Source organism: Drosophila persimilis, unplaced genomic scaffold (genome assembly GCF_003286085.1).
Source record: "Drosophila persimilis strain 14011-0111.01,24,50 unplaced genomic scaffold, DperRS2 tig00000572-arrow-pilon, whole genome shotgun sequence".
Lineage (NCBI taxonomy): Eukaryota > Metazoa > Arthropoda > Insecta > Diptera > Drosophilidae > Drosophila > Drosophila persimilis.
The window spans coordinates 794,272-866,360 of record NW_020825321.1 but is presented as its reverse complement, the minus strand read 5'-3'; the positions used below and the strand labels follow the sequence as shown (position 1 = coordinate 866,360).

At 45.2% G+C, this 72,089-nt stretch overlaps 1 protein-coding gene across 2 annotated transcripts; it reads right to left on the bottom strand.

Moving 5' to 3' along the window:
- Positions 1-25,086: 25,086 nt before the first annotated feature.
- Positions 25,087-71,075, bottom strand: LOC6603542 (membrane-associated progesterone receptor component 1). 2 transcript variants are annotated; one of them, XM_026990245.1, is made up of 4 exons: positions 71,015-71,075; positions 62,693-63,070; positions 25,535-25,687; positions 25,087-25,479 (listed from the first exon to the last, which is right to left on the bottom strand). In XM_026990245.1, exons 2-4 carry the CDS (start codon positions 63,039-63,041, stop codon positions 25,157-25,159), a joined length of 825 nt encoding a protein of 274 aa, XP_026846046.1. In that variant the 5' UTR covers positions 63,042-63,070; positions 71,015-71,075; the 3' UTR covers positions 25,087-25,156. The 2 variants fall into 2 exon arrangements, with proteins under 2 accessions (XP_026846046.1, XP_026846044.1); XM_026990243.1 differs by lacking the exon at positions 71,015-71,075 and adding an exon at positions 70,351-70,396.
- Between the last annotated feature and the right edge of the window lie 1,014 nt (positions 71,076-72,089).

The window sequence follows — 72,089 nt, the reverse complement described above, 5'->3', positions numbered from 1 at the left end:
TCAGATGATAGTCTGGAAAAACAATCCATCCGAAGAGATCAGGTACTATCGCCTGAAAACAGTAACATATGGGACAACAGCTGCTCCGTTCCTAGCAACGAAATGTCTGGATCATTTGGCAACACAATACAAAGACAGACTACCAGTCGGATCAACAACATTAAAAGCCGATTTCTATGTTGACGACTGTCTAACTGGAGCAAACACGATTCCAGAGGCAATTCATGTTCGACAAGAACTAAATAAGATATTGCTACCGTCCGGATTCAAATTGCGCAAGTGGTGCTCCAACAATGAGCAACTTCTCCAAGGAATCCCCAAAGAGGATATTGTAACCGATGTAAAACTAGGAGAGACACTAGAGCACTACAGCGTGAAAACTCTGGGTCTCATCTGGATGCCGAAGAAGGATACATTGTGTGGACGAACACAGAAAAGCCAGGCTACACGCATCACCAAACGGGTGGTATGTTCCGAACTGGCCCAAATCTTTGACCCACTAGGACTCTTTGCACCGGTGGTAGTAAAGGCAAAAATCTTCATGCAACAACTTTGGGAGCTCAAACTGGATTGGGATGACGAATTACCATTACAACACCAAACCGAATGGAAAGAATACCGGGAAGACTTACAAACATTAAACAAAATGCAAATTCTCCGGCATATCTACGATGGAAAAATTCCAGTTACACAAGAACTCCATACGTTTGTAGATGCATCAGAACGAGCATATGGCGCAGCAGTATATGCACCCGCTACATACAAAAACAACCAAGTGTCAGTAAGACTGCTCGGTTCGAAATCACCTGTGGCGCCGACAGCCAAACAATCGCTACCACAGTTAGAACTTTGTGCTGCAGTCCTCGGTACCGAGCTCACAAACCGAGTCCGACAGGATCTGCATATGGACATTAACACGGTGTCAGGATGGTTTTGGAGTGATTCCACCGTTGTGTTGTCCTGGATAAACGCATCGTCATCAACATACCATACCTTTGTGGCAAATCGAATAGCTAAAATCCAGACATTAACAAACCAGTCACAATGGCGTCACGTGTCATCGGCCAACAACGCAGCCGATGTCCTGTCGAGAGGAATTGCAGCAAGCAGACTGGCAGATCACAATCTGTGGTTATATGGACCATTATTCCTGCACGGATCTCGAGACAAATGGACGAAGGCAATCTTGAGAAAAAAGCTAAACATGTAAGCTTGCCAATCACACCTAGCGCACTTGGGGATGAATTATATACTTGCAAACATAGCAACTCGTTTCACAAGCTGCAACGCATTGTGGCATATATGTTACGCTTCTACTACAAAACCAACAGAGCGAACACCACGACGCTCTGCGCAGAAGAACTGACTCACGCCCGCACTATAATCCTGCGAACCATACAACAAGTCGAGTTTACAGCAGAGTTAAAACAGTTTCAACGCTATAAGACTGTGGATAGAAAGAGCTCGATCATATCTTTATCTCCCTTCCTAGGAGACGATAAGCTCATCCGAGTTGGTGGTAGACTTGAAAAGGCTCTACTGCCATACAACGCAAAACACCCAGTTTTGCTGCCATACAATGACCCAATCGTCAAAATGATCTTACGGGAACTACATGAGGAGAACAAGCATTGTGGTGCTCAAGCATTAAGGGCAATTGCAAGACAACAATTTTGGATCATCAATGACAAGACAATGGCTAGAAGCATCATTCACAACTGTGTTAGGTCATGGGCAATCTTCCCGCACAAAGAGTCACACAAGCACGCTCATTTTTTAATGCAGGCGTTGACAACTGTGGACCACAAAGGCAGTGCACTTGGAGCTGGTAAGCGACCTGACTACAAATGCATTGTTGGCAGCCCTGCGCTGATTCTTAAGTAGACGTGGGAAGTGTCAAACTATTCATTGCGACAATGCAACGAACTTTGTGGGTGCAAACAATCAGCTTAAAGAATTAGAAGACTCTATATTCAGCTCAAAGGCAAGTGCTCTGATCACGAATCATTGCAACAAAAAACAAGTGGATTTTAAATTCATTCCTCCCAGGGCTCCATCGTTTGGCGGCCTCTGGGAAGCAGCGGTAAAATCAGCAAAAAGGCTGTTGATAACAACCACCAACACAGCCTCATTGACATTTGAAGAACTAAACACAGTGGTAATCGAAATTGAAGCAATTCTCAACTCTCGACCCATCACTCCAATGGCAAATGATCCCACTGATACAACAGCGCTCACCCCAGGACACTTCTTGATTGGTGAACCATTGACAACGCCTTCTGACGTCAATGCTGATCATCAAGGAAGAACATTGGTCTTGCGCTGGGAATTGGTATCGTGCCTAAAGCATTCATTCTGGAAACAATGGTCTACAGAATACCTCCAAGAATTGAAAGCTCGGCATAAGTGGAAGACCGCTTCACCAAACGTACCTGAAGGATTATTAGTTTTGGTGAAGGAAGACAACCTTCTAGTAATGAAGTGGCCAAAGGGTCGCATCATTAAGACATATCCTGGACGGTTGACGTTAAGACAGCATCTGGCGTATACAAGAGCCCGATCACTCGTCTAGCGCCGCTCTTTCCAGAAGATGTGGCAATCAAACGTTCCCACAACGTGATCAGTGACACCACGGAGATTGATGAGCCACCCACACAGCGAACAACAAAATTGTCACCTACATTAACGTCAACATTAGTGGTGCTGTTGCTCATGCTTCTGTTAGCATTGTCACAGTCAATAAATGTGACACAATTCGCAAACAAGCCTGGAATATTCTATGAGAAACTTGGAACATCAAGAATAGCAACGTCTGAGTGGACCATGATCGTATACTATGACTTGGACCCATATTGGAAGGATATGCAACTAATGTCTGCTGGAATTTCAGAGTTACGATACATGTGCCCTGAACTAAAAAATGTTCCGGCATGTAACTCCATAGTTCAACACTTTCAACATGTGCATAACGAGCTACAAGCAGGAAGCGTTTTAATGAAAACCTCTCGAAAACGCAGATCGCCGCTGGACATCATAGGAAACGTAGCAAGCAGTCTTTTTGGTGTTCTCGACGCAAAATACGCAGAAGAGATGACTCAAGTAATTGAGAAAGTGAAAACAAATGAAGACTTTCTACTACATCTGCTCCAAAACCAAACATCAATTGTCGACGCGACAAAAAACGTAGTCAGAAAACGAGGGGGAACGTTGTGAGTTGCTGCGGACACCGCAACTCTACAGTTATACCCGATACTAAGTCAGTATGGCTCTCCTCCGGCAGACGCCGCTAATATTAAACGACACGACAAAGAGTGCGTGCGAGAGAGACAGAAAATCAGTCTGAGCGTGACGTCGGGCGTTGCGTAGCCAGTGCAAATTGATTTTTTCCTTTTGGCTATAAAAATGATCTGATCTCATTCAGATTCAGCAATCTCATAGATATGATCATTTTCTATGATTCTGCGTTTTTAGTTTTCTTGTATCCTCAATATTATGGATTCTCGTCCTTTGTGGGGGCGGAAGGGGGTGGGGCGAAATTCTGAGATATACGTTTTATAGTGAGATCTAACAGAAGTGCGTATACCAAATTTGGTTACTCTAGCCTGAATAGTCTCTGAGATTTGTGGTTGCCCCAGATTTTCGTCCTTTGCGGGGGCGGAAGGGGGTGCGGCGAAATTTTGACACAAAACGGTCAAGGTCCGATATCACAGGAGTGTGCATGCAACCAGGAGTGGTTGCTCTAGCTCTTATGGGTTCTGAGATCCTTGAACTCATATTTTGCAATTGGCAAAACCGACCATGAAACCTGTGTGTTAGAGTGAGACAGAGAGAGAAAGAGTGAAATTGTTTTCGTGATTCTGGCTATAATAATTATACGATCTGGTTCAGATTTTGCACTCTGTAAGATACAGTCATCTTCTACGGTTCTGCGTTTTTAGTTTTCTCGTATCGTCGAAATTGTGGATGCCACAGATTTTCGCCCTTTGTGGGGGCGGAAGTGGGCGGGGCAAAGTTTTGAAATATTTTTGTAGCAGTGACATATCACAGAAGTCTGGATCCAAAACATCGTTGCTCTAGCTCTTATAGTCTTTGAGCACTAGGCGCTGAAGGGGACGGACAGACGGACAGACGGACAGACGGACGGACGGACAGACGGACAGACAGACATGGCTCAATCGACTCGGCTATTGATGCTGATCAAGAATATATATACTTTATGGGGTCGGAAACGATTCCTTCTGGACGTTACACACATCCACTTTTACCACAAATCTAATATACCCCAATACTCATTTTGAGTATCGGGTATAAAAAAGACAAAGTAACAACTGATAATCGCCTAAAAATTTTGGAACAGCATATGGCATAACGCTGGTGTCTCCCGAGCAACTAATAGACCAACTAGACCAGATACGGGATCATTTGCCACAAGATCAAATGCTGCCGGTCACAACGAAGGAGGTGATTCAACTATACAGAATCATGCGAGCCGAAGGAACCCCGACTGCAAAACACGTCATCTTCAAGCTGGTCTCAACAGCTCAGCTCGAAGTCTTCAGCATCATCCCAATTCCGTTTTGGGATTCAACAAGCTGGAGTCTATTTGACCTCAGAACCACCATAGTAACGGTTAACATCCACCGAGACCAGTTCATGAGACCAGTTCAGGAGTTCATCTGCTATGACCATCAGACGATCTTCAATGTGGACAATCGCTGTGAGTTTCAACTGTTTAACAATAAAACAGAAACACTGTGTCAGGTATCACACACAAAGGCTGCCATGGTGTGGCTAAAAACTCAGCATCCAAATAAATGGATCTTCGCAACGCATTCCACAACTAAACTTCAAGCAGTATGCAACGGAGTTCCGTCAACCAGAACACTAGAAGGTCTACTCTCCATGTCCCCTGGATGCACTGCTCGCAATACTGAAGTAAGCATCAGCACCTTTAGCAACTCAATCAGCGAAGTAAAATCGACCTACACTCGGTTTGGTGACGTGAGCCCACCGGAGACATCACCCTCGCCACCAATATGGCAACTGAAGAATCAGACATCAGACTATATACAAGAACTTGATGATCTTCCAGCAACTATCAGCCATCAATCGTCATGAGCAACTATGGAAACCAAGGCCATCAAATCCCGATCCAGCCGTGTCATCACCCCCTGTACCCCTTGCACACCGATTTGCCGTCGACTTGAGCGATGGTTGAACACGGTTCCAACGGCCTGGAGAATGTTCCGTTGCAGAAATATGCCTAATTAATAGTTATTAATACCCGTCGGCATAACACAGTGACACCGTCACACAGTGCTCTATTTAACATGTAATTTAATACCTCATGACAACACACTAACCAACGCAGTGAGTTCTGCTGACAATGCACTCTCTGCGCAGAGTGCGAAGACAGCGGGGCAGTTGCTGACCATCAAAATGTCGCAATTGCCCACCAGACACTAAAATTATCCATAATACACAAAACATATATTTTACAGACTCAGCACTTTTGTACCTTTTGATTACCTATAAATAAGAATCATTTTTATTAATAAGGTCAGTATCAGAAACAGTACCATAATTGCCTCTCACTCATCTTCCATCGCAATCATCAGAGGCTGTCGCCGTGTCTTCAGACCCTTCTTTGCGCACCGTAGGATACCCACTCCGCAGTCCAACTGGTTCAAGTTCTAGTTGCGACGACCAAACTGCAGACGGTTTATGTACCGTATGCAACCCAGCTTCCTACACACACACACATTAACAATATCGAAGTGGTATCCTTCCAGGAAGCATCGGAGCTTCCGGATTGCCCAGACTATGGCAAGGCACTCTTTCTCGGTGGCCGAGTAGTTTTCCTCTGCCTTGAGTAGTCGACGGCTTGCGTACGCGATGACTCTTTTTGCTTCGTCGAAATGTTGTGTCAACACTGCTCCGAGGCCATACGAACTGGCGTCCGTTTGGAGTACGAATCGCTCGGCGAAGTCGGGGCATTCCAGGACTGGTGATTGCGTGAGTCTTTCCTTGAGAGTCTCGAGTGCCTGATGTTGTTCGTCTGTCCACTCCCACTTTTGATCCTTTTTGAGCAGGTTGGTCATGGGCTGGACCACCGTGGCGATGTTGGGGACGAAACGTCGGTACCAGAATGCCATCCCGATGCAGCGTCGCAGTTCTTTCAGTGTGGTGGGCGGTGCTAGTTTCTGGACTGCGCTGACCTTGTCTGGGTCCGTGTGGATGCCTTGTTCGCTGATGACATGGCCGAGGTAGACTAAACTATTCCTGAAGAAACTACACTGGTTTCGGTTTAGTCGGAGGTTCGCCTCTCGCAGCCTCCTGAAAACCTCGGCAAGGTGGTCGATGTGTTCTTCTAATGTGGCTCCGATGATGATGATGTCGTCGAGATACGCGAACGCATACGGCTCCATGGTGGGTCCGAGGCTGTCCAAGGTTCGCTGGAACGTCGCTGGCCGAAGGGCATGACCTTCCACTGGAAGAGTCCTCTGCCGGGGACGGTAAATGCTGTTGCCTCTCTGCTGCTCTTGGCCACCGGGATCTGCCAGTATCCGTTTTTGAGGTCCAGCGTGGAGATGTAGCGAGCGTGGCATAGTCTCTCGAGAATGTGGTTAATCCGTGGCAGCGGATACGCCTCAGGCACGGAGCGGGCAGTTAGCTGGCGATAATTCCCGCACATTCGCATTTCTCCGGACTTCTTTCCTACCAAAACGATTGGGGCGCTGTGGGGACTTCAGGATGGTTCGATCCTTCCGTCCCGGAGCAGCTCGTTCACCTGTGCGTTGATGATCTTCTGCATGGCCGGGTTCTTCGGGAAATAGCGCTGCTTCACGGGCCTGTTGTCTCGCATTGTTATCGTGTGTTCGGCGATGGGGGACACTCCAGTTAGTCCGTCGAATTTCGCCAGTTCTTCTTCCAGAAACTTGCCTGCCCACGGCGTGGGGGGTGGTTCGGGGTCTGGGTCTTGCTGCCACGGCGATAGGTCCTCCAGTTCCAGGGCGTTCCAGTAATGGCGGCCAAGATCGCGTTATCGTAGTCATCCGAGTCGGCTGAGCGAAACGTTTTGCGTTCCCGAGCTATCTCGGCGTCGGCTAATGGCTCCAGTTGGTAGTCCGTCGTCGGGGTTTCTGTGATCTCGTCCTGTGGTATCGGGGTTCGTGGCTTGCGTGATGTCTGTCGTTTTGGGTTACTACGTGGTGACTCCCGGTTCGATGAGCTGGCCCTGGATCCGCAGCTATCTCTGCCGAAGTCTTCTGCTTTCTGCGGTATCCTGTTGGTGTCTCCTGGTTCGACGAGCTGGCCCTGGATTGATCCAGTGGAGCCGTAGCTGTCTCTGCCAAAGTCCCTTGCTTCCTGCTGTGTCCTGTTGGTGACTCCTGGTTCGACGAGCTGGCTCTGGATAGATCCAGTGGAGCCGTAGTTGTCTCTGCCAAAGTCCTTTGCTTTCTGCTGTGTCCTGTTGTTGACTCCTGTTTCGACGAGCTGGCCCTGAATTGATCCAGTGGAGCCGTAACTGTCTCTGCCAAAGTCCTTGTTGTGTTGCGTTGTCCTGTTGGTGTCGGGATTCGTGCCAGGGAACTGGCCATGGTTGGATCCATCGGTGTCGCAGTTCTTTCCGTCGTAGCTTCCTTCGTGTCCTGTTGTGGTGGCGTAGTCCTGGTAAGGCCTTGTTGTCGCGGCGGTTGGATGGTTCGTGGTTGGCTGTGGGGTGTTGGTCTGGGGCTGGTCTCGGATGACAGTGGAGTCCGCAAACGTGACGGCCCGTGGGCGTGGCTGGGCGGTGCATAATGGTATCGTCCCGGCGGGTTTCTGCTGCAACTTCAGCTGTAGATATGCCCGTCCACAGTGGATTCTTGCGCGGATGCCACAAGGGAAGTCGAGTCCCAAGATGAAGTCGTCTAATACCGTGGGGAGTATAAGAAGAGATACCTGTGTTTCTTGTTGATCCAGGCGCACGGTGACTGCTATCGCTTGGTTGATCTCCTTCCTGGTTCCATCTGCCAGGCGGATCCTGGTCCTCACCTCTCGCCTGTTCTTGGTTGTCCCTATCTCCTTCGCCAGCCGCTCACTGATGGAGGATCGTGCGGCTCCAGTGTCGAGGGTGGCAGCAAATGCTCTCCCATTGATGTCCACCAGGGCAGCGATCCTTCCTCCGGTCATGCTTAATAGGTGGGTTTCTCCTGTTCCTGTCCATGTCCCAGTTGGGCGGAGACCCGATTCGTTTCCCGACGCGGGTTTCCGGCAGCAGTTGATGGTCCGGACGCTTCGGTGGCCACATTCCCAACAGAACAGCTTCTGTCGGATTGTGCAAGCACCACTACAATGGCCGTTTTCCCCGCAGTTCCGGCAGGCTCGTTGTACATCGATCGCTTGCTCTTCCTCCTGGCCGATTCCTCGGTTGGCGATCTCGGTTTTCCAGGGTGTCTTGTGTGTGTTGCCTCGTTGGGGGTTGGTACCATTGCCGGAATAGGCGGCACGTGGTTGATGGTTTTGCGCAGTCCCGATGCTGCGGAGTGCTTCTCGGTCCCGCGCGGTTTCGTAGGCAGAGACGAGCTGGATCAATTCTGTGAGAGATCGGAAATCCTGTCTGCGCGTGTACATTTGATACTCCGGGCGAAGATTTTCGTAGATCCGCTCGAGTTCCTGTTCCCGAGTATACTGGGCTCGCTGCATCATCAGACGTAACTCGATAAGGTAATCCCGGAAGGATTCCTTGGGCTTCTGTTCTCGACTTCGTATGGTGTCTTCTAGTCGCTGGAAGTATCTGGGGGCAGGAAGAATTCTAGGAATTCTTTCCGAAAGTCTGTCCAATTCTGTCCCTGCATCTGAAAAGTTCGGAACCATCCTTCGGCCTTACCTGTAAGGAGACCGGAGATGGCTCGCGGCAACTGCTCTGGGTTCCCGCCGTATGATTCCACTCGCTCCTCGAGCCTTTCGATGAACGCTAGTGGGACCACGTTGCCGTCGAAAGTAAATCCCCATTTTCGGAGTTTGTCCACCAGTAACGAGTACGAGATCTCTTCCCCTCCGGGGCGTGAGACCCGATGCCCCTGAGGAAAACGTGGCTGTTCTCCTTCCGTGGTTGTCTGGTGGCTAGGCGTCGCCAGGGGTCCAGTGGTAGTGGGTCCTGGCTCGTGGTTCTTGCTAGACGCCTCTGGTCTGGTTCCTTGGAGTGGTCCTTGGTCAGCTCGTTGTGGTTGCTCGTCCTGGGCGGCCGGTGTCTCGGTTGCTGACTCGCGGTATCCGTGGGTGGATCCTTGGCTCGTGCTGGGCAGCTCCGGTATAATTAATCGCAGTTTTGGTCCCTCCTTGCTGTCTTCCATCTTCGTCCGGCTCTCTGGTCCGGGTGACGTGGCTGGGCTCCGGTGGTCCCTGGGGCTCGGTATGTTCCCAAAGTGCCAATTCGTCCAGCCTGCATGGCTTCGGGGTGCCCAGGGCGTGCGATGAATGCGGTGATCCGGCTCCGTAGATCCTCTACAGTCCCAGTTTCTCCTAGTCCAAACTCCTTAGCCAGGCTCTGCAGCTCGTCCTTCCTGCGGGACGTTATCCAGCGGATGTTCATCCTGATCCTGGTCCAGTAATCGGGGCACCGGTGCGAGTCGTTATCAGCACGGTCCTAGGTCGGGTGCTCCTGTACTAGGATACACGGCACTGGGTAGGGAGTCCTATCGAAGGATACGTGGCAAGGTACTGGATCGGTGATCCTATACTAGGATACACGGCACTGAAGTGGGGGGTCCTGTTCGAAGGACACGCGGCACGGTACTAGATCGATGATCCTGTACTAGGATACACAGCACTGGGTTGGATGATCCTGTCGAAGGATATGTGGCACGGTACAGGGAACGGTTCCCTGTGGAAGCTCGGTAATAACTCTCTCTGACTGCTCGGTATTAACTGTCTGACTGTCCGGTGGTAACTCCTTCACTGCTCGGTAGTGACTGTCTGACTGCCCGGTGGTAACTCCTTCACTGCTCGGTAGTGACTGTCTGACTGCCCGGTGGTAACTCCTTCACTGCTCGGTAGTGACTGTCTGACTGTTCGGTGGTAGCTCTCTGACTGCTCGGTAGTGACCCCCTGACTGCTCGGTAGTGACTCCCTGACTCGTGTTCCTACTCCGCCTTATATTGGCCGTGGCCATCCCTTTGTGACCGAGAGCTCCTCTGCCATGTAGCTGCTCCTCTAACTTCGCCCTCTGTCCCTCGCTGCCCCGTTGTTCTAACGCTGCTTCGCTGCTTGTCTTCTCTGTCACTGTCCCGCTGCTCTGTCGCTGCCGCTTCGCTGCTCTTCTCCGCTGCCTCGCTGCTCCGTCGCTGCTGCTTTGCTGCTCTTCTCCGCTCTGCCGCAGTCTCGCTGTTCCGTCGCTGCTGCTTTGCTGCTCTGTCGATGGCGCCGCTTTCTCGCCGTTGCGTGCCAAAGTTTTAGGCGCCGTCCGCGGCCATTTTCTCCCGGCACGCGGTGTCTTCGGCGTCGCTCCCCGTCTCTTTCTTCCGCGTAGGTGGCTGGCCGCGTGGTTTCCCGCGTCTCTCCCCGTCTCTTTCTGCCGCGTAGGTGGCTGGCTGCGTAGTTTCCGCGTGGTTTTCGCCGGCGCGTCTGGGACACGTGCCGGTGGCTGTTGCTTGGGGGGTATTAGGTAAGCCAGCCTCAGCTGTACACAAGTTGAGGGATCAAAGATTGGTTCACTTTCACTGCTTTTCACTTATTCCCTAGCTCACCGACTCCCCCCTCGTAGGTCCCTGCTCGGGCGCCATCTGTAAGGAAGTTCTCAGGCCGAGGTACAGCTTCTAAGTCTGTCCAGGGCCCGGTCCTTCCCCACAGCAAAATTTGTTGTGTGAGGACCTAAGGGGAGAGCCGTTCGTGGCGAAAGCGCGCCCGTGGGGTGGATCGTGGAACGGTCGGGCCTAGCCCGGCCACGAGGCGTGGGTGAACCCATGCTTGGGGAGCTGCAGAGACGTGCGTTGGAGGTCATGCGTGGCGGGAGAAGGGGGTTTGGGTCAGAGATTGGAAGGGTATGAGAGAGGGGATCCCAGCTTAGCAGATGCCGCATGATCCACGACTCACATCTGCGTCGCCGGGTCCCCAGGGCGAGGGTGTAGGAGAGGGAACCCAGCTTTGCGAATGCCGCGTGAATCCACGACTCACATCCAGCATCGCCGGGTCCCCAGGGGAGAAAGGTATAGGAAAGGGAAGCCCAGCTTGGTGGATGCCGCATGATCCACGACTCACATCCACTTCGCCGGGCCCCCAGGGAATAGTTAAGAGAGGGGGAAGGGGTGAGGGACTCCTACGTGCGAAAGTTCGGAAACCGGTGGGTTGAGGTGGGTGTCTTTATTGTTTTCGGATCGCCTACTTAAAACCTCGCGCCGGCAGCGGGGTAATACGACAAAAATATCATAGACACCATGTGGATATCGATATGCATTTAACACTGTGGGAAACTTCTGCTCCTGAGCTTATACCCTGCCTACGGCACCGATCTATCCCCCCCAGAACTCACATACGTGAAGTGGCTCACCCTTGTTTCCCTCCTTTGGGTCCTGCGGCGGGTCCTCGTCACTGCGGTCACGGCTTACTTTTCACTTCGCGCGGGGTCGGGGCACTGCCTGGTACAACCGTTCTGGCTCAGTCCTCGGAGATCACTCCCGAGCCTGGCCCGCGCTGGACCGTGCCAGGCCCCTGCTTTTCTTTTTCGCAGCTTCTCTGCCGCTTCGATGCTGCGCAGCTTTCGGCTGCCGGCCTCGGCTCGGGGGTGTCTGCATGGTTCGCCGTCGGCTCTCTCCCTCGGCTGCGTGGGCGTACGACCGATCGACGGCTTCTCTGCCGCTTCGCTCTCTTCCATTCTGGCTCTCTTTGCTGCGTAGTATGCGTCTCTTTCGTGTTGGTTCTCTTAATTCTACTACTAAGTAAAAAGGCCTCACTATTAGGGTTTCTCTTAGCCTATTTTTTACTTCAATTTGGGAAAAATAAAGATTCAGCGGTTTCTTTGTCATAATGATAATCCTAGTAGTACTAAAAAATGAAGTAATAATCTAAAAAATGAAGTAATAATGAGATAATAAGCCCCCCCGGGGCTGTCCCTTCAGGGGATGGTGTTGTGGTCAGGTTTTTTTTTGTGGAGGCTTATGCCTTCAGATAGAGATCATATGATAGTTCTTAGTGACTTCAACTTGCCAGGCACTGTTTGGTCTTCGGTAAACGAGTCTAGTAATCTAGTGCCCATGCTTGACCTGTCCCTGTCTCAAGTCAACCATGTGAAAAATTCCTTAGGTCGATTGCTTGATATGTGCTTTGTATCTGATCTGACCTTAGTGTTGTTAGCCCGAGCCCTTCCGCTCACTATACCTGAAGATTCCTACCATCCTACTTTCGAAGTGTCTCTAGATATATTACTAACTGTATTGGATCGGTCGAGTAGGCTACCTGAACGTGTCCGCTGCTTTCGTAAAGCCGAGTTTGCGAAGCTTAATGACATCATTAGGGATTTTGATTGGTCCGCTTTGTACTTGTGCACTGATTTCACAAAAGGCACACACATTTTTTACAATGCTGTCGGCACATTTTTTGATTCTTGTGCCCCGCTATCTTGTCCGATTAGATCTGCAAAGCCCCCTTGGCTTACCAAAGAATTATCCAGTCTAAAAAACTTAAAATCAAGACTTTATAAAAAATTTCAAGAAGTCGCTTCTCACTCTCGCTATGTAACTGGTCGGTCAAACTTTTCAATTCTTAATGCTCAATGCTATAAGAACTACCTATCTCGATGCAGGATACGTTTTTCTCAGGACCCTAAACACTACCCTACTGCTTCGTAAACAGTAAGCGTCCGCACACCCATCCTCGCTATCATTTCGTAATACGTCGGCAAATAATGATCAGGCAATTGCCGATCTTTTTGCCCAATTTTTCCAAATGACCTATTCTGAGGGCCGGCAAAACCCCTCTTGCTGAACCCTCCACGAGGGTGCCGGCTGGGCAATAGACTGTAACGAACCTGCTTTTTGGGCTCGCTTGAGTTTGCTGGGCTTGCTCAGCGGTCGGCAGATTCGCAGCAACGTATTTTTATTGTTGCCCCCAACGACAAATGATAAGACTTTCCTTTTCTTTACTTGAATTTCGCTTTATTCGCAATTCTATTAGGACTTAGGGCTAGGTGTTACAGTTTCTCTTAACTACCGATCTCCACCACGCGGGGGCTCTCGTCGGGTGTGGCAGCGTCGAGGCTATTGATTGGGGCAAGTTGACCTCCGCTATTGCTTTGGTCCGCCACTCGAATCCGCACTCCACGTCTCGCACTCCCCTCCTAGCTTCCGCCGGCGTACGGGGATCTTCACTTAATTTAGACTTACTCTGGGGGGGGCAGGCGGGGCCTGTCTGCCTGCTGCTACACTTCACTACACTTCTTTGTTTCGTACCGAGTATCACTCTTGCGTTTCGACCGGGTCTCAACGTGCGCGCGCGCTTACTTATCCGCGGGAAAAGAGACCCGCTTCGACGCCGCTGCCTCCTTTTATAGCCCCTTGCCAGGCCCCGGCTCGGCGTCGGTAGTTTTCCATCGCCGTCTCCTGGTTTCCACGGCCTTCGTAACGGGGCCTGGCCGGTGGCGTGATCCCATGCCCTTATTTGGTCATGCGCCAGATTATTGCCGGCCCGATCCCGCCGTTTCCTTTGCCTCTCGTGTGTCTCTCTCTCCGAGAGCAGGGCACTTCCCCTCTCGAGGCCCTTGGCCTCTTCGCCGCATCCGGATAACCGTGGGCGTCTGGCTTGACCTTCGCCTTATCCGGCCAGCCGTCAGCTTTTATCCGACTGTGCTCTTGGTCGCACTCGGCCTGTGGGAACCGTGGTTCCTCACACCCCCCTCTTTCTTCCCGCAGCGGAATACTTCCGTTTTCCGCGATCTCGCTACGGGGTGGGCTTTCCTCATTCAAACGGCCCGAAGTTGCGCGCGCCCTTTGTTGTACCTGGGATCACAGGCGTTCTGGCGCCCTCTGGCGCCTTTGCTCGGGCGGCGCTGCCAGCCCTTGAACTTTTCTGGCTGGCGCCGAATTCCGCCTATCGATAAGGTGTAGGGGCGCTTCTGCGATCCACTCGATGTTTCCCCCCAGTCAGTATTCTGTTTTCCTTTTTTTTTTCTCTGTTTTCTCTTTATTCATGTTCTCCCGCGTGCTTTGCCCTTTTTTTCCTTTTTTTTTTGTGTTTCTTCTGTCCCTCCCCTTTTCTTCTCCTCTTCTCCGTTTTCCTTCATTTCTGTTCCCTGAACACCTCCGTGCGCGAGGCCGACATGGCGATGCTCACCAATTTTTTTACTCGCCTACCCACGAGGCGTATCTGGGCCTGTGCGCGGCTCACTGCCGCTGGCCACTCCTCCCGCGGGATCGCCTTCCAGTGGCCCGTGGCTGCTGGTGCTGAGCTCTGCCGTTGCAGGGCCGGCCGCTTGGGTCTTGCATGGGGCTCCGGGCAGGAGGCCTGCCTCTTCAGGGCTGGGCGCTCGACCGCCCTCTCCGGCGCGGGCCACACCCACGGCCCGCGTTCCCACGCCTCGACCTCCGCGTGTTCCGTCGCCGCCTCGTCTGCCTCCGCCGTCGCCGCTGTGGTCGCCGTTGCCGGGCCATCCGCTGCGTCGTCCGTCGCCGCCTCCGCTGCCTCCGCCGTCGCCATTCCTGCCGCTGTGGTCGCCGTTGCCGGGCCAGCCGTTGCTTCGTCCGTCGCCGCCTTCGCTGCCTCCGCCGGCGCCATTCCTGCCGCTGCGGTCGCCGTCGCCGGGCCAGCCGCTGGTCCGTCCGTCGCCGCCTTCGCTGCCTCCGCCGGCGCCACTCCTGCCGCTGTGGTCGCCGTCGCCGGGCCAGCCGCTGCCTCGTCCGTCGCCGCCTCCTCTGCCTCCGTCGTCGCGGGATCAGGTTTGGGGTTTCTCCTCCGCGGGTCCCTGTCGTTGCTACCGAGGGGGCTCTCTTCCCATACCCGGGCGCCGGTCTCTGGCTGGGTCTCGCACGGGGCGGGCCCCGAGGCCCACATGATGTGCAGGGTCTGATGGTGCCAAACCATCCCCTGGCGCACGGCGGTCCGCACCTCCTGCGACACGTATGGCCCTATTACGGCCGCCTCCGGTCCCCTCCATTGTGGCTGCTGCTGCCACTGCCCCTTCTCCTGCTGCTGCTGCTGCTGCTGCTGGCGCTGCTGATGCTGGTGCTGCTGCTGCTGCTGCTGCTGCTGCGGCTGCTGCTGCTGATGCTGGTGCTGCTGCTGCTGCTGCTGCTCCTCCTCGGTTTGCGGTGGCCGCCTCTCGGAGCCCTCGTCGTCCTCGGCTGGTGGCGTAGGCTGCCACAATTCGCCTTCCTCCTCCTCGGCCTGCTGCAGTCGCCGCTGCCATTCGGCCTCGGGATTCGTGCCCGCTCGCCCCTGGCCTGGGGCTGCGCCCCCTCGGTCCCCGCCCCGTCGGCCCGGGCCTGCATCGGCGGCAGCACCACTCGGAATGGCGGGGGTGGCGGCGCCTCGTCGCTCTCGTGGCCGGGCTCCTCCTCACTGGTGGCCCTTCCCTCCTGTCGCCGCCGCGCCTCCAGCCGCTCGTCCCTCCGCCGTCGGATCATTCGTGCCGCCTCCAGCACCCGGTGGATCCGGCGCTTCTCCTCCGACGTCGCCTCCTGGAATTTTCGTTTCAAGGCCTCGACCCGGTCGCGCAGGGTCAGCGGCCTTCTCACTCTGGCCTTCTCTTGGGCGGTCGGGGCGCGTGGACCGTCGATGCAAATAACATCGTCTTCGCTCTCCCCGGCCCCCTCGTCCGAGGATACCGTCGGTGACACGGAGTCGTGGCCCGACGGCGCCGGCGATACCAACGGCGAAGCCAACAGCTGGAGGAACTGGGAGCCATCGCACCAATCCTCCTCGTCTCCACGCGAGAGCACGGACGCCCGTCGCTGACGAGAAGCATCGGCGCGATAGCCCCCCTCTCCTACTATCGCCTGCTGCTCCTCCAAGAAAGCCCTCAAGTCCTCCATCTTCTTCTTCCCGTCCTCGTGGGTGAACCGTTTTGTCTCCATATTTTTTCTTTTTTTTTTTTTTGCTGCGATTTCTCCTTGGTGATAATTACCTTCAAGTGCCCGCTGTTCCGTCTTCCACCCGCCTATATACCCGCGTTGCATTACCAGTCGTTCCCTCTAACGGTGCCGGTGCGTCGGGTTTCGGTCTCTCTTGCCTGGTTCTAACGGTTGTTACGTGTGTGCTCATGGCCTCTCTCTACAGGCCGCGCTCTCTAACGGCATCTTTCCCCTGGTTGGGTGAGTACCGACGCGCTCTCCGCTCTCTATCCGACTTCGCCTTGTCTTTCTTTTTTTTTTTTGGATACTGTTGTGTTCTCGCCGCGTTTCTTTGTTGGCTGATGGATAATATTTTTCCATCTTTGATGGACCCACCCCCTTCCCGTTTGTGCTTACGTATATTTCTCCTTTTATTTTAATTGTTATTTAATTCCCTGCTACCGTCGACCGGTCTTCTTCACCCCGTGCTGATTGGACCCTCCTGGGCCTGGGTGAGTTCTCCCGACCCGGATGACTTTTACTTAACCCTTTCTCCCTTTCCAGCTCGCCCTCTGCCCTCACCGCGGGTCGCTTGCCGCGATTCCGCTCGTGACCAACGGGTCCTCCGACCCTCCGCCCGGGCTGGAATCTTTGGCTCACATCCCAGGGCAACTCCTGCGCGCCCCCAGCCGGACTCTTTTGACCGGCGTCTCCCTCACACAGTGGCTCGGACCCGAAGGTCATCCGACTCCTCGCCCGGTAGACCACGCATGAGCGGCACCCGTCGTTCCGACCCGACGCTCGTAGTTGCCCTGTGAGGCCGCGTTGAGGCGTGAGCCTGGCCCCTGGGTTTTCTTTGGTCATCCGCTGCCTGAGATTACCCTCCCCGACCCCGGATTCGCCACCCAGCTTTGGGGACGCGTTTCCTGTTCAGGTTTGCTGAGCTTTTCCTCTTCTCGCTTTATTTTTCTTTATTCCTACTAACTCTCACCCTTTTTTTTCCAGATCTTTCCAACCACGGCTTTCCTGCTCTTCTTTTTTTTTTATTTAGATCTAAGTGCACCAGTCCGTCACCCTGCGTGCTGACGAGTCTCGTGCGTGTCCTGCGCGGCACCCTTCCCCGTGTCCTGCGTGGCACCCTACCGTTCCTGGTCCTGCGTGACCCTTTTAGGGTGACCCATTCTATCCATTCCCCCTCACCCCTGCGTCTCTCGCTCCTCGGGCTGGGGTTTCAGGTCCCGTATGTGGGCCGTTCTCTTCTTCCTGTCGCCCTCCTTTCTTAGGTGGCAGATAACGGGGGATATAAAGTCCTCTATCTGGTATGGCCCATCGTACCTTGGTGCCAGCTTCGCGGCGAATCCCTCCGCCGCATTGGACAGGTGGTGCTGTTTGGCCCATACGATTTCTCCCACTTTGGGTTTCCACGGTCTTCTTCTCAGGTTGTAGTGCCTGGCCTGATCCTGGGCTGCCCTTTCCAAGTTTCGTCGTACCAACTGAAACAGCTCTTTTAACTTCTTCGCATTTTCATCCGGCGTCTCTGTGCCCTGCCCCGTGCCTACCGTCTCCTCGTCATATAGGGCCTTTGGCAGCCGGGGTTCCCTTCCTTGCACCACGAACGCCGGTGAATATCCAGTTGCATCCGACACTCCCGAATTCATGGCCAGCATTAGCTCCGGCCACTTTTCGTCCCAACACCTTTGATCGCCCTCGGTGAACTGAGCGATCATGGTCTTTATTGTTCTGTTTGTTCGCTCTGTCGGATTTTCTTGCGGCGTGTATGGTGCCGTAAACTGGTGGCGGACTCCTAGCTGCTCCAGAAATCTTTTAAATGCCCTGCCTGCAAACTGCACCCCATTGTCCGTAATGAAGACTTTGGGCGCCCCAAACCGGGCTATTATGCGCTCTCAACAGGCCTTTATTAGTGCCTCGGCTGTGGCCTTCCTCAGCGGCACCAACTCTGTCCATTTTGAGAATCGATCCACTAGCACCAGCAGCATCGAGTTCCCATGCTTCGATCTCGGCAGAGGACCCACAAAGTCCGCGCATACCGTTGCCCATGGCTCTTCCGGTACCTGTGTCAACATCTCCCCTGCCGCTTGTAGCTGACTTGGCTTAAAACGCAGACATAGTTCGCACTTCCGCACGTAGGCCCTCACGTCTCTGTACATCCCCGGCCAGTAATACCTTGCCGCCACCCGTGCCGCGGTTCTCCTTCCGCCGGCGTGGCCTGCTTCCGGGCTATCGTGGCTCTCCTTTAAAACCCTTTCTCGGGCATATTTCGGCACACATAACTTCCACGAGGCGACTTCTTCGCTCCCGGCCCGGTGCGGAATGTGCCGGTACAAGTTCCCCCCCTTCTCCACATAGTCTCGGCCATGCCTTCTAACCACTTGCAGGGCGGCTCGCCTACTGGCGGTGTTCCCTCCACATTTCTTATTCGACGGCCTCGCTCCTCCACCGGCTGTCGGGAGAGTGCGTCGGCTACCACGTTGAGCTGTCCTTTCCTGTATGCGATTTCAAAGTCGTACTGCTGCAACTCTAATGCCCATCTCGCCACTCTTCCCGACGGACTCTCTATGCTATTTAACCATTTCAGAGCCATGTGGTCCGTGACCACCTTGAAGCGATACCCTTCCAAGTATGGCCTCAACCGGCGTATGGCCCACACAATGGCCAGACATTCTTTCTCCGTCGCCGAATAGTTCCTTTCGGGTCCGTTTAGCGTCCTGCTAGCATATGATATTACCCGCTCTCCCCTTTCCGTCTCCTGCGTGAGAATCGCGCCCAGCCCATAATCACTGGCGTCTGTCTGCAGGATGAATTTCTTCGAGAAGTCAGGGCACGCCAGCACGGGGTCCGCCACTAGTCTTCTCTTCACCTCCTCGAACGCTTCCTGCCGTTCCCGGGTCCAGACCCATTCCGTCTTCTTCTTGAGGAGCCCGGTGAGAGGCTGCACTAGGGTGGCGAAGTCGGGCACGAACCTCCGGTACCATGAGGCCACTCCCAAGTACTGTCTTAGCTCCTTGACATTTGTCGGCGGTTTCAGTTCGGCGATGGCTGCGACTTTCTCGGGGTCCGTACATATCCCCTCGCCGGTTACCTTGTGGCCCAGGTACCGCAGCTCTTTCCTGAAGAATTCGCACTTGTCCGCATTCAGCCGCAAGTTGGCCAAGCGGAGCCGTCGAAACACCTCTTTCAGGTTTCTTCGGTGTTCTTTTTCTGTTCGCCCGATGACCACTATGTCATCCTGGTACGCGAATGCGTGCGGCATCATCTCGGGCCCTATCACTTGGTCTAATGCCCGTTGAAAGGTGGCCGACGCGGAGTGTAACCAAAACGGCATCACCTTCCATTGGTATAGCCCCTTGCCGGGCACCGTGAACGCCGTGATCGGCCGGCTGCTCTCGGCCAGGGGGATCTGCCCATATCCATCCTTCAGATCCAGGCTACTTATGAACTTTGCTTCCCGCAGCTGATCGAGTATGTAATCGATCCTGGGCATTGGGTATGCGTCCTTTACTGATCTCGCGTTCACTTGACGAAAGTCCACGCACAATCTCCACTTGCCATTTTTCTTCTTCACCATCACTGTAGGGGCTCTTTGACGGCTCTATGCATCCCTTTTCTAACAGTTCGTCCACTTTCTGGTTAATCTCGGCCTGCATTTTGGGGTTCTTTGGGTAATATCTTTGCTTAATCGGTTGCGGGTCACTCATGGTGATTGTGTGCACCGCCACATTAGACACCCCCTCGATCTTGGCAAACGCCTCCAACTCTCGGGCCAAGAAGTCCTCCACTGGCTCTTCCCTCGCCCCCTCATTTCCGTTTGTGCTTTCCGCCACCTCTCGGGCGGCCGTTCTTAGGGGCGTGTCCGTTTTGTTGTCGTACTCCGGTCCTGTCTCTCTAGCTTCGGCCTTCGCCACGGACAGTCTTTCCTCCTGGCCTCCTCGTTCCCGATCTTGGGCAGGGATCACCACCCTGTTTCCTGCACAGGTCACCGCTGCCCCGACCGCGCGGAGGAAATCCCATCCCAACACTAACTCATCGATCACACCCGGCAATACGAGTAGCACCATTGGGATCTCCTTGTTCCCAAAGCCTACCTTCGTTTCGATCTGGTGTGTGATCTCCTGGCTATGGCCATCTGCCAACCTCACCCTTTTCCTTGCCGCCACCTCCCGGCCTTCACCCTTCAGTCGGTCCGCCAGCTCGCGGCTCACGAAACTGCTGGTGGCTCCTGTATCCACCGTGGCTTGCAGCTCCATGCCCGCGACCTCCACTACTGCGGATAACTGCTCCTCCTCGCTGATCAGCCTGCCGACTAGGCTTGAGGGACCGTTTCTTGCGACCCTGGCACGGCCCTCCGCGGCGTGGGTCGCGGGGCGTTTCCCGTCTTCCTGCAGCACTGCCATGCCGAGATGCCCACTTTTCCGCATCTCCAGCAGTAGGTGAGCGGTCGGCCGTTGCACTCCCGGCTCCAATGATCCGCGCTCCCACACCTTCGGCACGCCTGGGCCGGATTCTTGACATATCCATCCTCGATATTGCCGTTGGTCGGTGTCGGCAAGCGGCCATGCGCTCCCCTTTCCTCCCGTGCTGCCTCCTCCAGCGGGCCGTCTTTGCATCGCCGACATGCCGTCGTATCGGCCGGCTTGTGGAAGGGATTCGCTGCCCGGGCTTTCAAGGTTGGATTCTCCCGTTGGAACTCTAGGCGGTCCCTTTCCAGCGCCTCGAACTCGTCTGCCAGTTCCATCATGGTGTCGAGATCCTTGCACCGGTGTGGTCTCATATACGCTCTCAAGTCGGGCATGCTATTCTCCCGAATCAACTCCGTTTGCTCCTCTTGGGGACATTTCAGGGGTCGCATAAGTGTCTGCATCTCTACCATGTATTCTTTGAACGGCTCGCCCCACTTCTGTTTCCGCATCCTCACTTCCTGCAGCAACTTCTCAAAATATCCCCGAGGCAGAAAGTAAGCCTGGAAGCTGGAAGAGAACTCTTTCCACGTTCTCCACTGCCGATTGTTCGCCACGAACCACATCAGCGCCCGTCCTTTTAGCAGCTCCGGCATCGCCCTAGGGATCAGATCCGGATCCAGACCGTACGTCTCGGCGGACCACTCGACCTGCTCCAAGAACTCGAGAGGCTTCGTCGTACCGTCGAACCGGAACGACCACTCTCTCACCTGTTTCGCCACTCTAGCGTAGTCCAGGTGTGCTGGCCGTGTGGTGGCTGGTTCGACTTTCTCCCTTTCGGTTTCTCGGCTTCGATCCCTTCCTGGGTGACGGGGCCTGCTAGGCGTTTCTGTGTGTGAGCGTTCCGGTATTGGCACTGAGAGACTCGCTATCAACTCTCTTTGTATATCGACTAGGGACCTCCACAGCGCAGCCGCGGCTGCGCCGGGTGGGGGCGCCAGGTGCTCGTACGCGGCTTGTTTGTCGTCCGCCCGGGGTGTCGGCGAGGACCTGTCCGCCCGACACTCCCATACCTCTATCAGATCGGCCCACTCTGCCTCATCCTCGTGTTCCCTCATCCATTCCTTAAATGTTCTTCTCATTTCGTCCACGGTGCCCTCCAGCCGCACGCCGAAGGCGTGGCCGCATTGGACAAGCTCCTCCTTTCTCAACCGATGGATCCATTGTCCCTTCCCCATTCTCATGTCTATACTCTCCCTCCCTTTGTCCTATTATTTGTCGTTGTAGGCCCCACGTTGGGCGCCAGTTGTAACGAACCTGCTTTTTGGGCTCGCTTGAGTTTGCTGGGCTTGCTCAGCGGTCGGCAGATTCGCAGCAACGTATTTTTATTGTTGCCCCCAACGACAAATGATAAGACTTTCCTTTTCTTTACTTGAATTTCGCTTTATTCGCAATTCTATTAGGACTTAGGGCTAGGTGTTACAGTTTCTCTTAACTACCGATCTCCACCACGCGGGGGCTCTCGTCGGGTGTGGCAGCGTCGAGGCTATTGATTGGGGCAAGTTGACCTCCGCTATTGCTTTGGTCCGCCACTCGAATCCGCACTCCACGTCTCGCACTCCCCTCCTAGCTTCCGCCGGCGTACGGGGATCTTCACTTAATTTAGACTTACTCTGGGGGGGGCAGGCGGGGCCTGTCTGCCTGCTGCTACACTTCACTACACTTCTTTGTTTCGTACCGAGTATCACTCTTGCGTTTCGACCGGGTCTCAACGTGCGCGCGCGCTTACTTATCCGCGGGAAAAGAGACCCGCTTCGACGCCGCTGCCTCCTTTTATAGCCCCTTGCCAGGCCCCGGCTCGGCGTCGGTAGTTTTCCATCGCCGTCTCCTGGTTTCCACGGCCTTCGTAACGGGGCCTGGCCGGTGGCGTGATCCCATGCCCTTATTTGGTCATGCGCCAGATTATTGCCGGCCCGATCCCGCCGTTTCCTTTGCCTCTCGTGTGTCTCTCTCTCCGAGAGCAGGGCACTTCCCCTCTCGAGGCCCTTGGCCTCTTCGCCGCATCCGGATAACCGTGGGCGTCTGGCTTGACCTTCGCCTTATCCGGCCAGCCGTCAGCTTTTATCCGACTGTGCTCTTGGTCGCACTCGGCCTGTGGGAACCGTGGTTCCTCACAGGACACTGCATTATCCCGGGCGAGGGTAATGCACTGTCGCTTGCCCTGTCCGGGGTAATGCAGTCTCTAGCTAAGGCAATGTTCCATCGTCTTCCCGATCTAAAGTCGGGGGAACTGAAACAAGGCCATGGCTAGGGGTGCCTGGCGGACCTTCGGGCCAAAGATGGAAGTTGAAAAGGAGCAAACACAGGTTGGGATGTCAACCCAAACGTCGCACAGTGGCGAATTCCGCCGTTTCAGCTTGGTAAATTAGAACAAATAAAGATATCTTCATGAAACAGACTGCATTTGAAAGAAAAATCTTTGAAAATTTAATCTGCTTAAGTAAATTATGCTACAGTGTCTAAAAGCTTCACAATAATGGGTTAAAGTTGAACTTTGTTGCCGGTGCATATTTTCCTATGTAAAATGCTCTATTTTATTTATTTTCAACTTAACCCAATTTAAAACAAGAAAACTATTTTTTTACTTTGAAAATGGTTGGTTTTTTTATTACTGTAAAATAATACTCTACTTCCTGTTTAGTGGGAGGAATATCTAATAAACTTATAGTTTCTAAAGCATAACTGCTTGCCAATTTAATTTGTGATCTCACATATCTAATGGATGAAATATATGGATCTGAAAAGGCTGCCAACATGTTGTTTTGCTTAATTCGTGGTGTCTTGCACGTATTCATATTACTGTATTTTTTGTAAACTTTGTTTCTCGGGCTTGTTCAGACATCTCTCCAAATGGTAGGCTCTGCTGTTCAATTTAAATTTGATAATGTGTAAGAATTTTATGAAGCGTGGGAGTTAGCTTCTTTTCAGGATATTTTTCCAGTAACAGCTCTGCAGTCTTCGAGGCATATTCACCAAGCTTGCGGGTATTTATTTTTTCTTTGCTGCGTAAAATATTCAAAATGACACCCAATCTTTTGATAATATCAATATCCACCCCAGTTATTTCTGCAGTAATTTCGTTTTTCTCTAAGAATATCCGAGATGAGTTGCCATCGTTTGTGTTTCCAAATCCGTGTTTAGGGCAGTCCACCCTTAGTAATAGTTTGTCTACAAATTTTTCTTGAATAATTTAGTTCCTAGTCTTTTGTCTTTCCTTGGCTGGCGTGCTGTTGTCAAAAGATTCTCCCCCTCGCGGAATGGTATATGAAAGTTTTAAGATGAACTAAATCCATCCAGGTAAAGGTAGAAATACTTGCCTGCCTATTCATTCATAACCAACAACATAATAAAGGTAGCGCGAAATGGAAAGTTATTCTAATATTGCAAATTATTCTAATCCGAGATTTTTTTATACATGTTTTTTGAACTATTTATTACCTAAGTCTAAAAGCTCTTTCTGCGCTTTGGAGCCGTTTGTCTTCTATACCGATTTACCTGGTACAGCCTCGCACGAAAAATGGTCAAAATAAGATTTTGTATGGGATTTAAGAGCTGTGATAGCCGTTTTTACGAATTTTTTGAAAGTTTGATTTTTAAAAGCTCTGCGTGTATTTATTGTATCGAAAGCGCTAAAAAAAATCTGCGACTTTTGCCACCTCTTTTCGTCAAAACCTCAAAGTAGCTGCCCAACATAATGTGATCTAATTTGAACGGCAGTCTTACTTCAAACCAAAAAGTTCAACGCTGACTCAGCAGTAGACGGACTACAGTTTCATTTGCTCCTACTGACTCAAATAATAATCCGATCTGATCCATTTTCAGCAATCTGCTAAACATTGTCATTCCCTATGATGCTGAGTAGTTTTCTTGTATCTTTAAAATTTTGGATGTCAAAGGTTTTTGTCCTTTTTGGGGGCGGAAATGGGCGTGAAGCAAACTTGATGCAGTGTGATATCACAGGAGCGTACACACAAAATTGGGTCTCTATGTCTCTGAGAACTAGGTGTGAAACAAGACGAACGGCCAGAGATTTATTGGTTATTGCAGTATCTGTCTATCTGTGTTACCCGACGATTCTCTTCGCACATGGGCAGAAGCCAATCAAGATTTAATGCCATAGAAAATTTTATATTTTAAAGCAAACTGTTCACAAATTCCTCTGTTGACATAACTATATTTTTGATACATTAAACATATTAAGTGTGTTATTAAATTTTACTTTTATTGCAGATAATGTTAAACTTGTATACATAGATTCCCACCAAAAATGTTTATATCTTTTATATAAATACATACATATGCAATATTTATATACAATTTTTCATTTGTATGATATTAAATGATTTCTCCCATGACCATTTATTCAATATTTTTTAATCTTTATGTTAGTCATGATCAATTTTTGTTGTTATTTTCCCATTGAACAAAATCATATAACGTAAGTAAATTTTTAACAAAAATATGAGTGTGTCTACCTTCATAGTTCACACCGCTCCGTTTTAGTGATCTCATTCAGTTTTTTCATAATGCAAAATATAATTGTTTTAAACTTAAAAAAAAAATAATAATAATTTTAAAGACAAAATTGCTGAATGATTCTCAGGTTCCGATTGTGTATTGAAGCTACAAACAGTTCTTGAATTTTGAGCCTTTCCCTTGCTAAAAATCGGTTATGGGTAATTCACCTAATGAACTGTTTTCGGTGGAAGGTGTGGAAAGTGAAATGTTACTTCCAGCAATTTGATCTTCTTTGAAGTTGTGATCATCTACCGCACTGATCTTTTTAGCATATATCTCCGTTTCCGATGTAACATTTTTAGACTGGCGATCCCGCAAGACATCTTTTTGTTCGCTTAATACATTAACTGATTGAGCAACAACAGTTCCATCATTGTTAATAATATTTTCATCGTCCTCGTCATCTTCATAGTTAGTAGGCTCCTCTCCCGTACGTAACAGCTTGCCAACAAGCTCATATTTCTCTAAAAATAAAAAGATAATCTTAAAAGTTGACAATCGAATTTGTTCCGTGATTACCTTTAAACTGCATTTCCCATTCTCGCACTGAGTCCATTTCTACTGCACTCAGGTCGCTTAAGTCATCAAAGTCATCTTTATCATTCGAAACCACGCTAAATGTTGCCAAATTTCGTGAAGCGTCTCTTCCAGCGAACGTAGCATAGGGTCCTCCTGAAATTAGAAACCCCCAACTTTTCGTTAACAGAAATTTTGAAAAACCTTCTTTAATTAAGAGAGAAAAACTTGACTGACTTGTTTACGTTATAAATTACAGAAGACCAAGGCGCAACAGTTCCCAAACACACAAAAATTAAAACCACATTATGTTAGGTTTGTAGGGCTTCTCGACCGATGCCGAGGTCACTAGGGGGCAGAGCTGCCCATTGCCCAAGGTGTCCCCAGACTAAGCAGGGTACATGAGTAGTATGACCCCAAATCTGTCCAGGTTCCGGTAGAATATATATAAAAATATATATAAAAATATCCCTCAGAGTATCTAACTGGTTGAAAAAAATGTTGGTACTTCCAGATTTTTTTCAAATGATTGGATTTACATAACCTTTTTATACCCGATACTCAAAATGAGTATTGGGGTATATTAGATTTGTGGTAAAAGTGTATGTGTGTAACGTCCAGAAGGAATCGTTTCCGACCCCATAAAGTATATATATTCTTGATCAGCATCAATAGCCGAGTCGATTGAGCCCTGTCTGTCTGTCCGTCTGTCCGTCCGTCCGTCTGTCCGTCTGTCCGTCCCCTTCAGCGCCTAATGCTCAAAGACTATAAGAGCTAGAGCAACGATGTTTTGGATCCAGACTTCTGTGATATGTCACTGCTCCAAAAATATTTCAAAACTTTGCCCCGCCCACTTCCGCCCCCACAAAGGGCGAAAATCTGTGGCATCCACAATTTCGACGATACGAGAAAACTAAAAACGCAGAATCGTAGAAGATGACTTTATCTTCTAGAGTGCAACATCTGAACCAGATCGTATAATTATTACAGCCAGAATCACGAAAACAATTTCACTCTTTCTCGCTCTGTCTCACTCTAACACACAGGTTTCATGGTCGGTTTTGCCACTTGCAAAATATGAGTTCAAGGATCTCAGAACCTATAAAAGCCAGAGCAACCAAATTTGGTATCCACACTCCTGTGATATCGGACCTTGACCGTTTCCTGTCCAAATTTCGCCACACCCCCTTCCGCCCCCGCAAAGGACGAAAATCTGAGGCAACCACAAATCTCAGAGACTATTAAGGCTAGAGTAACCAAATTTGGTGCACACACTCCTTTAAGATGTCACTATAAAACGTATATCTCAGAATTTCGCCATTTAAGTCTGGATTTAAGTCTGGACTCATTGAAGCCCACTTAATCAACGGTTTATTATGGGTCTCAAATTGAGGCCCGGGAAGCATGAATTAGCGCATTATCCTGCTGATCCATTGATCACCATAGAAATGCTAAGCAAATGAAAAAGGTTCACTATCTACCAATTCTTGTTATGCTTTAGCATTCATCCGGCTGGATATAAAACACATTGGAGACTTTCCTTTAGCACTAAAGGCAGCCCATATCATAAGCGATTTATCACCATGGTTTGGCTTGTAGCAAGTTGCCCGTGTATGACGCGGGTCTCACCAATATTTATGATGGACATCTGAGCCGTCTAAATTACATTTTTTTTCATCACTTAAAATTCAATTTTCTAATTCGTGGTGCCAGAACTCATGTTTTCAAAAAGGACATGCGCGCATCATTATAACATTTAGTTAAGCGGACTTTGCCAACTTTCTTTTGATATGTGAGGTTAAAATTTTCTTTCAAAATTTGGCTCACACGTTGCCTGGGGATTGTTAACCCGAGTTCTGCCTTGATTTTGTTTAGCTCATTAAATATTCAGTAGCAAACTGCCGCAAGTGCGGTTGTGTCAATTTTATTATGGTTGACACTGGGCCAAGTCGACGATTTACGCGGTAACCGTCCGGATCTATAAAAAGTTTTAAAATAGTATTTCGATGTCAATTCATTAGCGAAGCTATTCGACCAGTTTTTATGCCAGCTAATTTCATTCTCTTGAGCCTTCCCTGTTCTTCCTCAGAAAATTCTTTACCATGTGGCATTTTTAACTAAAAAGCAATTATTTTTTTTAATTTGTATTGGTTTGAAACATTAATGAGTGCTTACGTACTAAATCAGTCCGCTTGTCAGTTTTACTGATTTTACTGCACATATACATATGTATCTGTTTTCTACGTAGAGCGTGACTTTGATCTCTTATCTAAGCTAATGGTACCACAAATGTGGTTTAAAGAACACGATTTTTAGTAACTGAGCACTGAGATAATGAGAGATAATGAGAAAATAACTATTAGTAAACTAAAATGAAAATTTTCTTTTTAATTGCATAATTTGGAAAAAATATTGTTTTCTTACTACATAACCTCCTACAAGCAGATCACAATTAAATATCAATTTTTCGGCCCTCAAAGAACTGCTTTGTCCCTTTGGATACGTGGATACGTATTCAGTCGTCCTTCAAGTATGCTTTGCTATGTGTATTAATACATCATCCATAAGACTTATGTACATCTGAGAAGTCATTCGAAATGATACAAGCCATCCAGGCGATCTTCCGCGGTGCCCAAATGCAGTCTATACTATATACTATAAGCAGGCCGCCTCCGAAATTGAGCGTATACCAAGACTTTCGTTCACGGCGTAAATCTAGCCAGTAAATAAGTTTTCCGTCAAGACCCACCAAGCTGATTATTTTGTCGCTGAAAGTTACGTTTTTTCAATCAATTGTACGAATATCACATTCTGCAAATTACATACGAGCCGTTTTATGCCTTGGCAGAAACATAGGTTACCATGCTTAATATTAATATTAATTAATAATAATAATTATTAATGAGCTCAAAATAAATATAAACATATTTGCTGATGTTTTCATTATATATTTATAAAATAAAAAATGTATTTTCATATTTTTTGTTTTCAATTTTCGTATGTCGTTGGCTTGCAAAAACCTTCTAGCTGAACCCTCCACGAGGGTGTCGGCTGGGCAATGGACACTGCATTATCCCGGGCGAGGATAATGCACTGTCGCTTGCCGTGCCCGAGGTAATACAGTGTCTAGCTAGGGCTATGTTCCATCGTCTTCCCGATCTAAAGTCGGGGGAACTGAACCAAGGCCATGGCTAGAGGTGCCTGGCGGCCAGGCATAAAACGCTAGGGGGTGGTCCCCCCGAAAAACATTAATGGACCTTCGGGCCAAATATGGAGGCTGATAAGGAGCAAGCACGGGTTGGGATGTCAACCCAACAATGACTGCTACCACCGGCGGGAACGGGGAGGAGCAATCCTCTCTACGTGTCGCCAGCGTGTGTTGGCCACCAATAGGCAACGCTCGATCGAGAGTGCTGCCAAAGACACTCCGGCGAGCAAGCGGCAACGCAGGCGCAAGGTCGCCACCCCCCAGCCGAAGACGAGGAAGCCGAGACAGAAGGCCATGAGCGAGGTGTCCAAGAGACATTTCATTGTGGTCCTGATCGACCGCAGCGACGAGAACGGGAAGATGACGGCGGCGCAGTGGAAGTTAGTCCAAGCGCAGCTCGTCGAGACACTATTCTCGCGAATGGAGGAGGACCCCAGCGCTCCCATGCCCACGTTCGATGGAGCGGGATGGCTGAACGGGGTCAAAATCCTCAAATGTAATGACGACCCAACGCGGCAGTGGCTGGTGCAGAAGGTGCCCCTACTGGAAGCTCTGTGGGAGGGGGCCAAGCTGGAGGTGGTAGACAGGGAGCTGATCCCGTCCATACCAAAGGCGAAGGTACTCTTCCCTATTGATGTCCAGGGGTAGCGAGCACTGAAGCTGCTGCAGAGGCAAAATCCGGACGTGCCAACGGCTGACTGGAAGGTTCTGCACGCCGGTAGCCCACTACCCAACGAGGGGGCCAGCACGTGATCCTCCAGATCAGCAAGGAGGTGGAGGACATCTTGTATCCCAAGTTCGGGAAGATGGCGTGGGGCGTAGGTAGCGTATACCTACGGCTGAAAAAGCGCCACCCCGAGGACAAAGATGCGCACACCCTCCAGGCAGGCGAGGCCGAGAAGGACCTTGGTCTGTAGACCATAGTGGAGGCCGCCCAGGGTCTTGCGCTGGACGACTCGGAGGAGGAGGAGGACGGTGACCTGACAATCATAGTCAACCCGTCGTGCGAGGTTGAGTTAGCCACCCATGACACTAAGGGTGCTGCAACTCAATCTTCATAAAAGCAAGGTAGCGTCGGCAGAGCTCCTCATTGCCATGGAGCAAGGGCCCGCCGACATAGCTTTAGTCCAGGAGCCGTGGATTGCGTCAGGTAACTCTGTGGCCGGACTAAAGTCCTCAAATTACAACTTTCTCTACGCAACATCGGTAAGCAGGAACAGAACCGCCGTACTCGTACGGAAGGGAATCCATGCTCATCTTATGTCTCATTACAGCACGGATGACCTGACAGTGGTGATGCTGGAGAGCGAGGAAAAGCGCCTAATGCCAGGTTCCTGCTACATGGCACACGACAGGCCCGCCCCCCCGGAAGAACTTAGGAGTCTGGTAACAGAAGCCGGCTCCAAAAATCTCCAACTCCTCATCGGAGCAGACGCCAACGCCCATCACAATGTGTGGGGAAGCCCCGACATAAACTATAGAGGTGAGTCCCTCCTAGACTTTATCTTATCCACTAACTTAGACGTAGCAAACGTGGGGGAGGAACACACCTTCGTGGGTCCCACCTCGTCAAACGTGCTAGACCTAACTCTTGTCACGGGAAAGAGTACTTTGGTATCTGACTGGAGAGTCCTCGAAAGACCATCCTTCTCAGACCATAAGTACATTCAGTTCAAGTGCGAATTCAAACACTCTTCGAAGATAACAGTCTATAGAAACCCCCGGAACACAAACTGGGCAAAGTTTAAAAAGACAGTTACTTCGAAGCTCGCGAATCCGGGCTCAATGAAATCCGCGGAGGATATAGAGAAGTCCCTAAAGACCCTATCCAACGAGTTACTGAACGCCTACCATGCATCGTGCAAACCCTCGAGAACGAAGAGGAGATCCAAGCCACTCTGGTGGAACCGAGATCTCTCTCTCCAAAGGAACAACCTCAAGGAATTCTTCAAGATCACCAAACAAGCGAACGAATTGATTGTCAATGAGGAATATAAAATCCTACTTAGGAGCTACAAGAAGGAAATACGTAAGGCACAAAGGAACTCGTGGAGAAACTTCTGCTCCGACATCGAGAAGGTGCCCGAAGCCGCTAGGCTCCGGAAGCTGCTTTCAAAGCAGCCCACAGTACGGAGCCAACTAAAACTAGACAACGGACAGTGGACAGAGGGCAGTAATGAAGCCCTAACAGCACTAATGGAGGCGCACTTCCCTGGATGTACCGAGGTCACTGACGCCAAGGAGCATCAGGACCTAGCAACCGAGGAACAGCACCCCGCAATAGGTCTGTTAACCACTAAGAGAATCCACTGGGCCATAGACTCCTTTGCGGGTATAAACACACCAGGACTGGACGGGATATTCCCACCCATGATTCAATTGAACAAAGAGGTTATTACCCCATGGCTCTTCGCAATATACTCAGCATGCCTAAGTACGAGCTATATCCCCATCCAATGGAGAACCTCGAGAGTTGTCTTCCTCCCTAAGGCAGGAAAGTGCAGCCACGTGAGTCCCAAGGATTACAGACCGATAAGCCTTACCTCCTTTATACTAAAAACACTAGAAAAGCTGTTCGATTTGCACATCAGGAATGAGGTAGGCGGACTGATGTCAACAAACCAACACGCCTACACTAAAGGGAAATCAGTGGAGACGGCACTACACTCGCTAGTAGCCACCATCGAGAGCGCCCTTCACAACAAAAAGTATGCTTTGGGAGCATTTGTGGACATCTCAGGAGCATTCAACAACGTGGCCACAACCGCAATAACAAGTCGCCTAGAAGCGAATAACATACACCCTGCAATCAACGTCTGGATCAAAAACCTCCTAAGTTGCAGACGGGTGCAATCGGAGTGGGGCACTGCTTCCATGGTAAAGGGGGCACACAGAGGCACACCTCAGGGTGGAGTCCTGTCGCCACTACTGTGGAATCTGGTGGTCGACGACCTCATCAAGAGATTTGAAAGGAAGGCCCCAAAGATAACAGCTTATGCAGATGACATAAGCATACTTATTACGGGTGTATGTCCATCGACCCTCAGCTCCTTAATGGAACGTACACTCAGGGAGATACGTGAGTGGGCGGAAGAGGTAGGACTCAGTATCAACGCGGACAAGACGGACCTCATCCTCTTTACCAAGAGGTACAAGGTACCGATATGGACCCCCCCGAAAATTGACCAAACTAGGCTGACCCCAAAATCACAGGTGAAATACCTAGGCACAGTACTGGACAGCAAGCTGGCATGGAGGCCCAATGTAGTGGAAAGGGTGAAGAAGGCTACCATTGCGCTTTATGCATCCAAGAAGATGCTCAGCAGCACATGGGGCCTGTCACCTGCTCTAATTCACTGGATCTACATCTCGGTGGTGCGACTAACTCTGCTGTATGGAGCCTTAGTGTGGTGGCAGGCTACTGAAAAGAAGACATACCATAAGCTTATGGAGAAGACTCAGCGACAGGCTCTGCTCTGTATTACAGGGGCGTTGAGGTCAACCCCAACAAAAGCACTCGAAACCATACTCGGAATCGACCCCCTGGACATTCACGCTCGCCTGATTGCGGGAAAGGCAGCACAACGCCTCATAGCATCAGGAAATCTATCGCCACAAGGATACGGGCATTGTTCAATCGGCAGGAAAATGACCAGATCAACTGATTACATGACCCCCCAAACTTGCCTTGACGTCAAAACAACCACATCTTTGGGACCTGACCTAACCTAACCTAACCTCCTCTGTCTTTTTTGTGTATGTGCGTGGACGTTTGCATACGGATATTCATCAGTAAGAATAGCAATTTGTTAAATTTATGTGTTATAGAGTAGAGATCAGCGCGCCGATACGTAATTGACTCTTATAGAGAAAATAGCAGACAAAGCCAATTTCATTTATTTGCCTCGCATTCGAGTACGAGCCAAATATAAGATATTCCATTCATCCGAAGGTGCTATGGACTACGAATGTTGCGTGACCTTCCATCCATGTCGGCGATTATTAGTTATTGATTTTAATTATGAAGTGTAGTGTAAGTTAGGCTAGGGCCAAGCGGGAGCGCAATAAAAGCTCGCTCTTTCGCTCTTGGCGAATTCGCCCCGCTTTGCCACCGTAGGTTAGCTAGAGTAAGAGATTTGAATTGTGAAGGAAATATAGTTGTTCGCTAACATTGAAATAGATCGAGCGTATCAATTTTTCGCCCCGCCGAATAAATAATTTAAATTACAGCCACCCAAAGTTTTCAGTTAATTCATTAGAAAAACTCTTCTAATTTTGCATGCCGCCCCGGGTGGACTGTAAAGTTAATTATAGGCAACAACAATAAGTGACAGTGACACAAGAAATTGCAGCATATGAAAACATATTCGTTGCCCGCGTCGTGGTGTGTGTCAATCGGCAATCAATTTGCATAATATCATTGCGTCGGTCGCGCCAAGAATAATTTTTGTGCAAATTTCTGCTACCGCCGAGGGATGCCCTGCGATAAAGCCAGGAAAGTAGCAGTTGGATTCAAAGATCCAAAAGAGGAATCAGAGGTATTTGTGCAGAAAATTGAAGGCTGAGCAAAAGACATTCAGATCTGTCTTTGAGGTGTCTTGTGCTGAAAACCTTGCAGATCGCCTTCAACTCTAGGCACAGACGTATGATATATGTACATATAGTAGAGCTTGATTGCATGCATTTTATTAGTAATTGCATAAATATAACTAAACACACATAAATACATACATATCGACACATACAGACATATGTGAACCGCTATTTGGACGCAACAGTTATATGTACATATGTACATCTATCGTTTACTGCAATCACTGTCGCCCTCTCTCCGACACTCTCGTCGATTTACGGATCGTTACTGTCGATCGGGGATGATACAAAAATTTCAAATGCAATGCTCATTCATCTCGTTTTAAACAGAGTCGACGCAGTGACGAAACAAAAGTGGGATGAACAGCTTACTTATGAGAAGTTGCCGCTTTGGTCCGACTTTGAGAAAGTCTTGAATCGTCGATACCAGCATCTGTCTGCTACGCTGTTGTAAAATGCAACAAATGTCGAGTGTGCAGCCGCTCACATCATACATTATTGCATCGATACACAGTGTCGGCTAATAGTCTCGCATTGCCACCACCCCAAGAGAGTCCTTCTCCTCCATCAAATCGGAATCTACCTTCCACGTTACATGTTTTGCATGCGCTTACAGATCCGTAGAGAGGAGTCCTGTATTAACTTGCTTGGAATTGGTGAATCTAATTCTCAAGTAAAGGATAAAATACACACAGTGGTGAAGTCGCGAATAAATGGTAGTGAGTTCTCCTTTGATTTTTGGATCCTGAAATCAATTTCAGGTTATCACCCTGACCAGTCAGTGAATGTGACTGACTGGCGAATCCCAGAGAACCTACCACTGGCAAACCCTTATTTCTACAAGCCACAAAGAATAGATATGTTAATTGGAGCAGAATCGTTCTTTGAATTATTAGCTGTTGGTCAAATTAAACAAGGTCCTGACTTTCCAACTCTTCAGAAAACCCTTCTTGGTTGGGTTGTGTCGGGAAAATATGTTTCCAGGAGTTCTGCTCCTCAAATTACAAACAGTTTGAGTTGCAGTGAAGAGTTGCTAGTATCCATCGATAGGACCTTGAAAATGTTTTGGTCACTGGAAGAAATGCCATCTACCAAGAAAATTGAAACACCTGAGCACAAGCTGTGTGAAGAACACTATCGTAAGACGACTCAGGTACTATCATCAGGTCGGTTCGACGTAAGGCTCCCGTTTAAATCAGATCCAAATTGTTTAGGCAACTCTTTTGAGGTTGCGAAACGGCGGTTTTTGTCGCTTGAAAGACGATTGCATCGTGACCCTGAGTTGAAAAAAATATACTTGGAATTCATGGAAGAGTACCTCTCCTTAGGTCATATGTCTCCTACTGACAATACGATTCCTTCTACTCCACACTACGTAATCCCTCATCAGTGTGTTCTGAGGCCCCAAAGTACGTCTACCAAGCTCCGAGTCGTGTTCGATGCTTCGTCCAAGACGTCCTCACAGGTGGCCTTAAATGATATTCTGATGGTGGGACCTACCATTCAAGAGGAATTATACTCGACACTGCTCCGTTTCCGTCTGCACAGGTTTGCCCTGACTGCTGATGTTAAAAAGATGTATCGCCAAGTGACGGTGAACGAAGCGGATCGGCAGTTTCAGCTCATAGTGTGGAGAAGAGACCCTTCTGAATCCTTGAGATTATACAAGCTCAACACTGTAACCTATGGGACTGGACCAGCCCCATTCTTAGCTATCCGGTGTTTGAAAAGGTTGAGTGAGTCTGCGAAGCTCTCATTCCCTAGAGCTGCTAACGATATTGGGTCCGACTTTTACGTCGATGACTTGTTGACTGGTGCTGCATGCGTAGAGGAGCTAAGGGCAATTAAGTCCGAAGTGTCTCAGGTTCTTCAGACCGCAGCGTTTGAGTTGACTAAGTGGTTTTCAAACTCACCCGAGATCACCGCATCTGAGAGCACAGCCAAAACCCATAACAATCTCGGATTCAGAGTCGACAAAGGCGTTAGGAATCTCATGGTTACCTACTGACGATGGCTTTAAGTTCAAAATTGACAATTCAGTTATGGGTGACATCAAAGTTGTTTTACCCCCTTGGTTTATTAAGTCCTATCGTTATAAAAGGCAAGATCCTATTGCAGGAGCTTTGGCTTAACAAACTAGATTGGGATGAGTCGATCCCGCTGGATTTGGAAACAGCGCGGAATAAGTTGAAAAATACACTATCTCAATTGGAAGACATATCCATATCTCGGATTGTGTATTCCGATCCGATGTCACCGGTTCAAATACATGCCTTTGCTGACGCCTCCATGAGAGCGTATGGAGCGTGCGTCTATATACGTAGCAGAACTGCAGTAGGTTTAAAAGTATCATTGTTGACTTCGAAATCCAAAGTAGCGCCGCTCAAGACCAAAATGCTCCCAAGGCTTGAGTTATGTGCCGCTCACCTTCTCGCAGATCTCTGTCACAGAATCAAGCCCCTATTAAACGTGCCCATTGAACGAGTCGTTTATTGGTCGGATTCAGAGGTAACTCTCCATTGGATCCGGTCTCATCCATCGTCGTTGTCGACTTTCGTTTCAAATAGAGTGGCTGAGATTCAAGAGTGGTCAGATGATGCTACGTGGCGGCATGTACCCACGAAACAGAACCCAGCAGATATTGTCTCAAGAGGTTGTGACGTCGACGAAATCGTTCAGTCAATTTGGTTCGAAGGACCATCATTTCTGAAAGAGGAAGAAGAAAACTGGCCCAAGAACGCTCATTTCGAACACTCCGATGATCTTCAGCTGGAAAAGAGGAAGACTGCGGTCGGGCTGACCGCGGCTGTGCGAAGTTCGGAGCTGTTAGATGTCATCGAGGGATTCTCGTCACACCTCAAACTGCTTAGAGTGTTCGTGTATGTGTTCCGCTTTATAAGAAAATGTAAAGACCCAAGCCTAAATTTCGAAAAAACTATCTCACCGACCGAATACAATGAAGCCTTTTATAAAATTGTCGAAATCGTACAGCATCACGAGTATCAAGGAGAAATCGGAAAGGTTAGGAAAGGATCTACAGTTGGTCCTAGTCTTCAGCGATTGAACCCATTCATCCATGAAGACACAGGGACTTGGTGTAACTTTTCGTTGTTGCGAGTGGGGGGGCGACTAGCCAAAGCTCCTATATCATACGATGCCAAGTTTCCTCTGCTTTTGACTAAGCGCTCGCAATTCGTGCGAAGCTATATTCGTCATCTGCACCATTCGAATTTTCATGTCGGCCCACGAGCACTTGTGAGCATCCTTCGACAGAGCGTGTGGATAGTGAACGCTCAGGAGGTCTGCCGTCAGACAGTTCGATCATGTATGCGCTGTTTTAAATGCAAGCCTCGATTGCTGACGCAACTCATGGGGAATTTACCCGCAGATCGACTCCGTGCTCTCCGCCCATTTTCAATTTGCGGCGTTGATTTTTGTGGACCAGTGCACACGACATTGAAAATTCGCGGAAGGCCCCCATACAAGTCATACATTGCGCTTTTTGTTTGTTTTGCGTCCAAGGCGGTTCACCTAGAAATAGTTTCCGATCTAACCACTGATTGTTTTTTGTTGGCTTTTCAAAGGTTCGTCGGGCGCCGAGGATATCCCCAAGTCGTTCATTGCGACAACGGGACGAACTTCGTCGGAGCGAGCCGCCATCTCAGCGCTCTGCGGATCAGACTCGAGGCCGCTGGGAGCCATCTCTTGGATGATGCGACGGCGAGGCCCTAACACCCGGGCACCTGCTGACAGGCGGGTCGCTCATCGCCCCCAGCACTGCGGACTCCGGACCAGGAGAGTCTTAGTTGCTTGCGGCGATGGCGACTTGTCTCGTCAGTCAGGCAAGCGTTTTGGCAGCGATGGTCCCGCAAATATGTCCTGGGGCTGCAAATTCGGGGCAAATGGCACCAGCGGCAACCGAACCTCGAGGAAGGAGACCTCGTCATCGTGGCCGAGGACAATCTGCCGCCTCAGGAGTGGCTCGTGGGGAGGGTCATCGCCACGCACGCAGGAGAGGACGGCATGGTCAGGGTCGTCGAAATAAGTACTAGCACTGGAGCGGTTTTTCGGCGGGCCATACACAAATTGGCGCCGCTCCCAATGTGTTGAAGCCGATGCAGGCGTTCAACGGGGCCGGTGTTGCGTGACCTTCCATCCATGGCATCCATTATTAGTTATTGATCTTAATTATGAAGTCTAGTGTAAGTTAGGCTAGGGCAAAGCGGGAGCGCAATAAAAGCTCGCTCTCTCGCTCTTGGCGAATTCGCCCCGCTTTGCCACCGTAGGTTAGCTAGAGTAAGAGATTTGAATTGTGAAGGAAATATAGTTGTTCGCTAACATTGAAATAGATCGAGCGTATCAAATTTTCGCCCCGCCGAATAAATAATTTAAATTACAGCCACCCAAAGTTTTCAGTTAATTCATTCGAAAAACTCTTCTAATTTTTCAACGAATATTAGCATTGGCATATGCTCAAATTAAAACATAAATCATGTCAAAGGAACAGGACAACTGCAAAGGTTGTAAAAGAGCGTAGGGAGCATAGCAGCCTACCTGACAACGTTGATCGATATATTCCTCGGATGTAGCCATACTTTCGCTCCGATTTCTGAAATCTTGTCAAGTAAGTAGACCGTGACGACCACCGGATGCGCTGAATATCACACACGAGACGCAAGTTCTGCATTTATGCCGAAGGGCTTCGTGATCGACAGAAAAGGGCTCACCATTGGGTACGTTGTAATACGCAGAAATGCGTCTGGGTGTTACACATATCCACTATAAAAAAGCTGTACTTTGGGGTATGACATTATAAACCATCTTCACGCGGAATCTTAAAATGAAGTGATAGAGCTTTGATTCTAATTTTTATGAAGTCATCGATTAACAAAGCAGGAACTGATCGAATTGATTTTCTTTTATGGTTTAGAATATTCAACTATAATCTCGCCCCGAAAATTTAAGCTAGGTAGGTTATTATTTAAACCAACAATAAATAATTAACACTCCAATTATATATTAGATCAATTAATCAATCAATTATATATCAATGGATATTAAAGAATTCTTTCACCGTTGCTCAATTAAAGTAACTGTTCGAAGCAGCAGCCGTCAAAAGCTCTTAAGAAATTTAAATTATCTCATCTAACATCTGATATCCAAATTGAATTAGAGTATCTGTTGTCGCGCTCATGTAAATTAAGATCTCAATGCATAGACGCACACATATGATATTTATTTATTTATATGTTAGATTTGGAAACTATTAACCAAGCTTATTGTAGAATACCACTGGTTACTATGACTTTCGGCTATGTTATTGTAATATGATAATATGTAATATTATTTATATTATTAATCATATTACATACTCATATTTATTATATATGAGTTATATTATATGACTTTTAAATAAGAATTGGATTAATTGATATAAATTTGGTTTTTTTTAGTAATAGTTTATGATTTGGTCCATTTTAGTTTTAGATGGTTTAGAAAAAAACTGTGTGGATTATTGTTAGACCATTTTTGGTGCGTATGTCTGTAAATTGTAAGGATGGGCACTCTTTGAGTAAATTTTCTATAGTTAATGGAATGTTGTTGTGGCAATGCGTACAATTATTTATTTTTGTAGAATCGAGATAATTTTTCTGAGGTATCTTGTATGTTTTAGTCTTTGTCTAATTATTTTTGTTTGTTAAATACTCGATGTGGTGTTTTGGTGTAATTTTTTTGGTGAATTGGTCAGCTGTTATTTCGTTAGGATTGATAAAATGATACCAGTTCGATGTTTGTTAAAATTTTGTAGGGTTGCCTTTGTATCATGTTTACTTTGAAATGTTTATTAATGCCTGATATATTGTTATTGTGTGTGTACTTAAAGGGCATTGTTGATTTAATAAGATTTAATTAGTTGTATTGCTTTGTATGTTATATATGTAGCTATTGATTCGGCAGAGTTAATCGAATAACAATTTTTTAATAGGCCCATTTTTGAAGTGTTTCCTTCCGTTAGGACTACGAATGATGTGGTATTTATGGTTTTAGACCGTAAGCAACCAACCGTAAGCATAAGAAGAGCTCCGCTCAAGGGCGTACCCAGGGGGAGAAAGTGCATGCTTATTAGTAGAAAAAAATTTGAATTTAATTTTCGTTGCATAAAAAAAAACAAATATTTTTTGCTTAATTGATTTGATATGATTTTGCGAATCAATACATATAACATTAACGCTCCCCTTCGCAAAATCTTGGGTAAGCCTTCTGCTTCGCCCGTTTCTTAATCCAGTCTCTCTGGAATCCAAACATGAATCAGAGCAAAATCTCGATCGTTCACTTGTGCATATTTTTTGTTTTTTCGGTCGTTGCTTCCTTGCTTTGCCGGCGCATACATTCCGCATATAAATGTGCCGGTGCACTTCATCTTCGCTTTCGCGTTTTTCGCTGCAGCCGGCTCGAAAAATTCTGCTGGTTCAGATAGTTTAGCGAAAAATAAAACAAACAAATTTAAAATAAAACTTAGATAAAATGAGAGACGACAAGTATCGGGTCCGCCTCGGATGGCACACCATCGAATGGCTGATCCAACTTCTAGCCGGGTTGCATTATTGAGCCTCAAGAAAAAGGCCATCTTCGACGACTTTCTCGTTTCTTAATTGAACGGTGAAAGGTCGCGCAGCTTGGATGAAAACTTAAAAGGATTTCTAGAGTTGGTGGCCAAATTGACTCTAACTGACTCTAAAACTGAGAACTATTCTACAGCGTGAGTTGCGCAAGCGTTCTCAGCCCACGCATTGTTCTACGTTTCGAATGAACCAAAGTGAATCCCAAACCATATTGTACATACATGCCACAACTGCAGCTGGCCAAGTTCAGCGAAGCCTAAACAGCTTGGACAAGCTTCTATACCATGTTCAAACCTGCCATTGGAGGCATTCGTTGGAGATGACAGAGGCTAACTACAACCACTAACCATACAGTATATAAATGTAACAGTTCTTACTACGAGAGCCGATCACACGTCGAGCTCCCAGAACGAGCTCCCAGGGACTTCGGCTCTGGCGTCCGGTACCGACGCGACATCATGAGCCAAACGCAGAGACAACAATCTTTGCATGTGTTAGTACACACGCAATATGTTTTGACAAAAATATGTGATTATTTGTTTTATTGATTTATTGTTCCGTTGTGCCACCAGCATATTTTAATATATGGTTGCACATGCATTTTCACGTACTTTGCGTGTATGTTTAGTGTTGCTGGCCGCTAGAACTGAAATTTGAGTTTAGTTCTTATTTTGGGTCTTTTGATGAACTGACCTACCGTCACAAAATTAATGAAGAATGGGCAGGGGGTGGGGGTATGGTACAATAGGGCGCGGGAAATAAAATAAAACTGTTATTTGTTTGATGTATACTACAAAATATAAAATATTACAGTAATATAATTACACATTTATATCCTTATTTGAACAAGGTTGATTATAAATTATATAAATATTATGTAAACGCCGTCGGTTCTTGACTTCTTTGTTTATTAAATATTTTTTGTATCTAAATATACGATGTTAAGCTATTAAGCGTTTTTAATAACTGTTGCAATTTGAAGTTAATGAAAGTCGAGAGGCTGTTTATAATTCACAATTTATTTGCATATGTAAACCAACTTATCGCGTATGTACATAAGGGGATGATTGGGCGAACGATTGATGCGAGGATGTTAATGTAATAGCTGCGACGATTAGCTCAAGACTGCCCATGCAGGCTGCCCAGGCTGACGGGCCCATCTGCCGGGCCCTTTGCAGCAAGCTTAGACGCGACCGAGTGCGTATGATAGCCCGAGAGCGTTAGAGCTGCTCGGGGACGCTGTTAAGCCGAGTCCGAGAGATTGCGACATAAAGAGACGAAATAATTCCGATGCATGCGCATATGCGGTAGCAAATGATCTTTGCAGTGGGGGCATTGGAAACGACAACACCAAAATGCATTTCCTTTGGGCCGCACCACTGGCAATAATTTAAAATATTTAAGCTGCTTGACCCGACATACTCCCCGTTGGAAGCCTGACTTTCAACAGCATCTTTAAGGGGCAGCAGGCACAGCTTGTTGACGGCGCGCTTTGTGATTCCAGATGACGTCTTCAGCACAGCAACTCGGGAAACGCCATATCGTCCAGGCAAAAGCTCGACCACTCTCGCCAGTGGCCACTTCATGGGAGGACGATTCTCATCCTTGACAAAACTGCTAAACTAGGCTTCGCAGTGCGCCACTGCGCAGTGTACTCCTCCTTCCACCGGGACCAAAAGAGCTGCTGCATGTACGAAACGCGCTGCCAGCCGTCCAGGCGATCGAAGTTTAGATGCGTGACGTCAGGCTCAGCGAACGAAGCAGGAGGGCCACCATTCAAGAAATGCGCTGGAGTTAGAACATCTAGATCGGCAGGGCTCTCTGAAATTGAAACTAAAGGTCTTGAATTAATCACTGCCGTGATGTGGCACAACAGCGTCCGCAGCTCGTCAAATCCAAGAACCGAGTTGCCTATCGCACGGTAGAAGTGGTACTTGGCCGTCTTCACTGCAGCCTCCCATAGACCACCAAAATGAGGGGAGCGCGTAGGAATGAAATGCCAGTCTATAGCCTCGACCAAGCACAAATCCAGCAGCGCCTTCTGATGGTCATCGCTGAGGACCAGGCGCTTTAATTCCATCAGCTCATTCTTAGCGCCGACAAAATTGGTTGCGTTGTCTGACCAAATTTTCCGCGGCTTTCGTCTAGTACATATGAAGCGCTTTAGTCCATGTAGAAAAGCAACTGTTAAAATCCGTGAATTTCCAGCGTAGAGTCTGGAAGCCGAGGAAATTCAAGTCGACGAATCTGACCAAAACTGGTGCATATTTCTTGCCACTCGGTGTTCAGTGCGACTGGAAGGCTTGTCCCAGGACAACTTCTCTTGGCACAAACGCTGGAGAAAGATTTTGGATTTAGTAATTACGGGACCAGCTAGTCCGAGAGGATCGTAGAATCGCGCTATGGATGACAAAACAGAGCGCCTGCAGGAATTCAAAGAAGATTGATGGGCCGAGAACGAAAATAATAGTAGATCAGAAACCGGATCCCACGCAAGTCCTAAAGTTTTAGTCACATGGCTGCCATCGTCGAACTTCAAAAATGTTTCCTTGTCCTCTTCCGGAACTCCATCCAGCACAGCAGGGACGTTCGAACACCATTTCCTCAATCTGAACTGACCTCTAGACAAAATTCCAGTAGTTTGCTCCCGAATCCAGATAGCCTCCTCCTGCGAGCTGGCTCCAGATATCAAGTCATCCACGTAGAAGTCACGGCGAAGGATTTCAGCTCCAACTGGAAACGCCATCTGCTCGTCTATTGCCAACTGATGCATCGCTCGCACAGATAGATAGGAGGCAGGCTTTGTCCCGTAAGTAACGGTGTCCAATTGAAACACACGCAAGTCTTCTTCCCTGGAGTTTCTCCACAGAATATACTGCAAGTTGCTATCCTCGGTCGAGACTCTTACACAACGATACATCTTACAGATATCTCCCGTAATCGCAACGGCGTATGACCGAAATCGAGCAAGAATATGAAACAGTTTGGGTTGGATTACGGGACCAGCCATTAAAACGTCGTTCAGGGAATATTCAGATGAGGTTGAAGCGGATCCATCAAAAACGACGCGAAGCTTGGTCGTAGAACTATCTTCCTTCATGACGCAATGGTGAGGCAAAAAATATCGGCAGTTGCTGATTGACTAGGTAGGAACCTGAGACATATGGCCTAAATCAAGGTACTCCTTTATAAATGCTGCATACTGAGATTTAACATCAGGGCGACGATCTAACTTTCTCTCAAGGGTCAGGAATCTACGAAGCGCTTGATTGTAAGATTCTCCAAGGAGATCCAAATTATATTTTGCTGGCAACCGAACACAATAATCGCCTTTATGTAGTCAACGGAAATGCTGCACAAAGTGTGCTTCACAATGTAGCTCTTCTTTGGTAGACTTTATTATTGGTTCGATGCAATTTTCTACCTCCCAAAACCTCCGAAGAAGCACCTCAAGCCGATCCTCTGCACTATTATCCTCAGCAGCTACGGCCCGAGCGCGAGAGACCATCAACGAGGAACATTTTAAACGCGAACAACTTCTAGACACGACTCATCCCAAGCGCGTTTTCTGAATTGAAGGCAATCCTGGCAGTAGCTTGACCTGACCAACACACAGGAGCTCAAAAAACAGACTTGCGCCAATTAGCAGATCGACGCGCTGCGGCTTATAAAACTCCGGATCAGCTAGTTCCAGTTTTGAGTGTCAATTCCAAAGCTTGGCTGTCGATCGGTTATGCTAGAGGCTACAATGGCAGTGATGAGAGTTGAGTAATCCGATGAGCGAGAGTGCAGGCTAACGTTGACCGAAAATCCATCCGTGACGAAGCTAGAGTCGCCTATTCCCGAGACTGCAGTCGATGATTTCATTTTTCGAAGCTGAAGCTGATTCGCGAAACGAGAAGTTATTAGATGCAACTGGGAGCCGGAATCCAGCAACGTTCGGCAGGGAACTAAAACTCCGGAACGATATTTGACTAAGACCGTGGCCGTGGCAAGTAGAACAACACCATTCCTGAGATCTTGGGCAATAAGGGCAGACGAGGTAGCCGCTGAAGTAGACGGCTCAGTGGTATGCTCAGACGGCGTAGACTCAGACAGCGCAGACTGAGATGGAGTATACGGCGCTGATTTCCCTTGGACTGCGGTATCTTCAGGGCTACCAAAATGAAGGAGGGTATGGTGTCTACCCCCGCAGGTACGACAGTTGCTCGAGGTGCACTGAAGTAATCGATGCCCTGTTCTGAGACAATTTATACACAACGAAAGCCGCTTGGCTTCTTTATGGCGATTTGTGGGGGACAGCGCTTTCAACTTCTGACAGTGCTGGACCTCGTGAGCACCAGCGTGCTACGGTTTGGTTCGTTGTAACCAATGTGGACCTAGAATTATTATGCTTTATACTTCTGCCCACCTGATTGCTCAACGCATAGCTTGTCATAGAAAAGTCCATCGTCTCCAATGATCTGCATCGCTGCTCCAAGAACGAGGCCATAGATTCCCACGACGGAATTAAGTTGGCGAATGCGGGGTCGTTGAATCGTTCCTCCCACTTCTTTTGGCTCGCTGGATCCAGTTTTCGGAGAAGCTCCTGCACGATGATGCATCCTGCGATCTGCTCAGTGGTGCCGAAACCCTGGAGCGCGCGCATATGTGAATTGAACTTGTTTGAAAGCTCCCGAAGCATGACCACTGACCCAGGTTCCACAGCCTGAAGCGACAAGATCTCATTGATGTGTGCCTGAAAAACCAATCGCCGATTATTGAATCTGTTTTCCAACAAATCTAATGCCACAGCATAATTGCCATCTGAGATTTCCAGCGACCAGTCTCCAATGCCGAATCCCGCAGACAGGAACGCTTTTCTATGTTTGTTAAGTCCGGATGGCTGTCGATGATGGTGGCAAACATTGAATAAAAGTCCGTCCAGTTCGCATACCCGCCGCTAAACGTCGGCAATTGTATAGGAGGCAGGGATGGTACTTGTCTACGGTGAGGTAGAAATTGCGAGCTGCCAAAATCAACCGTAGTGTTTCCTCCAGTCAAGGTAGAATGAAACGGCATGCGGCCGCTACTTTTCGCCATTTCCCTCATAATCGCCGCCTTCAGCGAGCTTGCAAGTGACTCAAAAATGTCACACAAGCCACTGTGAATTTCGCTTCGATCCAATTCCTCAAGCTCGCCGTGAAACGTCTCAAATTTGCCGATCAACTTCTCGACTTGCTCTTGCTTTACCACAAGCATGTAGTAGTCACAGTCCAACGACTCATTCTGCCAAGCGGTAGCTAACCTTTTCATTTTCTCGCATAATTCCGTTGACTTAAGCTTCAAAAAAGACACCCTGTTTGGCTCACTGGTCACTGGAGTTTCGTTAGCAGCATTAATTTCCATGGTAGCGGCAGCGTTAGCAGAACGACCAACGTCTCTAGCGGGAAGATGATCGCAAAGAGTAACACGAGCAATAGACGACAAGAACCGAGCCCAGCAGGCGAACAGCTATGTACAACTGTATATACAAAGGCGACCGGTGTAAGAAACGTTTCTTGCGGGAAGATGACCGAAAAGAGAAGCGCAAGCCAACAGCTTTGTACGTGCACTACCGAATATGCAGGGGAGGCCGGTGTATATATGTGTGGATAACTTATGTGGTCGATGACACTGGTTGAGATGGCAATTAGTTTAGATCTTTGAATTCTATATTAGTTTGTGATTGCACTGATGGATTATTTATTGCACAATCACGTCGGGGTCACCAAATGTTAAGCTATTAAGCGTTTTTAATAACTGTTGCAATTTGAAGTTAATGAAAGTCGAGAGGCTGTTTATAATTCACAATTTATTTGCATATGTCAACCAACTTATCGCGTATGTACATATGGGGATGATTGGGTGAACGATTGATGCGAGGATGTTAATCTAATAGCTGCGACGATTAGCTAAAGACTGCCCATGCAAGGGCTGACGGGCCAATCTGCCGGGCCCTATGCAGCAAGCTTAGACGCGAGCGAGAGCGTATGATAGCCCGAGAGCGTTAGAGCTGCTCGGGGACGCTGTTAAGCCGAGTCCGAGAGATTGCGACATAAGGAGACGAAAGAATTCCGCTGCATGCGCATATGCGGTAGCAAATGATCTTTGCAGTGGGGGCATTGGAAACGACAACACCAAAATGCATTTCCTTTGGGCCGCACCACTGGCAATAATTTAAAATATTTAAGCTGCTTGACCCGACATACGATATAAGAAAAAAATGTATATACTAAAATAAATATGCATACATATAAATGAAATTGGTTTTACATATATTTTTTGAATCAATTGTCAATCTGACTGGAATGTGCGAAACAAAAATTTAGATGCCAGTCGCACCTAAAATACTATCATGGAAAATTATTATAATATGAAGTCAATTATGAAACATACATAAATATATCAGTTTATTACATTCGTATATTGCATGAGGGTATTCAAAATTACTGTTGTCTTGATGTCTTGGTGGCAAGTTTCTTAAAAAAGTGTTATTAGCACGCAAGTGTAATTTTTTTTTAACATGGACGTTGACATGCAATGACTGCATCTTTCAAGAGGCGATGCAGTTACTGCACCGTCAAGTGGCCCGTGTGAAACCAGCAGAAGGCTGTTACGCGCGGATCCCAGGCAAAACACAGGCCTCCTCCCGCCCAACCGACCGAGGGGCGCCGCCGCATGACGCGCGGTGCGTAGCCGAACCAAACGCGAACATGCAAGAAAGATAGCTATTAGACTAACATTCGAGGAAAATTAGCACTAAACTTACTAAGAAACTAAGCATGCAATCAAAATACAAATACCACTACAGTTACTAATCAATAGAAAGGTGTGTAAGGATTAATAATTTAATAAGAGGAAAAGAATTAGTGTTGGATATAATATGGTAGAGGAATAATTCGATCTACAAAGTGGAAGGAACAACGGTATAAAATTTCTAGTGAGTCTAATAGGAATCGTGAAGTTTATGCGGCCCAACAGATCAGGGCATTTTTCTACGGTTAACTAAGGATGGGAGGTTTACTAATAGCAGTCTACTAGAGTAAGATCGGAGTCTCACACCTTCATCCCAGTTAAGACCCCTCAGAGCAAAGAGTAAAAAGTTTTTCTGTACTGATTCTATAAGGTCCTATACGGTGTACTTTGGACTGAGGGCACCATACGCAGGAGCAGGGTCGTGAAATTCCTTTGCCCACCTCTTTATAAACCCAAGCACGCCCATGGCCTTATTTACCATGGTAGAAATGTGTTCAGAGAACTTTAACTTGGGGTATAACATAACACCCAGATCATCCACCATGGTAATTCTCTGAAGAGAATCAAGAAATAGGGAGCCACAAAGGGGCTAGAACGATGAAATGTCATAACTTTTCAACAAATGCGCAACATCATGACTGAAAGTTATTGAGATCGGATTGCAAGCGAGAATGAAATGATGAAATGAAATGTCCTTATACTGAACACAGAGTTTAACATCATCCGCATACATATGTATGTAAGTACTCGAGAGAATGTTCATACCGAAGGCAATTCATTAATAAAGATTGTGAAGAGTAAGGGGTCTAGATGGCTGGCCTTTGGTTTTTCCGAAGAAACCTTTACTGGTGAAGAGAGGGAGTTTTTGAAGAGGACTCTTTGAGACCTGAAACAAAGATAGATAGAAATACATCTCAAGAGGTTGGGCGAAAACCCTAAAAGGTCAAGTTTATGTGCTAAAATGGAATGCTTTACAGAGTCGAATGCTTTACTGAAGTCGGTGTAAATAACATCCGTCTGTAAGTTACCTTGAAAGCCTTTAATAATGAAAGAGGTAAACTCTAACAAGTTCGTGGTGGTTGATCGCCGCCTTATAAATCCATGCTGAGTTGGAGATATAAGTGACTTGCAGAGATGTTGCAAGTGCGGAGTTAAAACCATCTCAAACATTTTGGGAATAGCGGATAACTTTGCTATACCTCTATAATTTTTTGCATCAGAACTTTTTTATGGAGACGAATTATAAACGATTCCTTCCAGATTGGGGGGAAGCAAGAGGAATCAATGGACAGGATGAATAGTTTAAGCAAAGGTCCACACAGAGCCTCGGCGCAGTACCTGAGTACACAACCTGGAACCCCGTCTGGACCCGGTGAAAACACCGGCTTAACTAGTCGAAGATCATGAAGTAAAGAACATTCATTTAACAAGGGACTGAAAATGCCGTTCGACCTCGGTAAACCGTATGGGTACGGATGACCAGAATAGCTTTCCTCAGAAGAGGTGGTTTGGAAAAACTGGGCAAAAAGATCGGCAATTGCCTGATCATTATTTGCCGACGTATCACAAAATGAATGCGAGGATGGGTGTGCGGACGTTCTACGCTTACTGTTTACGAAGCAGTAAAACTGTTTAGGGTCCTGAGAAAAACGTATCCTGAATCGAGATAAGTAGTTCTTATAACATTGTGCATTAAGAACTGAAAAGTTTGACCGAACAGTTAAAAAGCGAGAGTGAGAAGTCGGAGAACCAACTTCTTGAAATTTTTAAAAAATTCTTGATTTTAAGTTTTTTAGACTGGATAATTCCTTGGTAAGCCAAGGGGGCTTTCCAGATCTAATCGGACAAGATAACGGGACACAAGAATCAAAAAATGTGCCGACAGCATTGTAAAGAATGTTAGTGCCTTTTATGACATCAGTGCACAAGTACAAAGCGGACCAATCAAAATCCCTAATGATGACATTAAGCTTCGCAAACTCGACTTTACGAAAGCAAGGGACACGTTCAGGTAGTCTACCCGACCGATCCAATACAGTTGGTCCTACATCTAGCGACACCTCGAAAGTAGGGTGGTAGGCGTCTTCAGGTATAGTGAGCGGAAGGGCTCGGGTTAAGAACACTATGACACACAGATCAAGCAATCGACACACGGAATTTTTCACATGATTGTCTTCAGACAGGGACAGGTTAAGCAAGCCGTGAACAAAGTCATGTCGTGACATGGGCACTAGGATACTAGACTCGTTTACCGAAGACCAAACAGTTCCTGGCAAGTTGAAGTCACCAAGAAGTATCAAATGATCTTTATCAGATAGCGAGGAAGAAACAGCGGTTAAAGCGGACAAGTGCTGCTCGTAAATTGAAATATCCGAAGAAGGTGGGATATACGAGCAAGTAATGAATATAGCGAAAGCGGGAAGAATCAGTTTTACACACAGGAATTCCAGTTCCTGTTGAACTTGGACTGTGAAGTATTCCGACGTGAAGTTAGAGTCCACTGCAATCAGAACCCCTCCTGCACGTCGAGACGAACGGTCCTTTCTAAAAGTTGTGTATCGACCTGACAAAACCTCGGAAATAAGAATGTCCGGCTTTAACCAGGTTTTGGCTTTAACCACAACGTTACCCCTCTTTTAAATTTGTATTTATTCAACTTAAATTTAAATTAATTGCTTGAGCTAAAACGAATTGTAACGATCGGGTACGTTGTGATCCGCGGCAAGGACCAATACACCGGATACCAAGGCAATGTATATGTAATCTTATAATTTATGTAACGTATTCAATATATTTTAAACGTAATTATACGTAAGTGCCGGAGTTGGTATAGTTTTTTTTATCGCTGTTCGCAAAAGAGACAGATTGTTTTGGTTGTTAATGCAGTGAGAGGTGTATATCTCAATTTCACAACAGTCATATAAGGCGAGAAACACAGAGAAAACGAGGGGGAACGTTGTGAGTTGCTGCGGACACCGGAACTCTACAGTTATACCCCATACTAAGTCAGTATGGCTCTCCTCCGGCAGACGCCGCCAATATTAAACGACACGACAAAGAGTGCGTGCGAGAGAGACAGAAAATCAGTCTGAGCGTGACGTCGGGCGCTGCGTAGCCAGTACAAATTGATTTGTTTCTTTTGGCTATAAAAATGATCTGATCTGATCCAGATTCGGCAATCTGATAGATATGGTGGTTATCTATGATTCTGCGTTTTTAGTTTTCTCGAATGTGCAATATTGTGGATGCAACAGATTTTCGTCCTTTGTGGGGTCGGAAGGGGGTGGGGCGAAATTCTGAGATATACGTTTTATGGTGAGATCTAACAGAAGTGCGGATATCAAATTTGGTTACTCTAGCCTTAATAGTCTCTGAGATTTGTGGATGCCCCAGATTTTCGTCCTTTGCGGGGGCGGAAGGGGGTGTGGCGAAATTTTGACACAAAACGGTCAAGGTCCGATATCACAGGAGTGTGGATACCAAATTTGGTTGCTCTAGCTCTTATGGGTTCTGAGATCCTTGAACTCATATTTGGCAAAACCGACCATGAAACCTGTGTGTTAGAGAGAGACAGAGCGAGAAATGAAATTGTTTTCTTGATTCTGGCTATAATAATTATACGATCTTGTTGAGCTCTTACATTCTAGAACATATAGTAATCCTCTACGATTCTGCGTTTTTGGTTTTATCGTATCTTTAAAAATGTGGATGCCACAGATTTTCGTCCTTTGTGGGGGCGGAAGTGGGCGGTGCGAAGTTTTGAAATATTTTTGTAGCAGTGACATATCACAGAAGTCTGGATCCAAAACATCGTTGCTCTAGCTCTTATAGTCTTTGAGCACTAGGCGCTGAAGGGGACGGACAGACGGAAGTACGGACGGACGGACGGACAGACAGGGCTCAATCGACTCGGCTATTGATGCTGATCGAGAATATATATACTTTATGGGGTCGGAAACGATTCCTTCTGGACGTTACCACTTTCACCACAAATCTAATATACCCCAATACTCATTTTGAGTATCGGGTATAAAAAGGAACAACAACCGTTAGTTATGTTCTAACATTAATTCTTGCTCACCATTTACATATAGTCTTTCCACCTAATGGCCATTTTTTTCCACCAATAGATCATCATTTTAGAATATTTGATCTGTTTCCATTTCTCCACTACAGTTTTTTATTTTGATACATAATACCAAAGACTATACAATACCAAGATGTTGCATGAGCGACCAAAAAGCTGTTCTATGGCGGGTCCTAACATTAGAACCCAAAAGGCACGAGGGAGCGCGCGGGGTTTCAATTCCCTTTTCGCCTGTACTTCGTCTCTACCGCGACCCCGCTGCCCATCGGTTTCGTCTGTTCGGCAATTCTGGACTCTCGAGCCTCAGCACCGTCGAAGCGGTCGCGGATCGCCGATGTCTTTGGAGCGGCAGGTCTTTGGGACCTTTGGCCGTCTCAGTTTGCTAAATTAGTTAGTGAATATGAGCTCAATAAATATTTGCACACTGAAAAAATGTTAAACTTTGAGTGCTTATATCTCCTAAACTAAAACTATCTTGAAAATTCGATTGGAAAATTCTCTATTAGATGCGTACATTAAATTTATCTAAAGCACTCATACAATTTTTTTTACTATTTCGGCTGAGTCCCCACTGTGCCGCGCCAAAGACATCGCGACTACGCTGCCCTACGGTTTCGGCAAGCAGACGATTCATATTTTGTTTTTGTATTCTTTCTCTCGAGACACACCGACTCGACGCTGACCGAGGCATTGACGAAGCCGCGTAGCATTTCGGAGGCGAAGCTAGTGTAAAAGAGAATTGAAGTAATAGCCCCGCGCGCCCGTACCATGAAGCGTCAAAAGAAAATTGAAAAAGAATTTGTTCCTCATGCAACATCTTGGTATTGTATAGTCTTTGATAGTATCGATTGTAGGATTAGCTTCACTACGCCCGCCAGCAACCTCAGGACCCATGCACCCATTGCAGTTGATCTCCACCGGACCAATTATGGCTTTCATGAGCACATCTGTAAGGCGCTTCGGCAGCACAATGCGCTGCCAGCTGGGATGCGTTTTGACTTTTGCTAGGGGAAGGGAGCCGTCAGACGGTTGCTTGTGGATTTCTTCTTATTTTTTGTTATTTGCTAAGATAGAAATAAGTTGGCCTAGCCAGTTAAGGAATTTTTTTGATTCCGTTGGCGAATAATAAATAAATAAATAAACAATCTGCTCATTGTTTGGAACCAGGATTAAGTGAAAACTTGAATTATTGGGACGATTTTTCACGAATTTAGCCGTGTGCGTCGGGGTACCCTCTTGCTGGAAAGTGATCTCGGATATGGGGAAGGAAAATTAGCACTAAACTTACTAAGAAACTAAGCATGCGATCGAAATACAAATACAAATACCACTAAAATTACTATTTACTAGAAAGGTGTGTAAGTATTAGTAATTTAATAAGAGGAAGAGAATTAGTGGTGGATATAATATGGTAGAGGGAATTATAATCCGAGCATAAGACCCTAAACGGTTCATGCAAGGAATAATTCGATCTACAAAGTGGAAAGAACAACGGTATAAAATTTCTAGTCAGTCTAATAGGAATCGTGAAGATTATGCGGCTCAACAGATCAGGGCTGTCTATGTCACCCCTGAACAATTTGTGCATAAATATAACACCAAGCATTTTTCTACGGTTAACTAAGGATGGGAGGTTTACTAATAGCAGTCTACTAGAGTAAGATGGGAGTCTCAGACCCGCATCCCAGTTAAGGCCCCGCAGAGCAAAGAGTAAAAAGTTTTTCTGTACTGATTCTATACGGTCCTGGTGTACTTTGTACTGAGGGCACCATACACAGGAGCCGTATTCTAAGTATGTTAATACCGAAGACAAGTCATTAATAAAGAGTGTGAAGAGTAAGGGGCCTAGATGGCTGCCCTGCGGTACTCCCAAAGAAACCATTACTGGTGAAGAGCGGGAGTTTTTGAAGAGGACTCTTTGAGACCTGGAACAAAGATAGATAGAATCCATCTCAGGAGGTTGGGCGGAAACCCTAAAAGGTCAAGTTTTTGCGCTAAAAGGGAATGGTTTACAGAGTCGAATGCTTTACTGAAGTCGGTGTAAATAACATCCGTCTGTAAGTTACCTTGAATGTCTTTAATAATGAAAAGAGGTAAACTCTAACAAGTTCGTGGTGGTTAATCGCCGCCTTATAAATTCATGCTGAGGTGGAGATATAAGTGACTTGCAAAGATGTTGCAAGTGCGGAGTTAAAACCTTCTCAAACATTTCATGAAGTAGGGAACATTTATTTAACAAGGGACTGAAAATGCCGTTCGACTTCGGTAAACCGTATGGGTACGGATGACCAGAGTAGCTTTCCTCAGAATAGGTGGCTGATCATTATTTGCCGACGTATTACAAAATGATAGCGAGAATGGGTGTGCGTGCGGACGCTCTACGCTTACTGTTTAAGAAACAGTAAAACTGTTTAGGGTCCTGAGAAAAACGTATCCTGCATCGAGATAGATAGTTCTTATAGCATTGAGCATTAAGAACTGAAAAGTTTGACCGAGCCATTACATAGCGAGAGTGAGAAGTAGGAGAACCCACTTTTTGAAATTTTTTATAAAGTCTTGATTTTAAGTTTTTTTGACTGGATAATTCTTTGGTAAGCCAAGGGGGCTTTTCAAATCTAATCGGACAAGATAGCGGGACACAAGAATCAAAAAATGTGCCAAGAGCATTGTAAAAAATGTTTGTGCCTTTTATGACATCAGTGCACAAGTACAAAGCGGACCAATCAAAATCCCTAATGAGGTTATTAAGCTTCGCAAACTCGGCTTTACGAAAGCAAGGGACACGTTCAGGTAGTCTACCCGACCGATCCAATACAGTTGGTCCTACATCTAGCGACACCTCGAAAGTAGGGTGGTAGGCGTCTTCAGGTATAGTGAGCGGAAGGGCTCGGGTTAAGAACACTATGACACACAGATCAAGCAATCGACACACGGAATTTTTCACATGATTGTCTTCAGACAGGGACAGGTTAAGCAAGCCGTGAACAAAGTCATGTCGTGACATGGGCACTAGGATACTAGACTCGTTTACCGAAGACCAAACAGTTCCTGGCAAGTTGAAGTCACCAAGAAGTATCAAATGATCTTTATCAGATAGCGAGGAAGAAACAGCGGTTAAAGCGGACAAGTGCTGCTCGTAAATTGAAATATCCGAAGAAGGTGGGATATACGAGCAAGTAATGAATATAGCGAAAGCGGGAAGAATCAGTTTTACACACAGGAATTCCAGTTCCTGTTGAAACTGGACTGTGAAGTGTTCCGACTTGAAGTTAGAGTCCACTGCATTCAGAACCCTTTCTGCACGTCGAGACGAACGGTGATTCTAAAAGTTGTGTGCCAACCTGCCAAAACCTCGGAACTAAGAATGTCCGGCTTTAACCAGGTTTCAGTAAACACAATAACGTGGGAAGCAAATGCAACACTATCCCGGAAAAGAATGCTGAGTTTACTACGCAAGCCTCTAACATTCTGATAAGTTACTAGAAGAGCGCAAAAAAAAAACGCGTCTGATCTACGAAAGAGAACGAACGAATATAAATGTAGAGTTGCGGCCGTAGCAGCAAGGTTACAACGTTACCCCTCGTTTAAATTTGTATTTTTTCAACTTAAATTTAAATTAATTGCCCGAGCTAAAACGAAATGTAACGATCGCGTACGTTGTGATCCGCGGCAAGGACCAATACACCGGATACCTAGGCAATGTATATGTAATCTTATAATTTATGTAACGTATTCAATATATTTTAAACGTAATTATACGTAAGTGCCGGAGTTGGTATAGTTTTTTTTATCGCTGTTCGCAAAAGAGACAGATTGATTTGGTTGTTAATGCAGTGAGAGGTGAATATCTCAATTTCGCAACAGTCATATAAGGCGAGAAACAGAGAGAAAAAAGGAACAACAACCGTTAGTTATGTTCTAACATTAATTCTTGCTCACTATTTATAGTCTTTCCACCTAATGACCATTTTTTTCCACCATTAGATCATCATTTTAGAATATTTGATCTGTTTCCATTTCTCCACTACAGTTTTTTATTTTGATACATAATACATATGTCCCTGTGTCCCTTCTCAAACCATAATCAGCCATTATATTTCGCTCACCTCCACCAGGGACAAATTTATTTATTTTTTTTGGCTATAATAATGATCCGATGTGATCCAGTAATCTGAATGATATGGTCATTCTTTATAGTTTTCCGTTTTCGGTTTTCTCCGGTCCTCAAATTTTTTGGATGCCACAGACTTACACTCTTTGTGGGTGGTACGGGGCGTGGAAACATTTTTAAATAAACTTGATTCAGTGTGATATCACAGGAGTTGTGCCTTAGCTTTGATTGTCTCTGAGAACTGGTCGACAAACCATGTTTCCATTTCTCCACTACAGTTTTTTATTTTGATACATAATACATATGTCCCTGTCTCCCTTCTCAAACCATAATCAGCTATTATATTTCGCTCACCTCCACCAGGGACAAATTTATTTATTCTTTTTGGCTATAATAATGATCCGATGTGATCCAGTAATCTGAATGATATGGTCATTCTTTATAGTTTTCCGTTTTCGGTTTTCTCCGGTCCTCAAATTTTTTGGATGCCACAGACTTACACTCTTTGTGGGTGGTACGGGGCGTGGAAACATTTTTAAATAAACTTGATTCAGTGTGATATCACAGGAGTTGTGCCTTAGCTTTGATTGTCTCTGAGAACTGGTCGACAAACCAGATGGAAAGACGGATAGACAGACAAACCGAAAGTCAGACATGAATATCGACTCGTCTATTAATTATGATCCAGAAATGATGCACTTTCTATCCCTATACTCTTTGAGTATCTGGCATAATAAAAATATATACATATATTGTATGTTCGCCTGTCGCTGTCGTTTTCACATCATTATCGACAAAATTTATTTTTGCAATTTCTCCCTATTCATACTCTTAAGACATCTGAAAGAAATATAACAACTCAAAAAAATTCTTGCCAAAACTTGGTGTTTTATCACCGTCTACTCTTGCCAGTCTTGGTCTCCCCTCTCCTCTTGGTCTTAGTTCTCTCATCCATGAATTAGAATGAGATACTGTATAAGTGTGACTGAACTAGTGTGCACGCGCATGATGTCATGTCAATTCAAATTGCGAGATATAAGTTATTATATTTCTTCTTCCATTTGAATGCGTGCCAACGTACAGTTTCAGTTTGTTTGTTCAATAGTGTTCCAGGAATTTTAAAATCTGGAAAAAAGCAGAACGCTTGTTCCTGATCTAGCTCGGCACATGGCTCAAAAGCTGCCCGCAAATATATTTCACTGATGTTATTTCTGCACGGGAGGTATAAGAGGTTTCGGTTTCATATTTTTGTCTAGGAGAAACAGCGCCGTTAAGTCTATAGAATTGGATGCAGCTGTATCAAACAGACTGCTTTGATTTTATCAAGAATTTCCCATTCTTCCGATTTCCCCAACAAGTTCAAAGTTGTGTTTAATATTTACACTTCAGTAGGTAAAAATATGTTTGGTACTCTCAGAAATTGTTCACCTTTCATATATGAAATAATGATGAGTAAGTCGAAACTTCTACAAGAGGCTTAATTTTAGAGCGATATTTTGTACAACCTTGCACAAAAAACAGGAAAAATAGCGCCGCCACAAATACGAGAAAAAAGTGATTTGACGAACTTTTAATTTTTTCCTCACCTTTTGTGTAAAATCAAATTAAGTAAAAAATTAAATAGAAAATTATTATGTATAGTGAAATTAAACATTTACAGTGGCGAGCACGTGTGGATACATGTTTATCACTTTTCACTTTAAGCGCCTGTAAAATCTTAAAAAATCAATCAATCCTTGTGATTTTTTTTTTAAAGATTCATTAATTTATTGAGAATGAAAAAAGACAACAATTTCAATTCAAGGAGATCCTTTTCCTTAAGAGATTTTAATTTGTTCCAAAAATGAGCATGTATCCACTTTTGCACGTTTCAAATTTTTTTACTTTAATAATTTTTTAAAAATATTTGTTCCAAGGGGCCTTGGCTTTTATCATATTCCGAATAAGTATTGGCATACTCTCGACTAAATTTAGTAGGTGCTGGCAAGGTATCATGCGCCACTCCGACCTCACGCGCTCTCAAAGACTCACCCAATCCCTTTGGTGCAGACTCGTACTTTTCCAATGTTTTTTAAACAGAGCCCATCGATTTTCAATGGGATTTGGATCTGCACTATTCAGCAGGCTACTGGATTAAGTGAAAACTCGAATTATTGGGACGATTTTTCACGAATTTAGCTGTGTGCGTCGGACTACCGTCTGGCTGGAAAGTGATCTCGGATATGGGAAAGTCACATTTCTCTATAAATTTTGACAAAATGGGTTCCTAAACACTAAGATAATATTCTTTCTTCATTATTCCATTGAAAATCGATGGGCTCTGTTTAAAAAACATTGGAAAAGTACGAGTCTGCACCAAAGGGATTGGGTGAGTCTTTGAGAGCGCGTGAGGTCGGAGTGGCGCATGATACCTTGCCAGCACCTACTAAATTTAGTCGAGAGTATGCCAATACTTATTCGGAATATGATAAAAGCTAAGGCCCCTTGGAACAAATATTTTTAAAAAATTATTAAAGTAAAAAAATTTGAAACGTGCAAAAGTGGATACATGCTCATTTTTGGAACAAATTAAAATCTCTTAAGGAAAAGGATCTCTTTGAATTGAAATTGTTGTCTTTTTTCATTCTCAATAAATTAATGAATCTTTAAAAAAAAAATCACAAGGATTGATTGATTTTTTAAGATTTTACAGGCGCTTAAAGTGAAAAGTGATAAACATGTATCCACACGTGCTCGCCACTGTAAAGTTGTTTAGGTTAAACAAAACAAATAAAAATGTAGCATTTTGCATAGGTAAAACTATGCAACACCATATGTAGGCTTCGAACTCTAAATTTGTTTAATGAAATATAGCACTACCGCCTGCAAGCTTATCGCCCTTTTAGATTATTATCAAAATTTGCAAAAGTCGAAAAAATTAAAATTTTTTAAATTATTAAAAAATTGCATTTACCTATTGTTTCAGAGCCAAATTTCAGGTTGCGTTAAAAGTAAAATATTTCTAATGAAGGAAAGGACATGCTAATTTGCAGTGGTACTGGTCATGTACAATTTATGTTAATGCTTCATTATGTCACATATAATTTTTTCCTCTTGCGATTAAGATTCGTTATGTTGTTAAAAAAGTCGTTTACTTTTTCATTTCCTCAAGGAAATTTCCTCCGTTTAGAAACGGATACATCTAGAGTTATGTGAAAGTGCGAGCAACAATTTGTTGCGTTTTTAGAAGTAAATTGGATACATTTTTCGAAAGTGAACACCAGGTCCTTAATGATTATCTTTACAAATAGTTTAGGTACAGCAGTTTGACCAAACCTTCTAATGCCGCATCTTAAAATGTAATTTGTTGACCATTAGCAATTTAATTTTCAACATGCATGCAACATTTCATATCTTCAGACATTTTAAACACGCTGGTGCTGCACCTCCGATGTCTTGATCATCTTAAATCGTGCACTTTGAACTATTTTCTTCTTCAAAACAAGTAATTGAAAAAAAGTCATTTATATCAGGCTGTATTTTTACAGAACAGCCTGGTCAGCTGTTTTTGTTTGACAGAAAAGGTGAAAAAAAGAAAAATATCGATCAAATAAATTTCTGAGAACTGGACCGTATATGTTTTTTTTTAATACAAAAATCTCTTAATTTTAATGGACCTATAAAAACATGGCTTGACCCAAAATCTTTATTTTGCTACAATCTCTGCATTCCCGCCATGACTTGTAAATCTTTAATTTATTCACGTTTTTTTCACTGGTAATTGATAAGAAAATTTTAGCACAGGTGGTAGCTTTGTGCTCCCTTAACAAGGATATGCAATAATATTGGCGAACATTCTAGCACAGAAACCGTAAATTCCTGTTGAATTTTAAGGGAAAAATACAAATCATTAATAATCATTACATATTCAGTTTTAATTTTTTGTTATCAAGAATAATGATTAAGTCTAAGTTTTATCAAATTATTCAAAAATATTGATTATCAGTGAAGAAAAATGTAATAAATTGAAATATGATCATTACCTAGTAATTTTTATTTTATAACTTATAATGATTACGGTCCCTTCAACATAACATTAGATGTGGAAGGTGTTTTGCAAGTGCATTCTGTTTGTTTGTACGTTTTAATTTACGGTGTTTTGCAAGTGCATTCTGTTTGTTTGTACGTTTTAATTTACGCGACGTGGGCAGATCGCTGGCCGTGGCTGGTCAGCCCTAAATCTATATAGGTGCGTGTCGGTTTTAACCGGGTGTATACGTGTGTGTGTGTATGTGTAGCGTTCCGGGCTCTGACGGGGTTCGCCCTGACACAACTCCGTTCTATGTAGTCGACACTATCATGTACTCCAGTGTTCCTCTCCAGGAAACCTTCTGGCACAAATCCGGTGGCTGTAATGCGGGCCAGCAAAATTTACTGCATTAAACCCTATTTGGGTGGCCCGCCTTCCTTTTTCTTTTCTGTATTCACTTCCAAATTTCGGTTTTAACCACAAAATCCGCGTCGACTTAGCGACGTTAACATTGCGTAACGATTTCTATAACTCACTCCAAGTTTTCTAATAACTTTCAAGTCTATTTATCCTTTTTCACCCTTACTAATACATATAGCTATCCTATCCTATAGCTATCTAATCCTATTCCTTATATCCCCAGTGACGGATCCCAGCTCCCCCGATATCACCATACACCGTCAAGCCTCCCTGGAATAGATGACGCGTCGCCCTCAGCCGTGGGCCAACTATCGCTCAGGTGGGACTGTAACATCTGTCACCGCTGATTGTCCGATTGATTGTCTGGGACGAGAGAAGTCCCGCGCATTGGCAAATCGTTTTCCTCTACACCGCTTTCGTTTACTTTATGGGTAATCTACGCTTCATTCTCTTCGGTCGGACCGGTGTCCAAGAATGGAAGACTCCAACAATTAGAACGCTGCTGAGAGAGTAGAAGACGTTGCTGGGGATCAGTTGATCCACAGAGTTGAGGATTGGATATAAATTATGAAACTCTTGTACCTTAAAGGGGAAGTGCATTCCATGGAATTGATCGATCGCAATTAGCATCGTATTACTAGCTAGACAAAGCGTTATATACTGTATACAAAAGTATTAAACTCTATTTATGTAAAAAATACAAAAATACACCACACACAAAACAAAATGGAGGGATCAGAAATGGATCAGATATCTATTTGATTTTTTATACCCGATACTCAAAATGAGTATTGGGGTATATTAGATTTGTGGTAAAAGTGTATGTGTGTAACGTCCAGAAGGAATCGTTTCCGACCCCATAAAGTATATATATTCTTGATCAGCATCAATAGCCGAGTCGATTGAGCCATGTCTGTCTGTCCGTCTGTCCGTCCCCTTCAGCGCCTAATGCTCGAAGACTATAAGAGCTAGAGCAACGATGTTTTGGATCCAGACTTCTGTGATATGTCACTTCTACAAAAATATTTCAAAACTTTGCCCCGCCCACCTCCGCCCCCACAAAGGGCGAAAATCTGTGGCATCCACAATTTTAAAGATACGAGAAAACCAAAAACGCAGAATCGTAGAGAATGACGATATCTTTTAGACTGCGGAATCTGAATTGGATCGTATTATTATTATAGCCAGCATCAAGAAAACAATTTCATTTTTTCTCGCCCTGTCTCTCTCTAACACACACGTAGCATAGGCGGCTTTGCTTAGAATAAAACATTAGCGCCTAGATCTCAGAGACTATAAAAGCTAGAGCAACCAAATTTGGTATCCACACTCCTAATATATCGGACCGAGACGAGTTTGTTTCAAAATTTCGCCACACCCCCTTCCGCCCCCGCAAAGGATGCAGATCTGGGGATATTCATAAATCTCAGAGACTATTAAGGCTAGAGTAACCAAATTTGGTATCCGCACTTCTGTTAGATCTCACTATAAAACGTATATCTCAAAATTTCGCCACACCCCCTTCCGCCCCCACAAAGGACGAAAATCTGTTGCATCCACAATATTGCAGATTTGAGATCTATATCTATCATATCATATCTATCAGATTGCTGAATCTGGATCAGATCAGATCATTTTTATAGCCAAAAGGAACAAATCAATTTGCAGTGGCTACGCAGCGCCCGACGTCACGCTCAGACTGATTTTCTGTCTCTCTCGCACGCACTCTTTGTCGTGTCGTTTAATATTAGCGGCGTCTGCCGGAGGAGAGCCATACTGACTTAGTATCGGGTATAACTGTAGAGTTGCGGTGTCCGCAGCAACTCACAACGTTCCCCCTCGTTTGTATTAGTAGTTTGCAGCCATTTAATAGAACTAATAGAAAACGAGAGGGAACGTTGTGAGTTGCTGCGGAGATCGCAACTCTACATTTATACCCGATACTTAGTCAGTATGGCTCTCCTCCGGCAGACGCCGCTAATATTAAACGACACGACAAAGAGTGCGTGCGAGAGAGACAGAAAATCAGTCTGAGCGTGACGTCGGGCGCTGCGTAGCCACTGCAAATTGATTTGTTCCTTTTGGCTATAAAAATGGTCCGATCTGATTCAGATTCGGCAAACTGGTAGATATGGGCATTCTCTATGATTATGCGTTTTTAGTTTTCTCGTATCTTCAATATTGTGGATGCCACAAATTACCGTCCTTTGTGGGGGCGGAAGAGGGTGGGACGAAATTTTGAAATCCACTTGAAAATTAAATTAAATAAAGAAAATAAAATTGCTTTCTTCATTCTGGCTATAATAATAATACGATCTAGTTCAGATTCTGCAGTCTACTAAATATAGTCATTCTCTTCTATTCTGCGTTTTTGATTTTCTCGTATCGTCAAAATTGTGGATGCCATAGATTTTCGTGCTTTGTGGGGGCGAAAGGTGGCGGAGCGAAGTTTTGAAATACACTTGTAACAGTGACATATCACAAAAGTCCGGATACAAAATGTCGGTGCTCTTGCTCTTATAGTCTTTGATCACTAGGCGTTCATAAGGACCAACGGAGGGACGGACGGACAGACAGACATGGCTATTGATGCTGATCAAGAATATATATACCTTATGGGGTCGGAAACGCTTCCTTCTGGAACACATTCATTTTTACCACAAATCTAATATAGCCCTATACCTTTAAAAAAAAAAGTACCAAATCTATAAGAAGAATGCGTTTTGGTTCGGAGTGTGCATAAACAGATAAATTTTGTTGCCTAGTATAATTAAAGCAAATAAATTTTTTTCAAATACAGCTCAGAAATGGGGCAACATTTCAGCCTGCGAACTTCACGTAATGGGCTTCGACTTAGTGCCACTTGGGCCACTTGATGGCACGTTTACGTTGTAAAGTTACGTTCCAAGTTCCAGCGTTGTCGGAAAGACCAAGAACTATCCTGTCCAGGAGTGCCTATATTTTCATACGGTCCACGACTGTATCACTGAGCAGTGATGCAATCGCAAAAGAGCGATAGGATTTCTTTCACGAGGCGGTGATTAGCTTTCTTGAGCGACAACAGAATTTGGTCTTTAAATGGAGCTTTCTATTCTTGGAGTGTTAAGATCGAGTTCCCCAGCCGGTCTCATTAATAATTCCAATCGGAATTATCTTCTTAGTCTTATGAAGTAAAGGAATTTAAAGAAACTTAAAAAATAAATCGTATGACTAAAAGTCTCCGGTAATGAAATTGGAATAAAGTAGATTATTTCTCTCGGAACTAGAGATAAAATAATAGTGTAGTGAAAGATATAAGCACGTAAAAAATCTTATAAAGTTATATTGTCTCACCTGGCCCATAAAAGCGTTTTCCTTTACTAACGTCGTACACATTTCCATTAACTGCCACTAAAACTCGACCATCAAGTTGGTTGCCATCGTACTGTCGTAGTTCCTTAACAGTAAAGTCGCGTCGTATTTTGGGAAGTTCTGGTAAAGTTTGTTTCTGAGCACTAGAACTTGGTACTTCGGTGCGATCGCGCACTATTTTGTATACAAGAAAGACTATTACAGTTAAAAGTGCTAGGTTCATCGGACTATACAAAATTTCACGTAGTATATTTCCAACAAACGAGGACTCGTCCAATGCTTCATGGCTAATAATATTTCCAGTTGTTCCAAGGTTTTGCGTTGAGTCCATATTCACCGCCTCTCTACGAAGTAAATTCACTGCGGTCATAGTATTATTATTAGAAAATTGACTTGTTAGTATTTTTTGCTTATTTTCACCTTAAACGCATACATTTATGTAAATAAATGTATATAAATAACGGTCAAGACAAGTTCCCTTTGAGGTCTGGTCACTGACAAAACAGAAAAACACCACGAAGGCTCTCTCACTGAACAGAACACTCTTTGTCTCTTCGCTTGTGTTATATTTTTCGTGCGTTCGGTTGAGCCGACACACGATCGTGTCTCACAATAAAAACTTAAAGAAAAACATTTGATCAAGCGCTCGCAGAAAGTATCTGTAGATGGGCACAACAAAAAAAGTGTCTGCGTAACGTGTTGTTAGTTTCGTTCGTGTTTACGTTTATATATTTATATTTTTTGCATATTTTTAAATTTATTGTAATATATGGATTGTTATAGATTTCCAAACTTTTGTTCATTCGCTCGGTACAAAGTGCTTAATGAAAAACAGTAACAAAAGAGAAGTGTTAAAATATAATTTTTTAAAAAAATTTAAAATCTTTGCGTGAGCGTAGAGCTAACTGAGGAAAAACAGATTTTATCGGGACCTTTGTTACTCATAAATGAGAAAAATTTCGATTCCCGTGAATGAGTTTTTTATTTCAGATACCGGGAAAAAATCAACCATTATTTGCGAGATCTGCCCATATATAGACAGGGTGCGTAATTTCTTATGCATGTCAATATTTAAACATTAAATAACTTTGACGTTTACTAGCACTAACAGTTTATGTAACTAGTTTTTGAATACAAAATCAATCAATGGCCGCCTATATTGGCTAACAAAATGTTAGACCTTAATATACATTGGTAAATGTAAAAGTTATTCAATGTTAACATATCAACATAAGAAAAGGCGCACCTTTTACACATCAATATGTATCTACTTGAATAGAACACCCCATTTAGTCAGTTTTTTTTTATCACCCACTACTCACAAGCCAAGCACGTAAGAAACTCAATTTATTTGTATACCCGATAATCGAAAAGAGTATAGGGGTAGGGGAAAATGGATGTGTGTAACGCCCAGAAGGAAGAGTTTCCGAACCCATAAAGTACAGTGGCCACTTACGCCACAAGAACTACACCAAGCATTTAAACGAAAATCAAGAAAAGTTTTAATTTTACAGCTCCAATTTTTTGTAGAAAGTTCTATATGTCAGTGCGCTAATACAACAATAATCAAGTTATGAAAATATATATTCAGCGAAATAATTTAAAAATCTGAAATCATCTCCAAAATGTGCTTCTATCTCTTGCTTAAGCCGTTTGTGATTTTTTCTTGCTCCTGCATTCTCCGCCCTTTGATTAAATATCAACATTGTTGTCACTTTGTTTTGATATATCATCGATTCTCTTTAATTTGATTATACTTTGTGTTAATCATCAGTGTTTCGTTTGTAAACAAGTGTTTAATATAAATACAATATCGCAACGTAACGCATCGGAATCGTGCAGGCAATTTGTTATTGTTTTTTACCCAGTCTGGTTTTCGTTATCGTTTCTTCGGTATGCACTGTTCTCGCGCATCAGCGTTTGCATCGCCCACACTCTCTCGAAAGCATAAGCGGGCCTGCTGCTCGCATTGTTGCTCTCACTCGCTCTGGATTGCCTATGCTCTCCTTCTTTTTGTTTCTGCTTTGGTGAGTTTACTGCTCGTTTCCTGCACTTCGTTGGATCATCTGCTGAATTGGATCTGAATTATTGCCGCTGCTGTTGATTGTCGGGCTCGCTCTGGTGTCTGCTCTCCCATTTTGCCTGCACAGTGATTGTACTACTGTCAATAATGGCAATTGTTTGCAAGACAAAGAAATGTGAATTCGGTGGTGTAATCATTGGTGATTCATTCCTTAGCTGCTGGCTGTGCGACAATTTTGCCCACATAAAATGTGCTGGTGGCGGAAATTTTGGACGGCTAAACGATCTGATCTCGAAACGTATGGGCCTGTCTTGGTCATGTTTGTCTTGTCGGGAGATTCATCTATCTATCTTCATCTATCGGAAGCATTTGTTACTCCACGTGGTCATGCCTCGCCATTATCTGTAAATCCGCCAAGGCGGCTCCGGCTGTTGCTGCCAATTCTTCTGCCCCAGGACCGAGATATCTTTTAGGAGTGGCTACACCATCACGATCTCGCTCGGGACTTCAACTTAGAGCAGTGGTCCCTCGGAAAGCAATATTTATTTCCCGTCTTATTCCTGAGGCTACAACGGAGGACGTTAAACAACATATTTCCTCTAAACTTAACGCTTCGCTTGATGATATAGTTGTGACTAAATTTACATTTAAACATAAGCGAAACATATCATCCTTTAAAATTCTTCTCCCTGATTCTTTACTATCCAAATCTCTTGAACCGTCAATATGGCCTGAGCATACAATTATGCATGAGTTCCTTCACAGAGATTCGAACTCGAGTCCCAGAATTACCGAACCTGCTGCTCCAAGAAACTGATGTACCATTTTTCTATTCACTATCAGAACGTTCGCAGTTTTTTTTGGCAAATTGCGTCAAATTTATACAAATAGTGCGTCTTTTGATTTCGCAACCTGGCTTAACTCTTATATTAATGATCATGAGAATTTCATTGACAAATTCACTATTTATAGAATAGACCGCCCATCTTTAGCAGGTGGGGTTCTGATTGCAGTCAAATCTGATTTCTCATCTGAGTTATTCCCATTCAATAACATCCATGCAATTGAATTTGTTGCAGTCAAAGTTCGGATGGACTCGACATTTTTCTATTTAACCTGCTCCTACATTCCTCTCAGGTCTGATGCTGAGATTTACTTAAACCACCTCTCAGCAATTAATACTGTCGTATCTGCATTAGGTTGCAATGACCAAATTATTGTCATGGGGGACTTTAACCTCCCATTTCTTTCTCGGCTGCTTGCGGTGACGCTAAACTGTTGTTTCCCAATTGATATAATGACTTTATCAATGGGCTAACGGATATTTCCCTTGTCCAAATTAATGCCGTTAAAAAAATTAGGGACAGACTTCTTGACCTCATGTTTGTTAACAATGCTTCTCTTGCTACGGTATCCAGAGCAAGCCCAATATCATTCCCTGAAGATCCTTACATTACTTTGTCGATATCTCTTGAGTGTACCCGATCTGGTTGTGCTGACGGTTCCATGGCTCCTTGCCTTCGCAAAACATACTTTATCGATTTAGATCTACATCTCTCGCGTGTTGATTGGTCGTTTCTTTATTCATTACCGAATATAGATGCAACTGTTAACTCGTTTTATAGCTCTATTTACTCCGCCCTTAATACATTTGTTCCAGATATCACTGTACCTGTATCGTCCAAGCCTTCCTGGTTCTCCAAGTATTTGTCATACTTGAAAAATCATGAAATCATGTCCTCGAACGAATTTCGAGTTCGAATGGCCTCCGAGTCCTTTTTGATGTGTTTTAACAGCTATATAGCTGCAACAGTAAATAAAGCTAAGGGTGTTTTAGAGTTCATCAAGCGTTGGTCCAAGGAGTTTGACGACCCGTACGTTACGAAACAACTGTATATCTCGTTAGTACGTCCTATATTTGAGTATTGTTCTTGTGTGTGGAGCCGGCAGTGTGAAGAGCAGAAGGTTTTTATTGAATCCGTGCAAAAGAAAAAGAAATAGTAACTTTAACTGGGTCTAGGCTAAATCTAATTGACCTGCCGTCGTTGCACCATCGCAGAATATGCAATGGCGTAATGTTCGTGCCTAAGCTCCTTCTCTGGATTTTTGACTCCCAAACTCTCTTGGGTCAGATTGACTTGGCCGTCCCATCTAGACCTACCCGTATTTTTAGGCCAATCCGTTTACCCATATGTAGGTCTAATTATGCCGAACATGAACCTTTTAGGGTTATATGCCATAATTATAACTCCCTCTGTCATACCTTATCCCCTGAACTATCCCTTAAACTAATAGCATGCAATATTTATAATCACCTAAATTCAAATAACTTTTAACTTCTGTTTTTTCCTTCTTTTGTAATTATGTACCATTATTAACAGTTAATTCTTAATTTAATAAATAAATAAAAAACGAGGGGGAACGTTGTGATTGGCTGCGGACACCGCAACTCTACAGTTATACCCGATACTAAGTCAGTATGGCTCTCCTCCGGCAGACGTCGCTAATATTAAACGAAACGATAAAGAGTGCGTGCGAGAGAGACAGAAAATCAGTCTGAGCGTGACGTCGGGCGCTGCGTAGCCACTGAAAATCGATTTGCTCTTTTTGGCTATAAAAATGATCCGATTTGATCCAGATTCAGCAATCTGATAGATATGGTCGTTATCTATGATTATGCGTTTTTAGTTTTCTCGAATCTACAATATTGTGGATGCAACAGATTTTCGCCTTTGTGGGGGCGCAAGGAGGTGGGGCGAAATTCTGAGATATACGTTTTATAGTGAGATCTAACAGGAGTGCGGATACCAAATTTGGTTACTCTAGCCTTAATAGTCTCTGAGATTTGAGGATGCCCCAGATTTTCGTCCTTTGCGGGGGCGGAAGGGGGTGTGGCGAGATTTGGACACGAAACGGTCAAGGTCCGATATCACAGGAGTGTGGATACCAAATTTGGTAGCTCTGGCTCTTATAGGTTCTGAGATCCTTGAACTCATATATTGCAATTGGCAAAACCGACCAGGAAACCTGTGTGTTAGAGAGACAGAGCGAGAAAGAATGAAATTGTTTTCTTGATTCTGGCTATAATAACTATACGATCTGTTTAAGATTTTACACTTTAGAAGATATGGTTATCCTCTACGATTCTGCGTTTTTGGTTTTATCGTATCTTTAAAAATGTGGATGCCACAGATTTTCGTTCTTTGTGGGGGCGGAAGTGGGCGGGGCGAAGTTTTGAAATAATTTTGTAGCAGTGACATATCACAGAAGTCTGGATCCAAAACATCGTTGCTCTAGCTTTTATAGTCTTTGAGCACTAGGCGCTGAAGGGGACGGACAGACGGACGGACGGACAGACGGACAGACAGACAGGGCTCAATCGACTCGGCTATTGATGCTGATCAAGAATATATATACTTTATGGGGTCGGAAACGATTCCTTCTGGACGTTACACACATCCACTTTTACCACAAATCTAATATACCCCAATACTCATTTTGAGTATCGGGTATACAAATCTTGGTTCTTGTGGCTTAAGTGTATGAGCACCACTGTATATATATATATTCTTGATCAGCATCAATAGCCGAGTCGATGTAGCCATGTCTGTCGGACCGTCCATCTTTTGACGCCTCGTTCTCTTCTATAAAAGCTGATGAAAATCAATTTGATGTACAGAGTCCTGCGATATCAGACTGACCCCCATAAAGGACAAGATTGTGTTGTGAAGATACTAGAAATCCGAAATCAGAATTCCCATATCAAGCAGATTGCCATGTTAGATCAGATCGGATCTTTATAGACAGAAGGAATAAATAAAATTGTAAAATTTTAACGCCTTCCACGCGCTTACTCATTCTCAGCTCGGAAAAATATTTCTCACGGGTATAAATAACGGTCATCATTTTTTCTGAATGGTCAGCGTATTTGTTGCCGTTTCTCCAATCGTAGTCTATGGTTTCTGGTGTGCTATGATGGAGCTGATACTCTGAAACTTAACTTGTATATAAATATTCTTTGACAGGATGACTAGCTAGGTTTATATAACCATGACAATGTCTTTTTGGCGCCTGTGAGAAGTTTTAGGTATATGGATGATGGAGCACTAAGCATAGAAACAGACAGTCGGGCAACATGGCTAAATCAACTCAGGTGTTAATAATGATTGCCAATTTCATCAATAATAAGTATTAATTACAGACCTGAATGGCTTCACGCACAACTATAGTCTAATAGAATGAGTTCAAATTTAATTGAGTCAGCGCGAAACGCATAATGAAACGAATTGATATCAATGCGAGTGTGTGTTGAACCTCACAGCGTTCGGCATTCTAAAGGACTTTAGATAACGAAATGAATAGTTTGACACAACCAAAGACATTCTAATTACTCTAATTGTATGCGGAATGTTTTCTTTTATTACTAAATTGATTAAGTTCTTCCTTTCTTGTGTTTTCTTAGAAACACAATGATTAAAAGATTTCGCTACATCCAGAAAAAATACCGTTAAATTAAATCTAGTTTATTATGACTTTACAAGAAATAACCATAAAATTTCATTGAAATAGTGATTTTTAAAAAAGTCGAAAAAAATAATGGAACCTCTTACATTTTGTACATGTTTCTTGAGGTTTGATATTAAGTTTTTAATCATTTTTTCTTTATTTCGTCCTTACTCTGGCATGGCATGGCCATATTGACCAGGTCCTGACAACTCTTCGATAGGATTTGAACCTTCCCTTTTTCGGTGGGATTAAGATGCAGCGACTGAGTTGGACATGGCAAAAAGTCGAACTCTTTGGATGCAACCCAATCCATACCGGCCTTTCTTAAGTGTTTGGAGTCATTATGCCGCTTAAAGATCCTTTTAACAGGTATTTTTCAACTGAAATATGGATGAAAGTATTCGCAAGTTTGTCGATATACACGTTTTAGCTCAATACGTTAACGACAGAATTTGATGTATTAGCCTATATAGCCTAACGATATTTTTTCAATATTTTGGGAGGTACTCGGGTTTCTGTGAACGCCAAACTAATTTTTTGTAGTCTATCTGACCATATACTACATTACTCTAATCAGTCACAGCATGTTTCGACAATGTGACACAGTCCACTGCATATGTATTCGTTTTGCAAACTTGAGTCGTGCACCCTTGTCTTGTACTCTTTGACACAAACGCGTAGCTTTCTAGGTTTTTTTTGCATGAGGAAATGAGTTCATGTGTATTTGTCTAAAGTCATAAAAAAAAATTACTGTTAAGTAACGTGATTTTTTGTATTCTATTGACATTTCGGCACTACTATGTCCATTACCACGACTGAACATTTCAAAATGCAGGCGAAAAAATTTCGGCTTTGAATTTTTGAATAAACGTTGTGCGAACAAGTCTTATGTAGTGTTGTGTTGCTCATGATTGAGTAAACAAAAAAGAGTTGTTCACTTATGTGAGCAACTGAACATGTTCCTTCCAAACTGTTCTTTTTTGTTCACTTGTTCTTTGTTGCTCACTTGCTCTTTTTTGCTCACTTGTTCTTACTTGCTCACTTGTTCTTTGTTGCTCACTTGTTATTTGTTGCTCACCTGTTCTTTTTTGTTCACTTGTTCTCTACTCACTTTTTGCGCAATTTTGCTCCTCAAAGAGCATTTTGCATTCTGGCAGCTGCTCATATCTGCTTTTACTTCACACTTTTTTTATTACCTGGAAAACTGTTCTTCTTCTGTTATTCTTTTGAAAATTCAGTATGACGCCAATTCGAAGTATATTCGATAAAATTTGGAATCATTGAAATTTTTGTTTTTTAGTTATAAATGTTTGTTTAAAATTTAAATGTAACGTATTTTATTTGTGTCCAAATCTGTGGTGCTTAGTGATCTGTGCGTGAACAGTGAGCAAGTGAGCAATATGAGGGAGTTGACTCACTTACTAAAAAAGAAAAAGTGAAAATGTTCATCAAAATGAGCAATGTTTACCCAACACTACTACACTCAAGAATCCTTTCATTTTCATAGTCGAATTCATTTACATATGTACACTACAGAATTTCTAGATATTTCTAAATTTCAGCCATTTAAAAAATGTAAAACTGTGCTATAGGCTTTGTATCAGTTATAAAAACACAGTACTATACATTCGCATGGATGAATGCTCATATATACAAATGTACACACATATGTATGTATATTGCAAACATGAATGCAACTGCTCTGATCTGCATGCATGCCATTTACAAACACATATACATATATACACTCTATGCGTCCCGATAACTAAACTTACCTTATAAACACAGGTCTAAAATATATAAATACGTGTATTCTTTAGCAACCATACCAGTTTTAACTATGGAAACGTGTAATAATAGATACAGATTTACAAAATAGTTTTAGAAAAATTGTAAATATGAATAGTGACTGTTGTTTTGTACCAGACTAAAGGTCAAAATAGGGATGTCAGAAGTGTACGTGCAAACTATCGTAAGTTCAAATAAGCTCTATGTTGGCACAGTGGAATATACGTACGAAAGCGTAATATTCTAAGCACACTGAAAACATCCCGGCGGAACGGTGGAAATTTTCGACAGATGTGAAACACCGATTCACACTGGCATGCACATACGCACTCCACCATCCGTCACAGAACAGATGATGCACATAATATAATAAAGTTTTGGTCTGAATATGCAATTTCAACAAGTTTAAATTAGTAGATTATTTTTTTTATTGGCTATAATAAAACAATACATACATATATGAACGATAAGCGTTACTATTTGGACTCCCTTAAAAAATTGCAGCAGCTCTGTTTAAAAGTTGGTTTGGCCTTGTCTGCTCGCAATTTAATGGAGTATCTCTAGCTTGGCTTCCTGGTACTCTTCATGAAATTTCTGATGCTCGTTCTGGACTTCAAGCATTTCAGAAAAATCTCTAGAGGATATTCCAATTTAATCCGTACTAGAACCGTAGATAGACCTGTCCTGGTCGATATTAATGAAATCCTTTCGCGACCCCCGGAAATCCGCAGTATTATGTTTTTTTATACCCGATATACCCGATATATATACGATTTGTGCTGAAAATGGATGTGTGTAACGTCCAGAAGGAATCGTTTCCGACCACATAAAGTATATATATTCTTGATCAGCATCAACAGCCGAGTCGATGGAGCCTTGTCTGTCTGTCCGTCCATCCGTCCGTCTGTCCGTCCCTATCAGAGCCTAGTGCTCAAAGACTATAAGAGCTAAAGCAACGACGTTTTGGATCCAGACTTCTGTGATATGTCACTGCAAGTACAAGTACTACAAGTATATTTCAAAACTTCGCCCCGCCCACTTCCGCCCCCACAAAGGGCGAAA

Coding starts and splice junctions, on each gene's coding strand:
- LOC6603542 (XM_026990243.1), bottom strand. CDS start 70,381: ATGCTCTTTGAGGAGCAAAATTGCGCAAAAA. Junction 25,688..62,692: donor AAAACGCTTTTATGGGCCAG/GTGAGACAATAT, acceptor TTCTAATTTCAG/GAGGACCCTATGCTACGTTC. Junction 25,480..25,534: donor ATGGGAAATGCAGTTTAAAG/GTAATCACGGAA, acceptor TTTTATTTTTAG/AGAAATATGAGCTTGTTGGC.